The 59,069-nt window shown below is 34.2% G+C and overlaps 5 protein-coding genes, 2 long non-coding RNA genes and 2 pseudogenes across 9 annotated transcripts; 4 read left to right on the forward strand and 5 right to left on the reverse strand.

Annotated features, from left to right (window-relative positions):
- Positions 1-7,035: 7,035 nt before the first annotated feature.
- LOC117128474 lies at positions 7,036-10,602 on the reverse strand. The gene is made up of 2 exons (XR_004451768.1): positions 7,342-10,602; positions 7,036-7,224 (listed from the first exon to the last, which is right to left on the reverse strand). It is a non-coding gene; the product is annotated as an uncharacterized LOC117128474 (long non-coding RNA).
- Positions 10,603-12,211: 1,609 nt separating this feature from the next.
- Positions 12,212-14,364, forward strand: LOC103837417 (U-box domain-containing protein 41). 3 transcript variants are annotated; one of them, XM_009113776.3, is made up of 2 exons: positions 12,212-12,833; positions 12,940-14,364. In XM_009113776.3, exons 1-2 carry the CDS (start codon positions 12,431-12,433, stop codon positions 14,214-14,216), a joined length of 1,680 nt encoding a protein of 559 aa, XP_009112024.2. In that variant the 5' UTR covers positions 12,212-12,430; the 3' UTR covers positions 14,217-14,364. The 3 variants fall into 3 exon arrangements, with proteins under 3 accessions (XP_009112024.2, XP_033136802.1, XP_033136801.1); XM_033280911.1 differs by having other exon boundaries at positions 12,212-12,835; positions 12,936-14,356; XM_033280910.1 differs by having other exon boundaries at positions 12,925-14,356.
- Positions 14,365-14,626: 262 nt separating this feature from the next.
- LOC117128473 lies at positions 14,627-21,985 on the forward strand (annotated as a pseudogene).
- A 620-nt stretch (positions 21,986-22,605) lies between these two features.
- LOC103837419 (TORTIFOLIA1-like protein 3) lies at positions 22,606-25,218 on the forward strand. The gene is made up of 5 exons (XM_009113778.3): positions 22,606-23,699; positions 23,768-23,873; positions 23,974-24,404; positions 24,478-24,820; positions 24,902-25,218. The coding sequence occupies exons 1-5, from the start codon at positions 22,908-22,910 to the stop codon at positions 24,916-24,918; spliced, it is 1,689 nt and encodes a 562-aa protein (XP_009112026.1). The 5' UTR covers positions 22,606-22,907; the 3' UTR covers positions 24,919-25,218.
- A 616-nt stretch (positions 25,219-25,834) lies between these two features.
- Positions 25,835-34,603, reverse strand: LOC103837420 (transportin MOS14). Its single transcript, XM_009113779.3, has 27 exons — positions 33,889-34,603; positions 33,436-33,513; positions 33,299-33,361; positions 33,058-33,105; positions 32,812-32,958; positions 32,195-32,326; positions 31,903-31,943; positions 31,597-31,688; positions 31,365-31,492; positions 31,068-31,143; positions 30,807-30,927; positions 30,633-30,732; positions 30,407-30,488; positions 29,909-29,991; positions 29,598-29,714; positions 29,294-29,345; positions 28,960-29,115; positions 28,010-28,133; positions 27,847-27,928; positions 27,686-27,765; positions 27,534-27,608; positions 27,389-27,443; positions 27,169-27,288; positions 26,997-27,089; positions 26,787-26,932; positions 26,531-26,708; positions 25,835-26,437 (listed from the first exon to the last, which is right to left on the reverse strand). Exons 1-27 carry the CDS (start codon positions 34,009-34,011, stop codon positions 26,156-26,158), a joined length of 2,874 nt encoding a protein of 957 aa, XP_009112027.1. The 5' UTR covers positions 34,012-34,603; the 3' UTR covers positions 25,835-26,155.
- Positions 34,604-34,852: 249 nt separating this feature from the next.
- Positions 34,853-37,045, reverse strand: LOC103837421 (transcription factor bHLH79). Its single transcript, XM_009113780.2, has 6 exons — positions 36,616-37,045; positions 35,763-35,966; positions 35,624-35,689; positions 35,465-35,533; positions 35,316-35,393; positions 34,853-35,216 (listed from the first exon to the last, which is right to left on the reverse strand). The coding sequence occupies exons 1-6, from the start codon at positions 36,913-36,915 to the stop codon at positions 35,091-35,093; spliced, it is 843 nt and encodes a 280-aa protein (XP_009112028.1). The 5' UTR covers positions 36,916-37,045; the 3' UTR covers positions 34,853-35,090.
- A 722-nt stretch (positions 37,046-37,767) lies between these two features.
- On the reverse strand, positions 37,768-40,654 carry LOC103837489 (annotated as a pseudogene).
- Positions 40,655-46,568: 5,914 nt separating this feature from the next.
- LOC103837490 (protein NRT1/ PTR FAMILY 2.11) lies at positions 46,569-51,210 on the reverse strand (the record flags this gene model as incomplete). Its single annotated transcript, XM_009113848.3, is given in 4 exon segments — positions 46,569-50,063; positions 50,342-50,516; positions 50,519-50,894; positions 50,983-51,210. Coding segments are annotated over 4 exon segments (1,491 nt in total), but the record flags the coding sequence as incomplete, so codon positions are not given.
- A 2,725-nt stretch (positions 51,211-53,935) lies between these two features.
- LOC103837422 lies at positions 53,936-58,565 on the forward strand. Its single transcript, XR_626915.3, has 3 exons — positions 53,936-57,602; positions 58,072-58,204; positions 58,312-58,565. It is a non-coding gene; the product is annotated as an uncharacterized LOC103837422 (long non-coding RNA).
- The last annotated feature ends 504 nt before the right edge of the window (positions 58,566-59,069 follow it).

Consider the following 59,069-nt stretch of genomic DNA (forward strand, 5'->3'; position numbering starts at 1 on the left):
AATAAATTAAAAATGACTATCCAAAGGATTTTTTTTTTACTTTAGATATACTTATACTAACTATTTATAACATTTTGTGTCTCATATTTTCTAAGCTTCCGGGTCTCCCCTGGTTCTATAAAAATCCATATCCAGAATACTGAAACAAGTAGATATAAGATTCATTGTCGCAAATGATATATTGATAATAATGTCTTACATTGAAAAGAAAAACAAAGAAATATCACACTTTGGGTTGATCTAACAACTAGCAAATGTGCAAAATTTATTGAGCTGAATTCAAAAATTGCAAAAGAGAAACTACACGCACTTTCATTCTTTTTGCTATGAAATACTTTTCTTGTATGTACACCTATAGCAATAAAACAAAAAGTTTGTCATGATAGTTAGGAGAAGTACGTTTATTGGCTTATTCTCAATGAGGATGGTCGGACTTAATATGGTAGCTACATTCGGTAAGATGTGATCCACCAATTATCAACACATAATATTGGGACCATAGTATAGCTACAGTATAATCATATGCAAAACTTCGTACTCGTTTTTTAAAACTTATATTATGTGCCTACTTCATAGAGATCCATAACTCTGATCGATAATTCTAATGTCTTTTATTTCTCTTGCATTCTTTGTCAGTCTCTTCTAATTTTGTTCGATATGACTAAAGTTTACAAGCGATCTAGCTTGTAAGCAAATTGTCGACGCTTGGATTATCGCTAAATATTCATATGACATATAAACAGTTCATATAATAAGTTAGAACTACCAAATACATATCAACAGGAATGTAAGATTATATATTGGCGTACAAGTTGAGGTCTGGTCGCTACTAGTTAGTAGTTAATATATAGTTTCATTTGTTGCTTTTAAGAGTTACCATAATCTCACAAGATAATTTAATGTGCTAAATAAAATTGTATCAAATTATGGAAACAAAACGTGACATTAGGCAACATGGTCCAGTTTGCACAGACCAGAAAAAAATAATGAAGGACGGGTAAAAAGTTAAGTAATCATTGTACTACGCAATAGTATCGTGGTAAGGGTTGACTTGTAATAAGACTAAATTTTTCGTCATTGATTGGATCTGATTCATGATGATAGATATGAAGTTGTTGTCACTTGGCCAAAAGAAAATAAATCATGCTTTATGTTTCATTAGAAAATTTGCAGTTAAACTAGTCCTTAATATGTGTTTCAAAAAAAAAAAAAAAACTAGTCCTTAATATTGATTTTCTAAAGGATAAGTAGGATTTCGGTCCGTCCATTTACTCCGATTAATAAAAAGAAAAAAAATATCATTGTACTAATCGGCCTATCTGTGTACCAACTTGTCTAATTAATTTACACCACATTAAACTAATTCAAGCCAAACAAAACCGAACCAAACCAAATAACAGCTAAACCAGTTGAACCAGTGGTACAGAATCCGACCCGAACAAACTCGGGTTGAGCCCATGAAACAAAGCCCAAATCACGAAACAAATGGGTTTCACCGTCGTTCGGCGGCACCTCGAGCTCCGTCTCTCTCTCAGGTTAGCTTCATCGATACTCATCCGATTCGAAAGATAGAAACTTTCAGCGAGACTAATCATGAACACTCGCAGATAGTTTTAGAGCCTTAGACAATGTCGGCTCGGCAAGGGCATATACAGTTAGCTATTTGTCAAGCTCAGAGAAGCTAAGCAAGCGGGAGAGGCGGCTTAACCCTCACAAGCTCATCGAGACAACTCCAATCTGGAACCGCAGAGGCACTAAAGCCAATCATATAGATCTTCAGAGTTGGTGCCATCTCGCTAGTGTCGTTGTTCCTTAATGGTTACAAGAGCCTTGTGCTTTATGCACCTTCTTGTATTGATTGTTTTTGGTTTGATTATTGATTTACTGTATCGGTACTCACTAGGACCGGTTTACTATTATCCCTTCAAAATATTATGAGCGTATCACAACAGTGCCGACAACTATGTATATGTATTTGATCAAGAACAGGATCATGTCTAGAAAAGTAGAAAGGTTAGGCTTTCTCTCGTTGCGGATTTTAGAGACGCTTTTCTGCAAGCAGTGTAGAAAACCAAGCCCCCAATGAACGACCATGTTGCGTCCTCCCATAGCAGTGCACACTCGCCAAGTTGCGACACACACCCTATCAGACTATGTATAGACAATGTGAATGTTAACGTAAAATAACTGCTAGATTTTGAGGCTATAAACAATTTACTAAGAATTTATATAATTTTTTATATTTTGGTAGACCGTAAATCAATGTTTCATTGACCTATACTCATGATCGATCCTACTAAAATATCAGAAACAGATAAGAGGAAGACCAGAACTTTGAGATGCTCTTGAACCTCATCAGAGATTTAGCAGGCAAACATATACATCACATACGTTCATATGTTATTATTATAATATTTTTATTATATCTTGTAGTTGCAGAAGAAAACAGAAATACATTATTTTTCAATCCAACGTAGTGCTAAAACGGATGGTGTATCAAGGTGTCTTGCAAAGTATATCCCATCAAGTTTGGCCGTCCATATACGTATCTGACCACATCGAGGGATAAGTCTGGGTCCTGCTTTGTACATTTGAACGTCAAAAACAAACTTATTGTTAGGTCCTTGCCTTAACAAACAATTCCATGTTGTTAAATTAGGGATCTCGTCATGGAATGCGATCACATATGGAGTAGCATTGAAGGCCATGTTTTTGATGCCTAAATCATCCTTGTTGGAATAACAATGGTACTCCAGATTTCTACCAGGACCGAGTTCGTTATGAATCACAACACGGTTCTTTACGCAAGCTTCTTGTGACCTAAAGTATGTAACTGTAACTAATATAAAAAGTATGAGGTGTTTCATTTTTTTTCTTTTTATCTAAATGATCACGACTGGTGTAACAAAGGCATATTAACTTGTAGTATTTATATTATTTTTTTTTCTGTGGAAGATCTTTTCGGTTAAAATAATAAATACCATTATACTTTATTAGTAAAGATTTTTCTTGACTAAACTTTATTAGTTAAGTTTTTTTCTTGACTAAACTTTTTAGTAAAGTTTTCTTTTGACTAAACTTTATTAATAGAGTTTTTTTTACAAATATGTGTTGACCATGTATTTCAAGATCTTCTCTTAAAACAAGTTTGATAAGTTGTTATGTATATTTTTATTTCAATATCTCTCTTTAAACAAGTTTTAAGATATATTTACCATATTTTTAACACATTTTTGTTTTGTTATTCTTAACTTAACTTTCTTTTTATATTTCATTTTATGTTTATAATAAAGTAAAAAAAATTATAAACACAAACTTTGACATCTGGCACATATTCTTTCTTTAAAATTACCTTTTTGAAAATTTTATTACAATGTAAGTTTTTATGTTTTTGTTTAATTTTTCTTATAGTTTTCTACGTTTCCTAGTTTTGTTATTAATTTAATAAATGCCTACATATTTTCATTTTATGTAATCTACATTTGTTAGATTGATACTTTTAAGCTTTTGATATTGAAAAGGTCCAGTGGCCATTTAAAGTATGTTCATTCTTTTATATCTCAAAATGAGTATCTCATAAATGTAATAATAATAATTTACATAATTAAGTTAAATATTTAAATTTGAAATATAAAAGAAAATTAAACCAATTAGAAAGTTACATATACAGGATATGGGTATTTCTATTTTTTGGACTATCTCAAAACTATTTCTATTTCTCTCTCTTTCTTCTCTCTTTTTATTTGAATTTCTTCTTAAATAAAAATAGAAAATACATTATTTTTATTCCAACGGATGTTGTTAGGCGTAGATCCTCATATAGCATGTAGTATTATCGGTTGTTGAATCGTCTATGTAATCTTTTTCATAATTATTATATCATAATAAATCAGCGTTAAAAACATTGAAAATGGATAAGACAATACCAGAGCTATGAGACGTTCTTGAACCTCATCAGAGATTTAGCAGACAAACATTATATCACATAAACTTATATGTTATTATAATATTTTGATATAGCTTATAGTTTCCTGAAAAAAGAAATACATTATGCTTTACCCCAGGTTCCAGAGTAGTGCTAAAACGGGTGGTGTATCAAGGCTTCTTGAAAAGTATATCCCATCAAGTTTGGCCGTCCATACACGTATCTGGCCACACATAGGAATAAATCTATGTCCTGCTCTGTATACTTCAACTTTATAAAAATATTCCATGTTAGCTCCATGCTTTAACATACAATCCCATGTTGTTATCAAAAACCAATCATCATGGAACTCGATGACATAAGGAGTAGCATTGAAGTTTAAGTTCTTGACGCCTAAATCATTGTTTACGGAATAACAATGGAACTCGAGAGGTCTACCAGGACCGAGTTCGTTATGAAGTAGAACACGATTTTTTACGCAAGCTTCATGTGGCTTAAAGTATGCAGTAACTAATATAAAAAGTACGAGGTGATTCATTTGATCTAAATGATTATGAGTGGACTACACAGGCATTGTTGTGTAGTATTTATAAATAAAAAATTCTGTGAAAGGCTTTTTATTTAAACTACTAAATAATATATTACCTTATTATTTAATTTCTTTCACAAATATGTCTTGACCATATCATTTTTAATCGTGTTTCAAGATTCTCTCTTAAAATAAGTCTGACAAGTTGATAAGTATCTTTTTAAGTCTTGTTTTTCTTAGAAAAATAATATTTTAAAGATTTTTTCTTAAACAAGTTTTAAGATTTAAAAAAAAGTTTTAAGATTTACCATGTGGAACCAATATCTATATATAAAGTTAACTTTTTATCTTCTTATAATAAGTGACATGAAGGTTTGATGACACATGTCTCATACGAATTGTTTTTTATATATTATGTTCCTTTTCTTTTAAATTATTGCAATTTGTTCAATACTTTCTAATCGTGCACTATTTCAACTTTTCACACTAACCATAATTATATGAAGTTTGAAAATCTATTTTATTGATCATTAAAATTCAAAAAGAATAAAAGCATATATAAATAATATAAAAATATTTTAAATATTTATTTTATTAAAGCCATTGATGCAAAGTCCTGTTCTTGTAGCCTTGTAGACCCGTGAGACTTTTCCAACTCGATTCCTTGCCATGCTTGTGGTACTAAGACCCAATACTCCGAGTTTGTCATCTTAAAATATATGAACATGTAACAATATTACAGACGACTATGTATTGATCACGAACAGGATCGTGTCTCAAAAAGTATGCAAACTAAAAATATTCTTCTTGAACAAAAGTGTTGGATTTAAGAGCGGGTTACGGGTAGGGTTATGCTTTGTTTCATATCGGGATTATAGATAAATATTCCTCCACAAACAATGTACAAAACCCAGCCCCCAAGAACAACCATGTTCCAAAATGTTAAAAAGACTTCAAAATAAAGAAAAATTTCAAAAAAAAATTTTATGTTTAAATAATAAGAAAACAAGTATAGTAAGTTTAATATAATATAACCATGAAAAAACAAATTAAAACTAAAATAATAACAAAATAATCACATTAATGGTCTAATTGGTTTTCTCGCTACTGTCCGCAAACACAACTTTTGCGGTTGGTAAAGGTTGTTGGCATTTTGCAACAATCAAAAAACATATAATCGTTTCAAACCGCTCCAAATCTCTTAAAATGAAAAGTTGGTTCACATTCGCAGTTGCGGACGGTTGCAGATGGATAAATAAATATAAAAATATTTCTAAAAATATATTAAAATTGAAAGATTATAGTTATATATATATTATTATATTTAAATTTAAATTCACTAGTAATATCACAATTTATTTTATATAAAATTTAAACAAATAATGTTCATTATAATTGTTTAAACATTAATATGAATATACAGTATATAAATATAAATAAATATATAAGCGAAACAAAATATTCTTTCAAAAGTTATAATATAAATCATCAAAACTAATTTTGAAATTATAATTTTCATCTAAATAAAAATTAAAATATAAATATAATAATTTATTAATTATACTATGTCAACTAAGTTATAACCCGAACCTTGTGCTGGATGAACATTATATATATATATATATATCATTTTATATTTTATATATTATGAAATAAAAATACATATTGAATAATTAAAAGGACATTAATTATTACATCTATATTTAAATTGGTGCGAACATATAAATAAATTTTATTAATCCAAACAACATTTTTTTATTTGATATAGTATATAATTAAATATAAATGATATTTACATACATATATAGTATATTTTATATTAGTATCTATTAAATGATGCTTTCTATTCATATGGCTTTTTTTTATCATTTGTATATTTTATAACAAAAACTATAAAGTGCTGATAACAAAATTTTTATTGTGGGATTAATAGTTTTAGTATTTTATATTTTTAAAAAATTAAACTGTCAATATTTGTTCAAAGCTTCTATCAAAAAAAAATTGCTGAAAGTAATTTTATAAATTAAAATATTTTTATATGGTTTCTACTTATATGATTTTTTAATCATTTGAATCTTGTCATAACAAAAATATTTAAACTGTGGATCACAAAATTTGAATGTGAGACTTTTAACAGTTTTAGTAATTTATTGTAATTTTTTAAAATTTAAAATATAACATAAACGGAAAAATCTAATTTTTATTATATGTTTAATATGGTTGTTTAATTTATTTTATTAGTTTATAATTAAAAAATATGATAGAAGATACAATAATTTTATCAGATATTTATTATTTAAAATCATTAATTGTCATATATATTTTAGCCACATTAGGCAATTCCGTAACTTTTATTTAAGTAAATTAGAAGAACATTAATAATGAATTTATGGTTAGTTTATTTTTTTTGATCAACATGGTTACTTTAAGAAAAAAATTTTATAATATATTTAGATAGATCAACTTATTTCTCTAAGGATTCTAAGAATCATTTTGGGGATGACACGTGGCTACTAAAAAATATTGTAATGCTTCTCAAATAATATATAAGAGATAATCATTATATTTTATCACAATAGTATGTTTTAGATATTTTATAATGTTATTGTGTTAATGTTGATAATTTCTTATTGAACCGCTACAATATCTCTTAATCAACCAGTCACAAATTTTCTAAATTTTCTGCAAAGGCACCAATTTATAACCGATGTACCAGTCGTATAAATTGTTTAATAACACTAGAAACCGCATCACCCACATCCACAAACTCCTGTAATCACACCCACAACCAATACATTTTAATCATTCAGCCCTTAAGTTGAATATATAACTTTATTCTGATGTAACATACAAAAACATAAAAATAATTGGTGAAAAAAATTCTTACCAAATTTGGTAATTTTCATAGTAGACTTCTCTGGAAGTCTTTTTGCAGAAGTCTTCTCCAAAAGTTTTCTGAAGAAGTCTTCTCCAAAGGTCTTCTGAAGAAGTCTGCTAATGTTGACCCAAAAAAAGAAGTCGGCTAATGAAGTTTGAAGGTCGATATTGTCCTCGGAATTTGAAAACATGCATATCCAAAACATTAAAATGGCTTCAAAGCAGAAAAAACTTCAGAAATATATTTTTTTATGTTGAAATAATACATAAAACAATCATGTTAGTTTAAATCTACAGTTTTTCAAATCTAACATATAAACACACACAAAAATCGATATCTAAAATTTATAGATCTACATTTAAAGTAGTGGAAGATGAAAACCATAAATGAAAAACCTGCAAAAAACAAGATAAAGTAGTAAGAAAGACATGAGAGAAATAGATGAGAAATTGATTTAAAGTTTGTTGTCTTCGAGTTTAAAAGACTAGACAGAGGTTGGAGAATTTTAGAGTGAGAAACATTATATTTTTGTTGTAGTTATTTGAGAATAAGATAGAGAATGTGTAAAAAACATTATATAAGGAGGCCAAAATTCTAACTAGGATAAATATTTTTGGTTCAGAGCTTCTAGAGAAGTCTTCTAGATCCTAAATTTAATATTCATCCCGTAAGACTTCCCAAGAACTTTTCTAATGCATCATATGTTAGAAAAATTTCTAAGAAGTCTTTTAAACCTTTAAATCAAATAACTAATTAAATAACAACAAACAATTCATTAACCATAATATCAACTTATAAAATATGTAATATATACAAAATTAAACACATATATGTCAGATTTATTTTATTTTAAAAGAATTTAGATTCTAAAATCTAACCCTAAAAGTACAAACAATAATACGTTACCAAACCCTAAACCAAGGACAATCTTGACTTACAACCTCTATTCCTTCAAATATGTTGAAACCAATTTAATTTTAGAAAATATTAATTTACATCATTTAGAATTACATGATTTCAATTTATTTTTCATCTATTTTTGAATAAATTTTATAAATGACTTTGCATGGTTATAATCGTAAAAGTGATGACAAGTGTTTTGTTTGATCATTAAGATATATTTGTAATTTCACTACCGTTTTAGATTACTTTTGCATTTGATGGAATTTGGAATATACTTTTGCTTTTAAAATAAAGTATTAAATCATTTTTGGAAAATTTCCCATTAAATAATGTATCAAGTTTTAAAATTTTGTTTATATAATTTATTTCTAAAAGTTTATCCAATTTTGTAAAAAACATTTTTGAAGTTTCTCATTCAGCATATTTTAAAGTTTTAACATAATTTAATTAATTTTTCTATTGTTTAATTATTTTTTTATACTTCTGAGAATAAAGAGTTTCTAATTGGAACCTAAGTTTCAAGTGCATGATGTTTGTGTCAATAAAGTATAAAGTATGAAGTAAAAACTCGAATTAGTGTTAAGCTTACCAAACCAGTGGTCAATTATTCCTTTGATTATAACCTTTCTCATATCATTATTTCAGCTCTCCACTGAACCCAGTACACACATGGTGGTCTATCAGACTCATGTATAGACGATGTGGGGATGTGACCATAAGATAACAGTAGCTAAAACATCGGGAATGGATAAAACAATACCAGAGCTATGAGACGTTCTTGAACCTCATCAGAAATTTATCAGACAAACATATACTATATCACATAAACTCATATATTACTATAATATTTTGATATAGCTTATAGTTTCCTGAAAAAAAATAGAAATACATTATTCTTTATTCCAAAGTAGTGCTAAAACGGGTGGTGTATCAAGGTTTCTTGAAAATTATATCCCATTAAGTTTGGCCGTCCATACACGTATCTGGCCACATATATTGATAATTCTGTCTGGAAGAGAGAAGGACTTACATGGACTTTCGCGGGATCATCACCTCTGATCAACGAAAATGGAACCCTCGTAGCTGGTGGTTCGGTAGGCTCTTTCTAGGGCAGTGGAACTGGAGATCCCTGATCTCAGAGTTTTCACTGATTGCACAACGCTCCTTAGAGAAATCACCTGCAAATCGCAGAGAAAGGAGATTCTCGGAGTTGTAACAGATATCCGATCAATCTTTACTGTTTTCGCCTCTATCTTCTTCTTTCATGTTTCGAGATCAGAAAACAAACGCGTCTCTTCGCCAGTCTGTATTAAACTTGGGCTAAGACATGTTTCCTTTTGGGCTTCTTAATATAATTTCAGTGACAAATAAGGGAATAATTCTGTCTCCTGCTTTGTATACTTCAGTTTCATAAAAATATTCCATGTTTGCTCCTTGCCTTAACAAACATTTCCATGCTGTTACATGAATTACTTCGTCACGGAATGCGATGATATATGGAGAGGCATTGAAGGCTAAGTGTTTGATTTCCTAAATTATCTTTGAGCGAAACACAATGGAACTTGAGAAGTTTACCAGGACCGAGTTATGAAGTTCAACACGAATTTTTTTTTTGCAAGCTTCATTTAGTGTAAAGTATGTAGTAACTAATATAAAAAGTACGAGGTGTTTCATTTTTTTTATCTAAATGATTGGAGTACAGAGGCATTAATGTGTAGGATTTATTAAAAAAATTATGTGGAAGGTCTTTTTAAACTACTAAATAATATCTTACCTTATTAGTAAATTTCTTTTACAAATATGTTTTGACCTTATCTTTTTAAATCTTGTCTTCTTAGTTTCAAGAATTTCTCTTAAAAGAAGTTTGACAAGTGGGTAAGTATCTTTTCAAATCTCGTTTTTTTAAGAAAATAATGTTATACGATTTTATATTAACCAAGTTTTATCTTTAAATTTTTTTTTATGATTTACCATGTGTAAGCAAAATAAAAAATAACCCCATTGAAGCAAAGTCCTATTCTTGTAGGCACGTGAGGCTGTTCAAACTCGATTATTTACCACGAGCCTCCTGCTTGTAGTACTAAGATCCAATGGTCTGAGTTTATCCTCTCAAAATATATGAACATGTAACAACATTGTAAACTACTATGTATTGATCAAGAACAGGATCGTGTCTCAAAAAGTAAATGCAAACTAAAACTATTCTTCTTGAACAAAAACGTTTGATTTGAGAGCGGGTTACGGGTAGGGTTATGCTTTGTTTCATATCGGGATTATAGATAAAAAGGTTTCTCCGCAAATAGTGTATAAAGCCCAGCCCCGAAGAACAACCATCTTGCGTCCTTCCATCCCTGGCAGACCCCGGCTCAAATAATTAATGAGCCTTGTACTAAAAAAAAAAAAAACTTGTTTTAAAATTATAGTTACGTTAAATGTATATTTGAAAATTAGGATCCTAAGTTTTTAGAAAATTAAGACCATAAAATTTGCCAAAAAGAAAAAGGAAACCAGTGCATTGTAAGCACATGCTATAAGCCGGACTGACCCATTGTCATCTAGCAGTGCAGACTTGTTGGGGTTATCGCAGCCCTCCACTGAACCAGTACACACAATGTAGTCTATCAAACTCATGCATAGACGTTGTGAGAATTGCTAAACTATTGGAAGCAAATAAGACAAGACCAGAGCTTTGCGACACTCTTGAACCTCATCAGCGATTTAACATGCGTTTTATATATATATATCAAATAAACTCATATGTTACTATAATATTTTGATATATCTTATCATGTGACAAAAAAGATCTTAGTCTTCATAAATATTGGCTAGAGTTTTCAAAGATATAAAATACATTATTTTTTCTTCCAACGAAGTGCTAAAACGGATGGTATACTAAGTTTTCTTGTAAAGTATATTCCATCAAGTCTGGTCGTCCATACACGCAGCTGACCACATCGAGGGAAAAGTCTATCTCCCTCGTTGTATACTTCAACGTCATAATAATATTCCAGGTGAGTTCCTTGCCTAAAAGAACAATTCCATTTTGTTGAATTATATAGCTCTTCATGGAATTTGATGATATATGAAGATTTGTAATTCAAGGTTTGTATGCCTAAGTCATCGTGATTGGAAGAACAATGGAGTTCGAGATTTCTACCAACACCGAGGTCGTTCTGAATTAAGACACGGTTTTTTACGCAAGCTTTATTTGGCCTAAAACATGTAATGATAAGTAACATAAAAAGTATGAGGTGTTTCATTTTTCTTTGGATCCGAATGTGAGTAACAAAAGCAATAATGTGTAGTATATTTATATATGTTTTGTGTGTGTAAAATCTTTTCGTTTATAGTACTAACTAAAGTTTTTACCAAAAAAAAACATAAATTTTGACAAGTTGTTAGGTGTCTTTTTTAAATCTTGTTTTTTTAGAGAAATTAATATTTCAAGATTTTCTCTTAAAATAAGTATTGAGATTTACCATGTGTCTTTTGTTTTATTTTATTTCTACTTTTTCTCTCTCTTTTGTTATTCTTAATTCAATGATTTTTATGTTTGTATTTTTTGGTGTTATGATTTTTTTTTGTAAGATTTGGTGTTATGATAAAATAGCATTCTGTAAATACAACACAAACTTCGTCAATTTTTGTATTTGCCTTATGTAGGAAAATAAGACTTCTTTGTGCTCTTTCTTCTTTGTCAAGAGATTCAAAACTTATTTTCGTTAATCAAACCTTTTAGATGTTTTTTAAATTTTTGCTTCGCAATATGGTTAATTCAATTAATGGTAAATTAATATAACCTTCTTTGAAACTTTAATAAATAGTATAGCAAATTTTATAAAGGAAAAAAACTATTAAAAAACTTGTGTCTGTTATTCAAAAAGTGTCTTTAAACACAATCAAGGCGTTAGTTAAACAAATAAACAAAACAAAACAAGACATATCTTAGTGGATGTCATGTTCTCTGTGTTTTTTTTTATCTGATCGATAATTTTCAGTAGGCCTACTTGACATCCTATACCGACTTTTTCTCACTAGAAACAACACAATTATTTTATCAAAAACTTTTTTTTTTTTTTGTAAACTATTTTATCAAAAACTTTATATTACAAAATTATTGCTATCTCGTTTTCCGAGTATGTAACACGCCTGACTTGTCTCCCATCGGCAATTATCATTACCGTCCTCCTCTGCGATGGGTGGAACTAAGAAGAAATGGTTCTCCTTCCACCAACGATCAGCTTCCGCCACCACTACAACTGTACCGCAACACAAACACAACGAAACTCCACCTGAGTTTCTCTGTCCCATAACAGGATTCCTCATGTCCGATCCTGTAGTTGTCCCATCTGGTCAAACCTTCGAGCGTCTCTCCGTTCAAGTCTGTCGTAACGTAGGATACGTACCGGATCTTCTCGATGGAACCCGACCCGATTTCTCCACCGTCATCCCCAACCTCGCCATGAAGTCCACCATCTTCAGCTGGTGCGACAGGAATAAAGTTGACCATCCTCGTCCTCCTGACTCTGCCTACGTTGAAAACGTGGTTCGTGCCCGCATGAATATAGATCCCCAGAGCCGGATTGGGACACAGCCAAGTAAAACATTAGTTTTAGTCTCTATTTTTTTTTTTTTGGAAAATTATATACATATATTAAAAATATTGACCATTTTATTAAATGTTTATAGCCTCCAAAATTTCAGGTTTGGGTGATCCGGAGCCTGAGATTCTCCCTCCTGTGGCTGAGAATTCACCTTCAGATTACTATGCTGTAATGGAGGCGATACGAGCACGTTCCAAGAACTCAGTGTCGCCGTCTCCGTCGCCGACAACATCACTTGAGTCAGTTACGGTCGGGCAGAGTCCATACCACCCGACACGAGCCGTTAGTATGTTCTCTTCTTCCTCCACTACTTCATCAGGAGTTTATATCGGAGCTGAAAGTCCGAACGCTATCTCATTCTCTTCCTCCGACTACTCTTCTTCTTCCCCGATGTCGCCGGAAGAAGAAGAGATCTTCAACAAACTAAGAACCGCCGACATTTTCGACCACGAGCAAGGTCTGATCCTGCTAAGGAAGATGACAAGAACAAGCGAGGAACTTCGTGTGTCTCTCTGTACAGACCGTATCCTCTCTTTCCTTCGATCACTTCTTGTTTCACGTTACAACCTCGTTCAGACAAACGCGGCAGCTTCTCTAGTCAACCTCTCGCTCGAGAAACAAAACAAAGTGAAGATCGTACGTTCAGGCTTCGTTCCCTTATTAATCGACGTGCTTAAATCTGGAACAACGGAGGCTCAGGAGCACGTCGCCGGAGTTTTGTTTAGTTTAGCGTTGGAGGATGAGAACAAAATGGTGATCGGAGTTCTCGGCGCGGTGGAGCCTCTCCTCCATGCGTTACGTTCTTCGGATAGCGAAAGAGCGCGTCAAGACGCGTCTCTTGCGTTGTATCACTTATCTTTGGTTCCTAGTAACAGGACTAGGCTGGTTAGAGCAGGTGCGGTGGCGACTCTGCTTTCGATGGTTAGGTCCGGTGAGTCCACGAGTAGGATACTTTTGGTGCTTTGTAACCTTGCGGCGTGTCCTGACGGAAAAGGAGCAATGCTGGAGGGTAACGCGGTGGCCATTCTGGTGGGGAAGCTAAGAGAAGGTGGTGGAGAAGATTCTGAGGCGGCGCGTGAGAATTGTGTGGCGGTTTTGTTGACGCTTTGTCAAGGGAATTTGAGGTTTAGGGGGTTGGCGAGTGAGGTGGGAGCTGAGGAAGTGTTGAAGGAAGTGGAGGAGAGAGGGAACGGACGGGTGAAGGAGAATGCGGCGAAGATTTTGCAGGTGATGAGAGGAGGAGGCGGTGGAGGTAGTACGTTTGGAGAAAATGGGGAGGCGCGTGAGTGGAACCGTATGCTTGAAGGGACTGGGTTGAGTCGAACTCAGTTTCAAGGAGGACAAAACGGGGGTTTCGCCTGTTCTTCCCAGTTCTAGCTTTTTTTTTTGTTTTTGTTTTTGATTATCTTCGCTCTTTTTTCTTTATCCTTTTTGATAAAAATGTTTTTTTGTTTGATTGATATCAATGGGTGTAAATGATCAATTTGCGCGAAATGTAATAATACGTGATTATTGTTTCTCTGTTGTTAAATACTAGAAGCGAAATGTCCATTTGTCTGTAAAGAGAGACTAATGCTTTTGCATTGTTAAATAATCACTTAAGGTTTATCTTGTTTGATAGTTAACACCTTGTTCGAAAACTCATAGATGGGTAAGTATTGATAAGTTAATATTTAGTTCCGAGTATGTACTAAATTTTTAAAAATAATTACAAATTACTAAAATTATCTCATCTCATCTTATATATTAATTGAGAAGTCATTTAAATGATGTTTGTTTATGTTTCGTTCATATTATATATATCGTTCATATTATATATAAGGCACTATTAGATTTTTTTTATGTTTTTAAAGCACACACATGATTTATAAATCACTTGTCAAGATTATGAAATTATTTATAAACTTCTTCAAAACATTTTTTGTTTACAAAATCATTTTATTAGAGTTTTAACCCCCAAATTTGTAAGAAAAAAAAAATTAGTTGAGATCTTAAATAAATTTTCTGTGGACCCCTAAATCTCAGGCAGCCCATGGCTCACGTTTCTACAAGAATAGGATTTTGCTTCAATGGGGGTTATATCTTATGTTGCTTCTACATGGTTAATCTTAAAACTTGTTTAAGATAAAATATTATAACATTGTTTTCTTAAAAAACGAGATTTAAAAAGATTCTTAGTAAATTGTCAAACTTGTTTTACGAGAAAATCTTTGAAACTAAGAAAGACAAGATTTAAAAAGATACGGTCAGAACATATTTGTAAAACAAATTTACTAATAAGGTAAGATATTATTTAGTACTTTAAATAGAAAGACCTTTCACACAAATTTCTTTTAATAAATACTGCACATTAATGCATTTATACTCCACTCATAATCATTTAGACAAAAAAAAATGAAATACCTCGTACTTTTTATATTAGTTACTACATACTGTAGGCTACATGAAGCTTGCAAAACAAAATCGCGTACTTCATAACGAACTTGGTCCTGGTAGACTTCTCCAGTTCCATTGTGTTCCAATGACGATGATTTAGGTACACAAACCTTAGCCTGCAATGCTTTTCCATATATCATCTCATTCCATGATGAATTACCTCGTGTAACAAGATGGACATGTTTGTTAAGGCAATGAGCTAACATGAAATATTTCTATCAAATTCAAGCATACAAAGCAGGAGACAGATTTATCCCTAAATGTGGCCAGATTCGTGTATGGACGGCCAAACTTGATGGGATATCAAGAAACCTTGATACACCACCTGTTTAAGCACTATACTGGAATAAAACGACGGAATAAAAAAAAACGTATTTCTATCTTCTCAGAAAACTGTAAGCTATATCAAAAATATTATATTAACAATTGAGTTTTTGTGATATATATGTTTGTCTTTCAAATCTCTGATGAGGTTCTAAAAACGTGTCATAGTTTTGGTATTATCATATCCATTCTTGATGTTTTAGCAACCGTTATCTTATGGTCACATCCCCACATTGTCTATACATGATTCTGATAATGTGTACAGGGTTTAGTGGAGAGCTGAAATAATGATATGAGAAAGGTATAATCCAAGGATTACTCGACCACTGGTTTGGTAAGCTTGACACGAGTTCGACTTTTTACTTCATTCTTTATTGATAAGAGTGAAAACATCATGTACTTAGAAACTTAGGTTATTCATTAAGGGTAACACCAACTTTAACCACTATAACTTTTTAGCGTGAAAGTATAATAATATTTAAACATGTTAAACTAACTAATATTAATTTATTTAAAATAATAATTATTTATGAATAATTATTTTAATTTATAAATATTAATTAATTGAAAATCATATAGATAATTATAATAAAATAAAGTTTTAATTAAATTTAATTTGTATTTTATTATAATAATTAGTTTAGTTATTCATATTTATTATTTTTGTTAATAAATTAAATAATATATCAATTTTTAAAAAATATATATAATTTATTTCTTAAATTTTTATCCAGTTATGTAAATAAATATTTGTTTTTTTATTCACCATATTATAAAATTTTAAATAATTTAATTAATTTTCGAAAGTTTAGTTAATCTTTCCACGATATCGAGAATAAAGTTTTAAAAATCGGAATCTAAGTTTCCAAGTGCATGATGCTATCATTCTTATCAATATAGTATGAAGTAAAAACTTGAATTGGTTTCAAGCTTACCAAACCAGTAGTCAAGTATTCCTTTGAATATAACCTTTCTCATATCATTATTCAGCTGTCCACTGATCCCAGTACTCAGTACTACACACACGGGGGCTTTCAGGCTCACGTATAGACAATGTAAGGATGTGACAATATATAAGATAACGGTTTCTAAAACACCGGGAATGGATGAGTCAATACCAGAGATATGAGAGACGTTTCTAAACCTCATAAGAGATTTAGCAGACAAACATTTATATCACATAAAGTCATATGTTATTATAATATTTTGATTTTTCTTTTTGATAAAGGGTTTATTATAATAAAAAAGCTTCAAAAATAATTTTTTTATGTTTAAGTAATAAGAAAACAATTATAATATTTTGATATAGCTTATAGTTTCATGAAAGAAGTAGAATTACATTATGCTTTATTCCAGCGTAGTGCTAAAACGGGTGGTGTATCAAGGTTTCTTGAAAAGTATATCCCATCAAGTTTGGCCGTCCATACACGTATCTGGCCACATTTAGGGATAAAATTATATCCTGCTCTGTATACTTCAACTTTATAAGAATATTCCTTGTTAGCTCCTTGCCTTAACAAACAAATCCATGCCGTTCTAATAATCACATCGTCATGGAACTCGATGACATATGGAGGAGCATTAAAGTTTAAGTTCTTGACGCCTAAATCATCGTGTAGAGAATAACAATGGAACTCGAGAATTCTACCCGGACCGAGTTCGTTATGAAGTAGAACACGATTTTTCTCGCAGGCTTCGTGTAGCCTAAAGTATGTAGTTACTAATATAAAAAGTATGAGGTGTTTCATTTTTTTAAATCTAAATGATTATGAGTGGAGTACAAAGACATTATTGTGTAGTATTTATAAAAAATAATTTTGTGAAAGATCTTTTTATTTTAAACTACCAAATAATATCTTACCTTTTTAGTAAATTTCTGTTACAAATATGTTTTGACCATATAATTTTAATTTGTTTCAAGATTTTCTCTTTAAATAAGTTTGACTAGTTGGAAAGTATCTTTTAAGTCTTGTTTTTCTTAGAAAAACAATATTTTAAATATTTTCTCTTAAACAAGTTTTAAGGTTTAACCTGTGGAAGCAAATAATATAGAGAATAAAACTAGTTTAACCCTTATTTATCCGTTAATTTAACTCTAATTTTATTTTAATTATTAGTTGGTATTTCATACCTAATTTACCCTTATTTTCTTTGTTAACAAAAAAATAATAACGAAAATACCTTTAATAAATTTTTGGAATATTTATGATTTTATCACAGACAGACTTATTTTGTTTATGTTTTATGTAGCCACGGACTTAGATATATTTTTCTCTAGCCACAGATTTATTTAAATATCTATGTACTTAATAAAATTTCTACAGACTTGTTATAACAAAGGTTATTAAACTCGTTTATAATGCTGCCATTAGTGGATTGGCAAAATCGTTTGAGCCATTATAGAAACTCCAAGTCCAAGTTGTCTACTGGTCGACCACAAGCTTGTTGACTTCCAGTGGCTAATATGTTTCCCGTTAAGACAACAATTCTAAAGTGATATACGTACATATGTTGAAGGTTAATATTAGCGCACATGATGTCATGATCTATATTTCAAGCAAAAGTGTACTCTATCGGGTTTTCTTATCTGATGTTTTAGATTTGTTCACATTTTTAAAAAATATTTGATTTAGTATATTTTCTAAAAAATAATTACTAGCTAACTATAGTTCAACTTCTATCTGATTTAACATATATCTAGTAAATTGGATCTGGAAACTAGAAAGATGTGTGGACGAGAGAGAAAGACACAATAATAAAAAAGTTTAAAACATAAAACGTGCGTGCTTTATCGTTTGGTCAAAGCCAGACAGTTCGTGTGAAGATGTCAGAGGACAACAAGCTCTGAACTATTCTACGAACATTCCGTGTATACAACAGGATCCATTAAACAGATTTGATCAACCAGTCCTGTTTATTGCCAAATTGAATACAGACAAGAGGAAGGCCGAGTACTGAAACCAAAATTGTAGTTAAAACTATTTAATAGCATGTACAAGTGGACAGTAGCGGAGCCACCTTAGATCCAGGGGTGTCAAGTGACCCATATGAAATCTACAAAATTTAGTTAAAACTATTTAATTACATTGTTAAATAATTTGATACTATTTTTGAACAGGGTCCAAAATAAAAATGAGACGGCCCTGATTAAGAATATCTATTGGACTCGACTCACAAAAGTGAGCACTTCTCAATACTCCTACCCAGCTCAACAGCAGTGTTCTCGTGGACTATAAACTATTGATCGTTTTGGTAATATAAATTTTTTAAAGTTGTGAAAAGTCTCTACAAGTAGTAGTCGTGTATACTTATGATGAATTGTCAAATTTTCAGTTTAAAATTGCTTAAACTATTACTGCGTAAGGTAAGTTCAAAAAGAAAAACTGTTACTGGGTATATTTTCAGTTTTTATACTTCACTAGTGCACAGTGTATTATTACTGGTTCATTCAAGTTTGTGTTTGATCATGCGATAAGGTCTTTGTGAACTAAATTTTTAAAAAGTATGTTTAGTTGAGAGTCTTGAGACTAGTTTGTGCTTGCCCCTTGACTGCATGCTTGGATATTAAAAATATAGTATAAAATAACTAAGACAAACTCATTTCCTTTGTTTGCTATTTTGGTTCTTCAAGTCAGATGTTTATGTATGTATATAAAAAGTATACTGAATCATATAAATCAAATCAATTCGTAGACGCTGCTTTATGGAGCAAACAACTAGGTCCTCTCCACGTGTTTCAGACAAATCAATATGATCAAAAACTGAAAATATTTCACATCTTCTAGTTGGCAAATTTTTTTTATCAGATCAAACATTAACATACTTTTGTTTGTTTGTTCCACTTGGAAAGACAATCATAGGACAAGACCTTATGACTGGGGCATAAACTAGTGTTATCCATAGGCTACTTTTGTAACCTATAGAAAGCTAATTGATTCATATACCATGTGCCAATAAGAACAAGGATGAATCATGGGAACTTGAACATGCTTTTGTATGGATCATTATTGCAGTTTTCCGCATGCTTTATGATTTCTTGGTCCAGCTCTAATAATACTTCTACGTACATCCTTAAAACTTTTTGTATATATTTTAGTATATTTAACCGTAATAGACTTTTTCATAAAATAAATTTTGTAAAAATCAATTATTCTACGTTAAATTTCACAAAAAATGTTTAAAGTGTGGCCAAATTTTAAGGTCAATATATATTTGTAGTCGCACAATCAAATGAATATATGGCCTTGTGATGGATTCTTTAGTTTGATTTTCTGTGAATGGTTTTTTTGAGGGGACTAGTTGATCTTTGTGTTCGTGACCTGGATGTTAAAGTTAGGTTTCATTTTGTCTAATCAAAGTTGTTGGAAGATAAATTTAAATTGGATACAAAAATACTCATACTACTATTAATCCGCAGAGTGGTACGCATCATGTTAAATGAATTTAGCACCTTCCTCCAAGAATTTTCTAATTGCTTTAGCTATTTATATATGAATATCTCCCTTGGAACAGGTGAAAGAAGAAGTTGAATTGGCTCTTGCAAATCACTAACAGGCATCAAGTGGTAAACCTTCTTTCCAAAATACATATTGATTACTCCGGTTTGAGTTTAATCACCTTGGAGGGTTATGGTTTTGTGTCAAATCTTCACAACACAGCACAATGTAGTGGCCAGTACAGTGATATTGTTGACATGGAAGTTACTCCACAAGGTTTATATGAAGACTTCAGTCTCTGAAATATATGTGTAGGCCGGTTCGGTGCAGCCTGACTATTTACTGGGTTTTTCTTGGTCCAGTTTAGAAATCAGGAAGCCTCCAGATCTATACCTGTATAGACCGGACCTCAAACCGAGATTTAGATTTGACACCCTTAATTTTCGACTTAACATGACCATTACACCACACGTTGTTCACGTGTCATGCTAATTAAATTATCAGCTACACTAATGAAAACAAGTACAAAGAGCTTTCATGCTTTGATTTGATAACATTGGTTCACCAAATATGCATATAAAATGTTAAAATGTTAGTTGAACCACCCTGGGTTACGTATGACAAAGAAGCCCATCATATTAAGTTACTTTTGCTTGATTTGCACATATAGATGTTTGAAAGTTACAAGTCCTATGTTCTATATTGTCTACATTTGTACCCATAGTTTGATATGTTGTCGACATTCAATCAATTTATGATATTGAGAGGTATGCAATTTCGTAAAAAGAAATATTATTTCTACCACAACCATTTAAAATTAAAAAATTAATGTATTGAAAGCTACATAAACTATATGAATCTAATATTCATAAACTATTAAATAATATATAATTATCATAATTCGATAATCAGAATAATATAAGAAATTTAATAATTTTCACTGATGTTTTGACATGTTATTGATTTTACAACATTGCATTTAAATATTTGACATATGTATTTATTTTATTTTTGATAGTTAGATTTAGGTAGGAGTGTCAAAATGAATTATCTCGCTCAATTCAGCTCAACTCACAGTGAACTCGGATATTTCATGAGCTAACTCAGCTCAGCTCAACTATTATATGAGCTTCAATATGTATACTCGAACTCAGATCATCTAGATCATGAGTTAAATGAGTTAACTATCGATCAAATATAAAAAATGAAAATTATAAAAATAAATTGTAAAATAAAATAATTTTCATAATATTATTTAAAATTACTCCAAAACATAATACAGTTTAAAATTAGTCTAAAAATATATTTCCCATAAGATTTTTGAGATGATTCATGTTCAAAATCTTCATCTATTCAAATCATAAGTATATTCGGCGTGAGAGTCTTAGGAATATTTTTTTTTTAGATTTTAATTCTAAAGATATATTATATGAGGATTGATATAAATATTCTTTTACATTTTTATATATTTATAACTTTTTGGTTTTGCATTTTAATTTAAAAGATAAATATGATTAATATAGAAACTATCTTTTCTGACATAAAAAAATATAAGTCATATATATATATATATATATTAAGTATAAAAACGACTAAGCTCATGAGTTAGCTCATGACCATTAAAGATCTTTCATATAACTCGTGATTTAATTTAAACTCAATCATTAAGCTTATTTATTAAATGAGCCTAAAAAACAAAGATCATGCTCATGAAAAATCAAGCTGAGCTGAGCCAACTCACGAGCTAACTCGCTCAACTCAGCTCAGCTTGCAGTGAGCTCGGATATTTCATGAGCTAACTCAGCTCAACTCATTTATTATATGAGTTTCAATATGTAAACTCGAACTCAGATCATTTAGATCATGAATTAAATGAGCCAACTCGCAATCAAATATTTAAAAAATAATTTATAAAAATAATTACAAAATAAATTACAAAATAAAATAATTTTCATAATATAATTTAAAATTAATCCAAAACACTAATATTACATAAGAAAAATATAAGTCATATATATATATATAAAATATAAAAGCGAGCAAACTCATGAGTTAGCTCATGATCATTAAAAATTGCTCATATAACTCGTGATCTAATTTAAGCTCGATCATTAAACTTATTTATTAAATTAGCTTAAAAACAGAGATCATGGTCATGAAAAATTAAGATGAGTTGAGTTAGCTAACAAACACTCATTTTGACACCCCTAGATTATGTTATAGTACGTTTTCATAGTCGGGTTAACCAACTTCTCATCATATAATATCAGATTTCAAATCAAACACATTTCTGTCTATCGAAATGATATTATGATGTTAGCAATATATATCGCTTAATACTTCAAGATACATAGTTTTGAGTATCTTACTTTTGTAAAAAATGTGTTGTATGGTGAAGTCTTAAACATAACCATGACCATAAGATTAGATTAGTTTACAATAATTACTGTAACTAAGATAACCATATTACACATGAATCAAGTAGACCAACGGGAAACACTATACTTCTAAACACTAAACCTTCAATTCCATTAAATACGTCATTTAGGAAAACAAGGCGGATCATTCTTAAACACACATCATCGTGTCCCCCCTAGCGTGATTATTCATTATTTAGACACCTGAAGAAACGGCACCGTTTCAGGTCTTCTTCATCATCACCTCTCCAAAATTAAAACGGTATAAAGACAGAACACAGAGACACACGTAAACAAATTGTAAAAAAAAAAAAGAAAAGTAAACTGATCACCGAGTCAAAGCTTCACGTCCCGACCGAACACACATCTAGTTCTTAACTTACACTAAATGCCACTGTCTCCGCCGCATCACTGATCCTCAACCTTCGCCGGAAAATACTAAAAACGGTCGGAAAATGGAGAAGAGTTCGAAACAAAAGATGTCGGAGCTGTTAACAAAGCTCGGTGATCGAGACACGTTCACAATGGCGGCGAAAGAGCTAGACTTGATGGCAAGAAACATTGATCCCACCTCCGGGAATCTCCAGTCGTTCATCTCCGTCGTCCTCTCCACCGACGCCGGAGATAAACCGGCGGTTCGCAAGCATTGCATCCACCTCCTCGCGGTTCTATCAGTCTCTCTCCCTCCGAACTCTCTCTCTCCTCACCTCTCCAAGATCCTATCTCGCGTCACGCGCCGCCTCCGCGATCCGGACTCTTCCGTCCGGTCGGCCTGCGTCGCGGCGGTGTCGGCGATCGCGTCCCGGACGACGAAGCCTCCTTTCGGTTCCGCGTTCGTGAAGCCGCTGTCGGAGGCGCTTTTCACGGAGCAGGAGGTGAACGCGCAGATCGGAGCGGGGCTTTGTCTCGCGGCGGCGATCGACGCGGCGGAGGATCCGGATCCGGTTCGGTTAGGAACAACACTTTTGCCTAGGCTTGAGAAGCTGGTGAAGTGTAATGCTTTTAAGGCCAAACCGGCCGGAGTTGTTGTGATCGGAAGTGTGATTGGTGCTGGTGGTGTTTCCGGAGCCGCCGGTGGATTGAAAGGGTTGGTGGATTGTTTAGTTAGTGTCTTGAGTAGTGAAGATTGGGCGGCGAGGAAAGCAGCGGCTGAAGCTTTGGGGAGGTTGGCCACGGTGGAGAGGAATGGCTTAGGAGAGTTTAAGGCCAAGTGTTTGAAGATCTTTGAAAGCAAGAGATACGACAAGGTTTGGTCTTAAATCTGATGAGTTTAGGTTTGTCTTGATCGCAAGTTTCAATCTCTGATGTTGTTTAGGTGAAAACTGTGAGAGAGGTGATGAATGAGATGATGGAGGCTTGGACTCAAGTCCCAGATTTGTCAGAGGAGGCTTCTCCACCAAGATCTAATGCTTCTTCTAAAGGTAATCTTCCTCCACATTGGATCTTGGCTAAATTAGGAAACTTTTTGTTGTTTAGTACATACTATTCTTGGTTAAGATTCGTATGTCTATAACCCTTCAGGCTCTGGAGTTGCATCAACACCTGCTAAATCAAGAACTCGTGAGGTTAATAGATCGACTCCACCGGGGAGCTCAATCGCCACCGTGGCGAGGAGACGGACTAATGTAAGAAGTAGTGATCAGAAGAAAACAAGTTCAGTACCATCACATACTAAATTGAATGTAAGGAGGAGACTGGAGTTGAATGCTGGAGGAGGAGCTAGTGTTCTCTGTGGTGAGCCTCTTGAAGAAGAACATCATCACCATAATGAAAATACAAAAGAAGCTGACCATTCTAATCATGAGAAGATGCAGTCTCTTACTGGTGATCATGTCTTGTCTGAAAACCAGAATAGTAGTAATAACTGCAAAGGGCTTGAAGATATGTCTCTGATCCGTAGTCAGCTTGTTCAGATTGAGCAACAACAATCCAATCTAATGGACCTCCTCCAGGTTTGTTTCTACAAAGCGGAAGTGACACCATGATGATAATCTCTGAAACTCATTTTGTGTTTTATTTCATTAGAGATTTGTAGGAAGCTCACAACATGGAATGATTAGTCTGGAAACTCGAGTTCAGGGCCTAGAGATTGCGTTGGATGAGATATCTTATGACTTGGCGGTTTCAAATGGGAGAATGAGTAACGGTTCAAGCAGAAACAACTGTTGTCTTATACCTCCTGGAAGTTTCATTCGATCCAAGTTCTGGAAGAAACCAGATTCTATGTATTCAGCATCGAGGCTGGTCACTTACAGAAACAGAAATGCACAAACCATGTGGATGCAAAACTCTACGCAGAGGTTTAATGGTCCTGCAGGATTTATAGTCAACCCATTAGCTGAAATTCGACCAGATAATGGATCTGCAGGTATGTTATGTTCTTTTGCTGAAGCAGTTCTGTGTTTAGTCAACAACAAAATCAAGAAACACTTGTTTGATTCTTTTGCAGGTATGCCTCACAATTAAGGAAAGAAGAGAAACACATCCTTCAAAGATTCTGAGACTTGGAAACCACTGTGTGTGAATGTGGTGATTCCTTACTCTTACTGATTACTAAGTTATAATATTACTACTACCCTAAGTTCACATCCATTTTCTGTTTCTTTTTTTTCTTGAAAATATGTTTTACTAAAAATCCTTGAAAATTTAGACTAAGTAGCTACCTAACTTGTGTAAATTCACGGGTTGAATAGTTGAACTAGTTGGCAACTGTTTTTCTTGCTCTACTTTGGAAAGAAAATGGATTTATTTGATCTTTTTGTTGAATTAATTATTGCCTACACTGTTGCCCTACTGGTTTTTGTGTCATAAAGGGACTTCATGGGCAATCAAATAGTTTAGTAGTTCTAAAAAGTAAAAAAGGAAAGCTTTACATTATAACTGATTCTGAAATTTTTGTATTGTAGTACATGTTTGAGTATGGGCAATCAAACAAAGATAAACAAAACATAATGCTCAAGCAGTGGTGATCATGTGACTCTAGAGTAAAAGACTACTTATGGGGATTAAGATAAGACACTATATTGGCTGAGTGAAAATGTTAGCACATGATTACTGTTTTGCATGTTAATTAGACATAAAGTAAAAAACAAAAGAGGTATCAAGTTAAAAGTGAAAGCAAAAAATACCACATCACACCAACCAGAGTTGTTTTTTCTTTTTCTTTCTAAGGACTGAAACATTCAAGTTCTTGTTGTTGCCAATCTGCTTGCTTGTCCTACTAAAAATGTACATATTTTTTATTATTGTCTAATCTAAATTTGAATGTCCGCTTAAATTTTGGTATAGTAACGTAACAAATTGAACAATTGAGTTGATGTTATCAGGAGTAGTTAACTGGAAAACTATAGGCCTTGATAATAATACTCTGCAAGTGCAAGGTAAAACCGAAAAGAAAACAAATCGATGCTTTTGTATATGATCCCACTCAAAATCATACCAATCCTTGAAGGGAGATCCCTTCTGTTTTCTCTCTCAAACAATGGAACAAACGGTTCAACACGAGAAAGAACTTGATGTATATAAAAGAATCTTTATGAACAACTAAAAAACAGTAAAACAATGCAGATAAAAACATGAAATCTCTTTCACCTTTTCAAAATAATAACCATCAAAAGGGGTCTATGCAAAAATTGACCTTCTTTAATGGCTCTTCTCCACTCTTTTTTTTTACTTTCTTTTCTTTCTGTATTTCTCATCATCTTTATGATACAGGAGCAACAAGATTCAACTCAAGAGGCTTCAAAGCTGCCTGAACAAGTTCTTGAACAGTACGGTTACGGCGACAAACATCTGAAAGTTCCTCCGCGTGTCCTATCAGAGAATTCACATCTGCTCCATAAGTAACATCGGATAACGCTTGTAAGAACTTGGCAGACTCGGTCTCTGTCACAGCTGTTCTAGGTATCAGGCTAACGCTTTCCTTAGCCCAACCCACTGCTTGTGAACCGTATGTTCTGGTCAAAGCTAGCAGCGTGTATGTTACCTAAAACCAAAACCCAAAAACAAAAGAAACAGCGTTTCAAATGCCATACACATCACTCATCATACACAGCAAGATATAGATTCCCAAAGTTACCGTATCTAGCCGAGAACTGGGAAGTGCCCCTGCTAATGATGAAATCAAGATTCTGGTGATTGTTGCTCCCCTGGGGATCATGACACTGTCCCTGATTCGTACAAACTGTTCTTCATTCACAGACTTCTCCAGGTCAAAAACGTCGGATAAAAAGGTCAATATCGAGTGGCAGGCCTCTCTGGAAAACATGTTCAGACATTTAGTTAACATCAATTTCAAAACCTTCAAAGTGTAAAACAACTTATGATGAACAAACCTGTGCTGCACTGTCATTCCAATAATTGCGCAATCTACAATTGGTGAAAATATAGGAGAAGGAATAAACAAATGTGGACAGTAGCGCAGACATCTCGACGCCAACAAAAAGCAGTCATCAGCTATGTCTGGTCTAGCAGTGACTTCCTGTAAGAATGTAAAGCGAATCAGACACCACAGAGATTATATACTACTAAGTGAAGTCATCAACCTTGATACTTGTCATTAGACATGTCGTGTGTGCAAAGAGTGATTCAATCAGATTCTTCAAGTAGTCAGCACAAGATGGGTCTGAACCAAAAATCTGCAAATCCCACGAAGATTTAGATTCTCCAAAGCTTTTCTCTAAGCATTCCATTGATTGAAAAATAAGACAAAATTACCTTTATAACTTCACTGGAGAGATACAGAAAGCATGGCTGATGATGCTGCTGATAGTGGAATTGAATTTTTGCCAGCATTTCCCCAATTGTGTTAATTATGTATCTTCCAGAAGTACGTACCTACAAACATCATTACAACCATTGTCTTCTCTTAGTGAAGTATCCTCTATCAAAATTCTCATCCAAATAAAACTTTTAAAAACGATGGTGTGAAGCTTACAGCATATTTGCATGCTCTGCATAGAGATTCCATTGTCCTCATGTCCCAAGGACGACTGCAATAAAACCATTTTAAAGTAAGGAGCTACATAGAAAGCTTGTTGAAGAATATGTATTAATCATCAAGTGCGTCTAGAAACACTCACGCATCAAAAATTACTCTGAAGATAGCCCAATGCTTATTTATCTCAGCAGCAACAGCTTCAGGGTGGTTCACATACCTAGGGTCGAAGCATCTGTTAGCAAGTCTAAACAAAACATACGGAGTTACATTGCCTTATTGAAAGACTATACTAACCTGAACAGGAAGGCAAACCGGTCAATATGAACAGTTAATTCCCGGGCATGCTTCTTGTCCAAATCTTCTTTTGCCGCTTCCTGATTCACAGATTTACAGTTCCCTTCATTATAAGCCTATTAATCTATCAAACAACCGTGTAAAAAGTCAAGATAGCGAACCTCTAGAGGAGAAGCGACTGAAAAACATAATTTCTCAAGTGCACTCCTGGCCTGATCTAAAGGAAGTTCTGTAACAACCATTCTGTAGAAACAAAATATCAGAGATGTTAATAACACACAAATGAGGAGACATAATCAATCCATCATTCAGTTTACTACATACCCTAAAGCTTCAACGAGATTGAGTGAATCCTCTGCAGATACTTTGTAACCACCCCCGCCATTAATTGCCATACAATAGATTGTATATAAATCTTCAAAATATCCGCAAAGATTTTTCCGGCAATCTGCAGTGAGGAGTCATATAAACAGGTTCAGATATTTTCAAGGAACCAACAAGAGAGTACACTATTTTCTTTCTCTCTGGTGAAGAGATGAGGGAAATAATATATTGATTAACAACTAACAAGCAATCCGAATTTAAAATACATTAGCTGTTAGATAGTTATAACTTATATGTTTAGTGTGAGTACGGTTTCACACCAATAGCATGAAAAGTAACTTGTTAACAAGTAGTTTGTTAATGGCAGTTGACATCAAACGAGACTGGAAAACACAACTCAGTTAAGGGAAAGCATACATCAAAATTCCAAATACTTGTCAGTGTTGCAATGTACCCTATATACGCTAGCAATTCAGTAGAGTCGAAGTCAGATCCATTAGCGTAGTAGGTTCCAGTCAGACCTTTCAACTAGCTGCCATCTTTGAAGCAGAGCTCAGTAGGCACAATGCAACTGAGTTTTTTTTTTTTACAGATGTCGGAACTTCACAATTCCTAAGAGAAAACTACCAACCAGAATTTAGTTTGCAAGTGAAAAAAGCTGCAAGTATGAATTTTCCTGAATCTGTGTAGTCCAACTAAACTAAAATCTAAAAGGCAACCCTGGAAGAACGATATTTATAAAATGAGAGCGGGTTCAATCTATAACCATCAGATAGCCGATGTAATCATCAATGCTAAAACCAAAATTTATTTTTATCGTCATGGTCAGGAAGCAACAAAGAGATTAGACAGGCGGTTTTGTTGTATATGTATACTCATTATATTGTCAATGTTATGCTTAGAAAAAGGAGAAGGTAGACTTGTCAAGTTTGCAAGAGGGAATACAATACCGTCACAAATATGTCTAAAAGCCAAAGCTGCAGCTGCTGCACAATCTTCAGATGTCCCCATTCCACTCATTAGAATTCTAATGATCGACGGCAATATTGAAACGCTAGCTGGCGCAGCATTAAGCCATTTTGAATAAGCCCCAACAAGTAAGCATGCTGAAATCAAATAGGGAAAGAGATGTATCATCATCAACGACAAGGTTTCAGACACGTTTGCTATTCAACTAAAAAAACTTTAGCATCTCGGAAAGTTTCTTCACAGTATAAGCTAGTACTTTCCACCAAGCAGCTTTTCAGCTTATATATATTTTATCTGAGAAAAAAGCCTAATCACCTGTCTGAAGCAGTTGCGCTTGCTGGGGAAGATTTTGAAGCAAGGCCATCACCTGAAAATGGAATGTATTGAAGAAATGAAATTTCAATGAATGATACACAGATAGGGCAGAGTAGAATCAACGTAAAGTTGTTTCATAACTCTAAACAACAATTTGATGGGGGGAAAGATCTACAAGCCTACTGTAGCATAAAAACTAAACGGGAAACACATATTCCACAGAAGTAACAAACTAATAAAAATTGGCAGCAGCAGCAGCTTCACATATGAACATGAACATGGAGGAACTATCCCTAATACACACCTGGGGCATGACTTCAGCTTCAACAGCTGAAACATAGTTTGATATTGCCCAAATACAGAACAAGATAGCTTCTGCTGGACGCCATTCTTGAAAATTATTTCCTGTCTGAGCATTGGCCTGTGTACATTTCGCAAACGTCAACTTCAAACAATGTACATAATGCAAGTGTGTGGTGGAGTGATAATCCAAATCGTGTTCACGTCTTTCTAATTTTACCTCTACAATATTTGATCCAATATCTCCCTATGTACATACTTTATATGCTGATAGAAAAAATATCACGCTTGATAATAATATACTACAAAACAAACCTCAAGAAGCTTCATATAGAGAATCTTAAGAGTTGTATCACCTCCCAGGATTAATGCAGCGTCAATTAATACATCTGCAACAGCTGGCAATATAAAACATTCCGTCAGTATAAGCAACGTTCCAGCTAAATAGAATGAGAAAGGAGGAAATTCAGGCAGTCAGAGATTATCCAGCATGGCACACATCAAAAATTGTAAAAAGAATACGTCAATCAATACAGACACGAAGAGGTACAGCACCCTGCGCAAATGGAGTGACTAAAAGAACCACAAAACCTCGGAAAAACACAATACTCTATCAGCTTCAGGAAACAAGTAGAAAGAATGGGAAACAAGGGAGAAAAAAAACTATAAGCAATCAGGAAAAATCCATTCAAAAAGTCCTGACGGATACAATTCTTCCTCCCTTATATCTAGAGAACTACATAGTATAAATCTAGTAGAGAATTTGATCTATGGAATTTTGATCCATGTTACAAGACATGCGGCCATAATTACCATATCTAGTCTGCTTGAATTCCTTAAGGTCCTCATACGAGAGGCCTTGATAATCTTCAGGATACTGAACTCTGAAGCCAACCTGTCAAGAAAACCAGTTTATATGTATAAACCCACAAAAACTGCAGAGCACACAAGAAGCCATCTAATTTGCTGTTTTCCACAAAAAGCCACCCGTGCATCAGAAATCAATCGATGCTTGAGGAGTATCTGATGACAGACTCACCAAAGATACGAGGCTCTCATAGGCTGGTCGGAAGATATGCTGTCTTCGGTTTCTCTCAGCTTCAATAGATGCTTCACTACCCAAGGAACTATAAGAATCCCTGACAGAGTAAAATCACGCTCTCAGAATATGACACTAGAAGCCCCCAGCAAACATAGACGAGGATGATGTTACCTCTTTGTCAACGTAAGTTGAAGACTGTGCCAAAAGTTGAACGTCATAGAGGCTATATCAAATTCTGGGTGCGAAGTAACTTCCAGCAGAGCATGCACAATAACCATCGATTCATCTGAACCTAGATGTCAGAAAGAGTACCTTAACATATTAAACATTTAAACTACCAACTAAAGGATTAAGAGTACCAAAAGCGATCAAGATACATGAAAGGGAACACTTAAAATAACATGGCAGAGTAGTAGAAATGAGGCTGTATACCTGTAGCGATCAACTCAACATATGAATCGCCTACGTCAGCGAATAATCGACCAATAGCTTTGACATCTTCTTCGTCCTGAAAGTGAAACAAAGGTAGGCAACCCATTAGCATCCTATTACTGAAGGCATTGGATAGCATTTGCCTTTAATGGAATCCATGAGCAACAAAATAAATAGTTGTTCAATCCGCATACTAATTGAACAGGAAATATGTGAAATAACAAAGCCTAATATCAAGCAGATTTATCCATCAGGCTGCCTATATTAATAGAAAAGGTTAACAGGATCATAACAAACCTTTGAAGAATCTCTTAGATGGGCTTTAAGACTCAAAATCTGAGGCACAATAACTTGAATCAAGGGTGTTTGCGCAGAAATACCACCAGAGCTTGGTGATGCCGTGTAATGTATCAGTTCAGATATAACTGCAAAGTTGAAAATGAAGTTTATTAATAAATAGTCAAGTTATTTGTCCAGAAAATGTTATTTGAAGTATCCCAAAGACTCAAAGGCCTATGTGTAAGTATACCATTTACAGATGCCTCTGAGAGTGGATCAGAGTTCAAACTTGAGAGAGCTGCATGCACCAATGGATGACAGGCAAGAACTGCTCCAGGAATCCTGAAAAAAAAACAATCCGAGAGTTTACCAGCATATACTTCAGTCAGTACCATCGTTGCTAAGTTAAATATGGGTGAAATATAGGACGGCTAGCTAGTAGCAACCAACAATGATGGACCAGATGAGCTTAGCTTTGTCTCTAAGAGATTCTATTAAGAACAGAAAAATGTTAACCAAATTGAAAGAAAAACAGACACAAAAAGAAAGAGCATACCCATGCCTAAGACGGAGCCAAGAAGCAAATGCCTCAAGAACCTGAATTCCAAAATCAGAAAAAAAAAATAACTGACAATAAGTGACCCCTTTCAACACTAGCTGATCCAACACACAGGCAGAAAAACTAATCCTACTCTTAAATTCAGACATACATGGTTACAATCAAGCTTTTACATGGAACTTGCCACGTTTTACAAGTGAATGAGAAACAAAAGATGATTTTAACAAACCATATCAATGGAACTATGGGTCTATGGCACAACTCTATTAAGAAAAAGATAAGCTCTGACCTGTTCCTTAAGTTCGGTTATATTCAAACATGCTGTTAATATACTAAGTGCAGCTTCCATTTGAGAAGTAAGCTCATTCTCAAATTGACGTCGTCGATCCGGACGGGCAGCTATTTTGTAGTTAAACGTTTCCTGGTCATAGCAAGAAGGGCAATAAAAATCAAGACACCATATATTAACCATCGAAGTGAAGTTAAAATTACAATTAAATGTTAGCCGCCACAATAAAATAGTGTCCCTAAAGGAAATCAAGTTAATCAACCGGAAAGGTAGCCATTATGGATTCTTCTTTCAATTACAAATCTCAACATTTTCTGCTAATAAGGCCATCCAGGAAACGACAAGCTGTTCAACTACCACTTAAGGGATTAGAATAAGAGTTATAGCAACGTAAGATTCATATGTGGACATGCTAACAGTAAGAAGGTACAGAATATTCTCGGAATACATTATCAACCTTAAGCTTAGTTCTACTCAGTTTGAGATCAACAGTATCAGCATAGCTAAGAAGTAAGCATTTCCAAAAACCAAAATAAGGCTTTCCTAGCCGGCTACATTAATTCATTTTCATCATACAGAGATGAACAAAATTAACAAAAGAATGCAAAATACTCTACCTCGGGTAGAACTGTCAAGAGTTCCAAGAAGCCAGGCACATATTCAGGATGCATATTCATCTCATCCCTGAGCCAGCTAACTATACCACTATCTCCCCAATCTGCCGCAGGAACGTGCACCGCCAAGGCAGCAACAGCAATACTAATCTACAATATAAGATAATTCAGCTCAAAGTGTCAAAGAGTTTTGACGCACCACAACAACTGCACACATGCGCATAATGGAGAAAGATTCTTGAAGCTTACCTGGGTCCTGACTTTAGGGGGCCCTTTGTGAAACTTTTTTAATAATGTCTGCACTTGAGAAAATAGTGACAGTCAAACTATGCCAAAAACACTGAGAAAGTACTTATCCAATACCAAGAGTACATGTTGGCAAAACACTAGTGTAACTGAGTTTTCCTATTATCTCATTGTTCAAAATCAATACATAACTATTCAGAAACTCTATAACTCATTAATATTTACTCAAAGAACAAAGACTTACCGTTAATGATTCCCGTAGCTTCTGAAAAGCACCAGGTGGTAGTTCCTCAAAATCTCTTTGAACCTTTGAGTAAGAAAACCAGATGTCAACAGTCTCCAAAAATTGCATACAGAGAGAGAACTAAAAGTGTGGATTACCTTGCTTCTAAGGGTCTGAGAACAAAAAATCAAAGTTTCCAAATTGCTGGAAGAATCATGAAGTAAATTATCCGCAACCTATAATAATAACACACAGTCAGATACCTTGCACAACTGTTCCACCAAAAAACACTTCCTCTTCTCAAAATCAACAATCATTGGTCAAAAAGGCTATCAGAAGTACTGAATAAAAACTTAGCAAATCGTTTCTCTAACAAGACAGATCTGTTCATACGACCTACACATACTTCTACACAATAATGCGACATTAAACTATATTCACAGTGTTCAAACATCATTCGAGCTTCCAGCTAGGCACAAAACAAGCAAAATCGAGGATACATAACACATAAAGGATGAAACTTTATGGACCTATCAACCAATCAAGACTCTAGCAAAAGCAAGGAACGAAGAATCAATCGAACCCAGAACAATCCAAAAAAAAAAACTCGCCTGCCAAGCATCGAGAGTTCCTTGGAAGTTTTGGAGCCAGCGATCAGCTTGAACACGCACTGTATCATCCGGGTGATGATACAGTGCGTTTAGGGCTTCTTTGACCGCCTTCTCATGCTCCATCGCTCAAAATCAGAAAGACCCAATTGGAAAAAAGGTTCCCTCTTTTGTCGTCAAAAGGGTTTCTTTTGGCGCCCCTCAGCTTGAGTAAGCTAGAGAGAGATCGAAAGTTTCTGACTTTGATCTGAATGAGGATGAAGAAGAGACAATCTCAGCCGTTGGATCTATTTACTTTGAAGTCAAATTCTTCGGACCAGTAACCAAACCTGAAAATAATTTAACCAGATTTAGAACCTATGAATATAATATTTAGTATATATAGGTCCATAAATTCTATAGAAAATATTAATCAAAACATTGATAATTTCATTTTAATTATCTTCTATCCTATAATATAATACAAAAATAATTAAAACTTTAAAAAATACATGAAATGATAAGCTAGATTATTTTCACTAGAAATCGATTAGAATGCAAAATTAATTGGAACAGAATCAATAAGTTGTAATTTAAATTTGGAATCAACTGCCTCGAAACTGTAGCTTGTAAAAAACTTTATAAAATAGTTAAAAACTTGAACAAGTATAATGGTGAAAGTTCAAAAATTTTAATTTTTTTGAAAATAGTATCTAAATATATTTTAGATAAGAAATAAAAATAATTATCTAATTGAAATTCAAAATTTTACATTTGGTAATTAAACTCGGTTCGGAACTTATTGAATGGTTCACCAGTTTCTGGTTTTTATAGGTTTGATATGGTTTTCAGCTAGTTTGATCTCTTTTGGGTTGTATCATCAAACCCAATCTGGCTATGGTTCACTGTTGAATCCAGTTTGGTCCAGTTTTAAAGACACTGATTGTAACAAACGCATACATGATATGTTGATAACATAATAAGATTGTACAAGGTCAAGATATGAGATCTCTGTTACCGAATCACTTTGACAATACAACAGTGTTGTTTTTTTATAAAGTGTTAATCTCCCTGCTCACCACCCTTCAATTCTATCTTTCTGATATAACAATACAGGTGATTTTAACAGCAAAATGATAAAAACATACATAGTAAAAAGATAAAAGGTTGCATTCATTTTTTTTACTGCCTACAAGAACACAACCATTAAAGAAGAGATGTTTTTTTTATGTGGTTCGGTTAAAGCTCCCATCAACCTGCATATGAAGCCACTCTGGATGAGATCCCCGGGACTCATTGGCTTCTTGTTGCTCATATATATTTCGATGGAGGTCTATCGGTAAAGTCCCCAGCTGTAAAGGCAACAACAACACCAAGGATAGCTTATAGGTTTAACTAGTTTATTAATCAAGAACCTAATGAATGATTGATCATAAAGGGGGACTACTTACATCTCCTGTTGGAAAAACACCTATTGTTGGACCAGTACTTGGACCAGAGTTAACCACTTCTAGCTTCATTGACAGAAACTGTATACACCAAGGCATGTCAATATTGCAACATTTGACAGAGAGGAAGTAATGATTTGATGTTTTTTTACCTCAACTTGCCGCTGCAATGACTGAATATAGTTGATAATCTCATCAAGCACAAGTGCTTTTCCTATTATCTGAAATCAAACGTAAATATAACGTTCAAAGGCTAGAGGTTGTTGTATAACAACAGAAACATCATGAGCAAGACAGAGAAACAAGTATACCTTATTACATCCCGGGATTATATCTTGAAGAGCCGTCATCTTCTCACTGATCTTTTCTCTCCTAGCCTGCCAAAGACCAGTTTTTAAGAACTGTTTCTTTTGTGTAAACAATATGGTTTAAGCAGAAGAAGAAACTTACTCGCTCAGCTAGACTATGCCGGTCAGTAGCTTGTCCCCTTCTTGCTCTGACATGGATATAATCCTTTGGTGGCTCAGGTTTGTTCTTCTGTTCAGTTGCTTTGCTTCCACCACCTGAACTCGTTTCACCTTCAGGTTTCATTGACCCATCTCCGTTTCCACTTTCAGATCCACAAAGCTTCCTTTTCTTTTCCCCAGAGTCTTTCTATTACAGAAGCAAAACAGATAGAAAGAGTTAAGATCCTAAGTCAACACACTTCACCAATGAAAATGAGAAAGTCTCAAGCTCAAATCCAACTCAGTCAAAAAGTCAATGAACTAATCATTGATCCCTAAATGGCTAAATCAAATACTCTGCTCTGACTAGTTTAGTCTTTGTCGATCATATTCGCCAAGCTGAGTATCAAGATTCAAACTTTAGTTACAGATTCAATTACTCTTTATTTAGGAACACTTCATCTAAGAAAATGAGAGTTTCAAGCTCAATCCAATTAAGTCATAAAGTCAACGAAAAAGACATATAACCTAAAAACTCATCACTGATCTATAAACCAAAGACTGTGCTTTGACTAGTTTAGCTTTTGTGGATCAAGATTCAAACTTTGGTTACAGATTCAAATACTCTAAGAACACTTTGGTTACAGATTCAAATACCCAATCCAGCTCAGTAAAAAAAAAGTCAATGGACAAGACATCAAACCAATAAACTAATCACTGATCCCTAAACCAAACACTGAGCTTTGACTAGTTTAGTGGATCATATTGGATCAAAAGATTCGAACTTTGGTTACAGATTCAACCAGATCAACACTAACAACCACATTCAAGTCATCACAGAACCGAACAAATCTCACCACTTCATTACCGCTGCTGCTTAAAGAAACCATCTTCGAAGATTCGTCCTCCTCCGAGTTCAAAGCTCGAGCCTTTCTCCCTCCCCAGCCTGCAGTTAAGTCCGTGACCGTTGATTCCTCCGCCGCCGCAGCAGCAGCAGCAGCCGTAGAGACGTCTTTATCAGAGGGAGTGGAATTGACAGCTAAACGGAGACCGGAGCGAACGGCGTCGTTTACAGGGAAGGGCCAAATCTCGGAGAGAGTGTAAGAGGAAGGATTCGCTGGAGAGAAGGATGAATCGTTCACCAGTGGAGGATCCATAAGGGTTGACTCAGATTCAGACAGAACCAGGATCCGAGAAGTGAGGAAAGAAGTGTTAGTTTATAGGGTTGTGTGTGTATGAGTTGGAGAGAGAGAGAGAGAGAGAGAGAGAGAGAGAGGTTTTGGTTTTGTTGTTTGATCTATTTTGTGTGAATGATTAATATGGGCCTTTCTCACAAAAGCCCATTATGTTAAAGGCCCATATAATAGAAGAAAAAGTTTTATCACAAAAAAGAAACACTTTGATCATGATTTGTTTTCATTGTTTATTAAGTTGGTTCTAATAGCTGGATAATCTTTGCCTAGATTGCTTTTATCGTTGTTTGTTTAGTGTTAAAAAGAAAAAACCTAAAAGTTTCCCATGTCAAAACAAGTTCAAATATAAACATACCAAAACAAGTAATCAAGAAGACAAATTCTGTAATAGCTAATCACACTATATCATGTTACATAGAAAAAGTGAATCACACTATCATGTCAATTGTAAAAGTCCTCTGAAAAATGTCAATTGGCCACAAATTTATCATCTGAATATAAAAAGAACAATATAAAGATCATATCAACAATAAAGTAAAAAAACAGTATGTTTAATTTTTGATGATAAAACTTTTATAAACCAAATTCCCAGCTCTAACCAGCATTTTCTCTTTTTACTAATTATAAAACAGACATCTTCAAATAAATGCATAAACAACTTTACACATCCATTGTGCAAATTAAGGCTACTCAACTGTGATGATCTTTTTTTCAATAGTAGTAAAAAATTTAAGGTATTAATAATCATTGTCCAAGTGCCCAAATTTTATTTTAAATATAAAATAACTATCAACAATGTTACTGTTTGAACTCGAGTCTTTTGAGTTTTAATCAATTGTGTTCTCACGCATAACATTCAATCGAATTTGATAGGTATTTATAGGAAAACGTTGACGATGAGTGTGTGATTGGCCACCAAGTTAAAACGCTTGCCCACCAAGCTAAATCGTATACAACAATGTAACCAGATTTCTAAAGATATCATCATCTCAAATTAGATCTGAGCATAGTACACGATATTAAGAAAACGAAGTGTAAAATTGGCTCATGTTATATCTTCATCAAAAATCAAAGACTTCCATTAGATCTAAAAGAAAAAAAAAACAGTATGTAAATAGACATCCAATTCAAAATGATATTTAGATTATGAACTAATACTCGAAATTTGGAAAGTATTTATTCAACTTGTTGTTTGAAATAATTTGATTTTTTATGAATTTGTAGATGATTTAGGTGAATTTGGGAATTTAATATGACTTTGTTAGATTACCCTAGAATTTCATTTAAACCATGAAATTTGAATTTTTATTTTTTAACTATGAAAATCTACTTATACACTTAAAGCAACTTATTTTTTTTTATAACAATGAATTTCAAAGTATTTTATGAAATGACAAATTTAATTTTAAAGTGTTTTCTAAAATTTACGCTTAAATAAAAGTAATTTATCATTTTAATATAAATCATTTCAAACTTCTATATGAATAGACCCTACCTAGTTCATAATACTGTCGTTAGAGTAATGTCTAAATTTATTATCACACATGAAGCTCGACTCAGTTTCCCATTAAAACATACGTTGGTTTTATCATCTGATCTATAAGATTATAGTATGTGCTCTTGGTGTGCTTTAAACAACAGTTGCTTTCTTCCACCAGAAGATGCTGCGGATCATAATTTCCTTCTGACCAGACCTTTGAGAAAATCGAAACTGTAGTTGAACAGAAAATTACCCCATATGTCAGTTTCAATCCATCAACCGATTCAATTTTTTTTTGGTCAAAACACGCTTAGAATTAGAAGTTTTACCTATTGCCATCAGGGTGAAGCTCATACATTTGATTGTCATCTCCAATGGCCAGCAGGTAGCCCGAAGATGTCAACCCTGGAAACATAAGAGAGATTCCAAAGTTTTGTGTTGATAATGTTTCAAGAAAGCGTTTAAGAACCAATAATTGTAAAGCCATCATGACTACGTTAGGAATCCTACCTGAATAGTCACAACCTTTTGAACAACTTTGTCCTCAATTCTATCTTCAAACCACTTTTTGCTTGCTGCACAGTAAAGTTTATATTCACAAACCTTAACGTTGAGTATACTAAGAGAATCATATAGTGTAGCTCAGGCTTTACAAAACTATAACTAATTAGTGATATAAGCAACAATATTTATTTCTTTACTTTAAAAGGTTTAGTCTATTGCAGGCAATTACCAAAGTATCTAATCATGTAGTCAAATAAAACAAAAGCCATTCCAGCCAAGAAAACATACTACATAACTGCACATGCTAATTAAAGAAGCTGAACTCTTTAGTGTAGGTTAGTGACAAATCAGCTGAGCAAATCATTAAAATCAATTCAGATTAAGATAATATAAACCCTTCACTGACAACAACCAAACAGAAAATGCAACTGAAGACATAACAGTCACCTGTGAAGCCATGTCCTGTATTAAAGCTCCTCGAGAGATTTAAATCCTGTAAAGTGCATTGCAATAAAAGAGTGATTATACAGTGACTATACGGGATCCAACCTTGCTAATAAACCTACAGTTTCCCGTACTCTCTTCTTATGTAAATTACTAATCAATAGAGAAAACTTTGGGGGATACTCTAAAAGTGACAAAGATGCTCACAAAGAGGCAGATGACTGAAGATTTTAAGTCTTTACCTCTGCGCGCATGAGTAGATCAAATAACGTTTCAAACGTATCAAAGAAGGCACCAAGAAGTTCTTCTTTTTAAATAGATCTGACATGGGAGACAGATCTTTTAGTACTGCATTCAAGCATGTGGTTGGTTGCTCGTTGTCCACATTCAGTCCAACACCTATGAGAGGAATAAGTAAAAAAAGGAACAAGACTAGAGATCACATAATCATTACTTCTAAAAGAGTAATGTCTATTACCAGCACTGACATCGAACTTCTTTGATCGGTACATTGAGGCAAAACGCCTCCAATCTTAAGGCTATTCAAGTATATATCATTTCGCCACTTTATCTTAACGTCAGTGTAAGGCAACCCCTGTAGTGAAGATCAAGTTAGATATAAGTTCTGATCAAAAAGGATCCAGGAAAACATCTAAAAAAGGATTACTTATAATCACCTTCTTGTCACAAACAGACTTCACTGCCTCTGTCACAGCAAGACCTACCACATACTGAATCAAAGGGACAGTTCGACCATCTTCTATTTCTAGAGTAAAAGAAAACATAAGGCAACCCTTTGGAGACTCCCACACATTCTTTGATCTGCCTGCATTCACACGGTTTCAGATTTATGTTTTGCAATTCTATTCAGGAAAATCAGACACGAGAATATTAGAGCTGAGAGAATGGCGGCTGACAGATGGCAAAGGGTTTCAGATATAGAGGAGAAGCTTCTGAAACAGAGATCGAAACTTCATTGGCTGCAAGTAGGAGATCACAACAACAAAGCTTTCCACTACGCAGCCAAGATTAGAGAAACAAAAAATTCTATCAGAGAAATCAGGTGTCCATCTGGTAATGTGGTTACTTCACAGGAAGAAATCAAGGCGGAAGCGGAAAGATTCTTCAATGAATTTCTCGAGTCAACCACAAGATATACAGGACAAAACAGTTGAGCAGCTTCAAGATACTGTCCCTTTCAGATGTAGTGATGAGGAAAGATCTATGCTCACGAAACCGGTTTTGGAGGAAGAGATTCGAGAGGTGATCTTTCATATGCCAAGTAATAAAGCCCAGGGCCCGATGGTTATACAACAGAATTCTTCAAAGCGTCTTGGAGCATCATAGGAAAAGACCTAACGATTGCAGTCCAGTCCTTCTTCCAGAAAGGTTTTCTTACCGAAGGGTTTGAACGCTACTATCCTAGCCCTCATACCTAAGAAAGAAGCCGCTACAGAAATGAAAGACTACAAACCCATTTCATGGTGCATCCTCTATAAGGTGATCTCCAAAATAATTGCAAACATGCTGAAAGCTACTCTTCCTCAGTGTATCTCTCCGAATCAGTCTACGTTTGTAAAGGATAGGCTTCTTGTCGAGAATCTGCTTCTAGCAACAGGATAATAAAAGACTATCACAAGGAGGATGTCTCTCCTCGATGTGCCTTAAAGATAGACATTGCAAAGGATTTCGACTCTGTTCACTGGAGCTTCCTTCTCAACACTCTGCGAGCTCTAAACATACCTGAGGAGTTTGTACACTGGATAGAGTTGTGTGTCTGCACAGCTTCGTCCTCTGTTCAGGTTAATGGTGAGTTAGCCAGTTTTTTTCAGAGCAAAAGGGGTCTCCGCCAGGAATGTGCCTTATCTTCTTATCTGTTTCATATGCATCAATTTTTTTTATCACAAATGCTTGACAAAGCTGCAGAGAAGAACCTATTTGGCTACCACCCTCACTGCAAGAACATCCTCTTGACGCGCCTGTGTTTTGCAGATGACTTAATGGTCTTCACAGACGGGACAAAGAGATCAGTTGAGGGCGTCTTAAGAATCTTTGAGGAATTCGCAACAATGTCAGGGTTGAAGATCAGCCTTGAGAAGTCCAATAAAACTCTCTAAATAGATTAGTAATTTAATGTGTTGATAATAGTTGAAATAATATTGGACTACAAGGTTAAAACTTACAAGAATTGAAAATTTTAAAACGAGTTTGAATATCATTTAGTTAAGTTATTATTTTCATTATTTAGCCTGAATAATATGTTACAATGAAAATACCCAAATTTAAGTGTTTAAACATATAATCATTGTTTAATTGCTGCTAAAACATATTAAACCTTACATATTTAAACATACAAAAAATAATGAGAAAAAACTACATAGTATGTTTAAACATATTACATATTCAAACAACAAAAAACAGAGTATGTTTCCCCTCATATATTATATATCCTACATAGTTTATATACATATAAAATTTCTGCAATATTTTATATTCACACAACAAAATTAATTGTAAAATTTAAAAAGTAATTATCCGCGTGTAGCGCGGAAAACGATCTAGTAACAAAATTAAATCAGAGGTTATACAAAATTACAACTATTTTCTAAGACAAAATTAAATCAGAGGTTATACGAAATTACAATTTTTTTCTAAAACGATAATACACATTAATGATAGAAATTAGCTGTTTAGTTTGTTTGACTCTTTAATATTTCTTAGTTAGGGCATTTGAATCAGCAAAAAGCATCACAACAGATTCTTGATGACTTGTGTATTATAACTTGTTATCAAGCAGATTTGATTTGGACACTTAAGAATAATGAGGTTATAGAAATTACGACTATTTTCTAAGACCACTACAAGAAAACGTATCTTTACCGAGGAAGTTTAACGAGGAAAAATAATCCTCGTAAAAAAACGTTGATTTTGCGAGGAAAGTACGTTGAGAAAGAAAAGCATCGTTATTTCGTCGTAAGTTAACGACAAAAAATATTCGTCGTAAAGACGATGTAAATTGACGTGGCTTTTACGAGGAAATAGTTTTTCCTCGTAAAATCCACGTAAATTTCGCGAGTGCTTTACGACGAAATATTTTACGTGTACTTAACGAGGAAATTTTGAATCCACCAACTTGGTAGGTGGCTCACGTTTTTTTTTTTGGCCATACAATTAATTTTCGTCGTAATTTCATAGTAAAATTACAACTACCAGATTCGAAATTTTCTATAAATATGGATGTTGGAACATCATTTTAAACACACCAACAACAAAAAACGTGAAAGAAAAAAAAATGGCTGGCTCTGGGACTATTTACGAGTTGCGGAATTGGATGTATATGCATAGAGATGCTAACGGGAGAGTGACGAAAGAATACCTTGCGGGGCTGGAGACATTTATGCACCAAGCAGATTCAACACCGCTCGCCCAAGAAAGTGGTAAGATGTTCTGTCCTTGTCGGAAATGCAACAATTCGAAATTGGCAAACCGTGAAAATGTTTGGAAGCATTTAATAAATAGAGGTTTCACGCCAAATTACTATATCTGGTTTCAACATGGGGAAGGTTATAATTATGATCAGAATGAAGCTAGTAGTAGTAATAGCAATTTTCAGGAAGAACCGGTTAATCATCATTTGCATAATGAACATAGTTACCATCAGGAGAAGATGGTAGATTATGATAGGGTTCATGATATGGTAGCTGATGCATTCGTAGCTCATGATGAAGATGAAGAACCTAATATAGATGCAAAAAAGTTTTACGGAATGTTAAACGCGGCGAATCAACCACTTTACAGTGGTTGTAGAGAAGGTCTCTCTAAATTGTCGTTGGCTGCTAGAATGATGAATATTAAAACTGATCACAATCTACCTGAAAGTTGCATGAACGAATGGGCGGACTTGTTTAAAGAGTATTTGCCGGAAGACAATGTGTCTGCTGATTCTTATTATGAGATTCAGAAATTAGTTTATAGTCTTGGGTTGCCTTCGGAGATGATAGATGTCTGCATCGACAACTGCATGATCTATTGGGGAGATGATGAGAAGCTAGAAGTATGTCGATTCTGCAAGAAGCCACGATTCAAGCCGCAAGGACGGGGACGTAATAGGGTACCGTACCAAAGGATGTGGTACCTACCAATTACAGACAGATTGAAAAGATTGTATCAATCAGAGCAGACTGCTGCAAAGATGAGATGGCATGCCGAGCATACTCAGACGGATGGTGAGATGACTCATCCATCAGATGCAAGAGCCTGGAAACATTTCAACAAAGTACATCCGGATTTTGCTAGCAATAGCCGGAATGTGTATCTCGGATTATGCACAGATGGATTTAGTCCGTTCGGAATGTCAGGGAGACAATATTCATTGTGGCCAGTCTTTCTTACGCCATACAACCTGCCACCGGAGATGTGCATGCAACGGGAGTTGCTATTCTTGACGATATTGATACCTGGTCCGAACCATCCAAAAAGGTCCCTGGATGTTTTCCTACAACCACTGATAAAAGAGTTGAAGGATTTGTGGTCAACAGGGGTGAGGACGTATGACTGTTCAACGAAGACGAATTTTACGATGCGAGCTATGCTTTTGTGGACCATAAGTGACTTTCCTGCATATGGGATGTTGTCTGGATGGACTACACATGGGAGATTAGCTTGTCCATATTGTAATGGAACGACAGATGCGTTTCAACTGAAGAATGGTAGGAAGACAAGTTGGTTTGATTGTCATCGTCGATTTCTTCCCATTGGCCATCCTTACCGAAGAAACAAGAATTTGTTTAGGCACAAAAGGGTTGTGAGAGACACTTCTCCACCATATCTAACTGGAGAACAAATTGAAGCACAAATCGACTACTACGGAGCTAACGAAACAGTTCGTTGGGGTGGTAATTGGCATGTCCCTCGTAATATGCCTGATTCTTACGGTGTTCATCACAACTGGCACAAGAAGAGTATATTTTGGGAGTTGCCATATTGGAAGGATCTTCTTCTGCGCCACAACCTCGATGTGATGCATATAGAGAAGAATTTCTTTGAGAACATCATGAATACAATATTGAATGTCCCAGGGAAGACAAAAGACAACATAAAATCGAGGTTGGACTTGCCGGATATTTGCTCAAGAAGCGAGTTACATATTAAAAGCAATGGACAAGTTCCTGTTCCGATATTCAGACTGTCTTCAGAAAAAAAGTCGGTGTTGTTCAACTGGGTGGCATCAGAAGTGAAGTTCCCCGATGGGTATGTTTCAAATCTCTCTAGATGTGTTGAAAAGGGTCAAAAGTTCTCTGGGATGAAGAGTCATGATTGTCATGTCTTTATGCAACGACTACTGCCCTTTGCATTTGCGGAGCTACTTCCAACAAACGTACATGAAGCACTTGCAGGTTCGTAGTGTTTTATATCACAATAATTTTATAACGGTCTAGTTTGCAAAATAATATACGACTAACAATGTGTTTAATTGTTTTTGGAATATAAAAGGCATTGGAGCATTTTTCAGGGATCTGAGCACACGCACTCTTAAAGAAGAAGTTGTAGAACAGCTTCAGGAGAACATTCCCATCTTATTGTGCAACTTGGAGAAGATATTTCCTCCTGGATTTTTTGACGTCATGGAGCATCTAGCTGTCCACCTCCCATATGAAGCATTGCTTCGTGGACCTGTACATTACGGATGGATGTATCAGTATGAGCGAGCCATGAAATATTTGAAGGGAAAAGCAAAGAACCTCGCCAAAGTTGAAGGTTCTATAATTGCTGGAAGTTTGACGGAAGAAGTTTCTCACTTCACATCGTACTACTTTGCGTCAAAAGTACGTACCCGTAGAAGAGCTCCAAGAAGATATGATGATGGTGGAGTTGCGCCAACATATGCAGTTGCTGGTGTTCCAGACATCTTTAGCCAGATTGGACGGCTCGGTGGGAAGTCTAAAGAGGTTTGGTGGTCGAGTGAACAAGACGCTCATAGTGCACACACCTATATTCTACTCAATTGCGAGGATCCATTGATGCGTTATTTTGAAAGCGGGATGAGGAAGTCTCTCAGCTGCGTAGGGAGTCCGAAGAGCTGCGTAGAGAGTCTACTCAGCTGCGTATAGAGTCTACTCAGCTCCGATCTCGTATGGGTGGACTCGAGGGCTTCTTGGACGTTGTAGCGGCCACAAATCCGGAATGGGCGACTTTGTTGAGGACCATGCGACAACAAAATCCTATCCCAGGCCAGTCACCGACCGACGACTCACATGCCGAGGCGGATGTTCAGGCGAGGAGTGATGAATTCTACGAGGCGATTAATTAACGACCACCCTTAGTTCTTTTTAATTTCGGTTATTGTATTATGAATTCAAAACTTATTTCTATATAAAATATTTTGGTTTTGATTTTTTTAGAATTTTAATTTTATTAATAATTTAAATTATATTTATAATTATATTTATAATTATAATTTTTTATATTTCTATAAAATAATGAAACGAAGTAAATTCGTAGCTAATTTTGCGGCTTCTTTACGTGGAAGCTTAACGTGGTTTTTACGAGGAAACATTTACATGGAAATAACGTGGAAATCTATCAAGGTTTTTACGTTTTCTTTACGTGGAAAGCTCTCAAGGTATTTACGTTAATTTTACGAGTATTTATTTACGTGGGTTTTACGAGGAAAGCTTTTCGTGGTATTTACGAGGAAACTTAGCGACGTCCTTACGTGGAATCTTTACGTGGTCTTTACGACGAAATATCCTCCTTCGCTTTTACGACGAAATTATTTCCTCGCTAACTTACGACGAATTAGCGAGGATATATGCGTTACGACAAACGTATAACGACGAAACGCGTTTCCTCGCTAATTCGTCGTAACACTGCTTTTACGACGAAGTAACGAGGAAAACTGCCCTCGTAAAACTTGTGTTTTCTTGTAGTGGACAATGATGCACAATAATAATAGAATTAGCTGTTTAGTTGGTTTGACTCTTTCAAAATTTCTTAGTCAAACCAACTAAGAAATTTGAAAGAGTCAAAACAAATTGAAATTGTGATGACTTCAAACCAACTACGTTTTGATGACATAATCTCGACTAAACGGCTAAATAGCTAATTCTTGATGACTATTACAGACTAAATAGTCTTGGTGACTATTAAAGACTAAACAACTAAATAATCTTGATGACATAGTCTTGACTACGTTTTGATAGGATTAGCTGTTTAGTTAGTTTGACTCTTTAATAGTCATCAAAACTATGTTTTGAATCAGCAAAAAGTCATCACAACATAGTTTTGATGACTTGTGTATTGTAAGCGCAGATTTGTTTTGACCATTTAAGAATAATGAGGTTATAATAAATATCTGGTGATATGAATGGGGCGGCAGAGAAGGAACGGGCAAGGGTTGGGATAGAGAGAGTTGTTACTTGGGCAGTAAGAGAAGAAACTTGTGCAGTCATGGTAGACACTTAGGCAGTCAGGGTAGACACTTGAGCACTGAGATTAGCTGCAGGAGAGGAGCTACAAGAGCTTGCTTGGTCACACCTTAACCGGAGAGAAAAAATAAGTATTATTAACACAACCAAATAAATATCAAATTGAAATATATTCAGCTGTTTAGGTAAGTTTACGAAGCAAAAGACCACTTTTGCTAACACAAACCACAAACGTTAATATCAAACGAAAACTTATGCTCAACAATTTGGGTAGTTACAAGCATTAGTTAAATGATATCATTATGAACAGTCAATGTTTTTTTTTTTAACACTGAATACTTCATTGATAAGTTCCAAAACGGAAACCAGTTGAAGGCAAAAGCCATTACATCAACAAAAGGACAAAGTAAAGATAAAAGCAAAGATACCAGTAGGTACCATAAATTAAAAAGTAGGCAACACAGTCACCAAACATCGAGAAAACCTTCACAGAAAGCACCTGAACTCAAGAGATACCCGATAAGCACCAGGAGCGATTGCTAGGGTAATTCAGCATCATGATCAAGCACCCGCTGAAGCCAAAGAGGCCCATTCCTGGTTGTGTAGGACAATGTCAATCAATGATATAATGCAACAACATTATAAGCTCCTATTAAGTGAATCAATGATATAACATGTATATTAAATTTCACATTGACTATTCAGCTGTTTAGGTAAGTTTACGAAGCAAAAGACCACTTTTGTTAACACAAACCACAAATGAATGCTCAACAGTTTGGCTAGTTACAAGCATTAGTTAAATGATATCATTATGAACAGTCTATGTCATTCAATGATATAATGCAACAACATTATAAGATCATATTAAGTGAATCAATGATATAACATGTATATTAAATTTCACATTGACTATTCAGCTGTATAGGTAAGTTTACGAAGCAAAATACCACTTTTGTTAACACAAACCACAAACAAATGAAAATGAATGCTCAACAGTTTGGGTAATTACAAGCTTTGGTTAAATGATATCATTATGAATAGCCTCAATCAATGATATAATGCAACAACATTATAAGCTCCTATTAAGTGAATCAATGATATAACATGTCTATTAAATTTCACATTGACTAACCTTGAGCATATAGCTGATCAGCAGGAATTGTAGCACCATGAAGGGCAAAGTAGATAGATCCTACAGATATTGATAGAATTTTAAAAGACATAAAATATATAAATTAGACACAGTACTTAAAAATAAACAGTACATGGAGCAGACCTTTGAGCTCCGAAGGATCCATGAACAGAAATATTGTATAAATCCAATTTAACAATAAGACTTTAATATCAATAACAAATTATACAAAATCAAAAATACCTTCATAAATAACCGCATAATAAACTCAATGGTAAAACAAATGTTATTTCAAAATCAAAATAATGTTATTTAAAAAAAATGTGATGTTAGGAAAAACTTGTACATCATTAGGTCAAATTCAAAACATGATTTTAACGATAAAAATAAGAATTAGAGGTGGCCAACAAACAAAAGAAAAGAATATGCATAGATAGTTTTTTTGAAAAACAAATTTTATTGGAATTAACAAGCTCAGTTTAGTTAGTCATTATAGGCTACATATCACCAAAACTAACACATCATATACTTGCAAATGAAAGAAAAAAAACTTGATTTATATCAAAAGATAAAATAAAAATGTGTAACCAAAACATATATATGCTAAATATCACCAGAACTAACACATCATTACTGATTTTATTTTCAATAAACATTGAAGGCAGATACAGTATTTATATAGAAGAGGAGAAAGCGGCAAAACGATGCGCCAAACGATAAAAAGAGCCAAATCAACAGCAAACAAAATTTCAGGCGGAAATGCAAATGATAAAGGTGTCAAAATGAATAAACCAACTCAAACCAGCCTATAACATATGAACCAAACCATGTATGGATTTATGAATGAACCCAGCTCATTTACTTAATGAATTGGATCAATCCATTTTTTATTTAAATTATTTTGATAATGGTTTTAATGAATTGACTCATTAGTAGAAGTCATTAGTATTAGCACTCAATTAAAGTAAGTAATAGTTATATTAATTTCCGAATGATAATACCATTAACACTATCTAAAATATGTTTATGATTATGTAAATTTTGAAGTAACAAAAGTAAATCTGATGAAATTAACTAATGTAAATAAGTATTACAAAAATACTAAAACATAAGATCAAAACAAAATATGTTTCATTAAAAGCAACATTATATGAAATTTAGAGTGTTCGTCCACTTTATTTGGACTTGAGAACCATCTCCCCTTCGACGTCATCAAACATCAACATAAAACAAAATTCATTAGATCAAAATAGCTTATAGCTACTAAATGAATATATATTTAACATAAAACAAATCAATAGCTATAAGCAATTAATGCAAGGCAAGGTTCCAATGTCGTTCTAAGAATATTAAGAGATATACAAATCAAATTTCATAAACTTCACTAGTTTTACGTTTAAGAGTGTTTACAACTCACAAATCATTTTGCGTCATCCTGTGAACCGTTGTGATCAAGAAGCTACTGATGTAACTCGAAACTCCTCCTCCTACGTAAAAGATAGAACCAGCAAAACTCCTCATGTTCTCAGGGAACTTCTTGTAGTAAAACTCCATCTGCCCAATAGCTCCAAATGCGTCGGCTATACCAGCAAGTACAAGCTGCGGAATCAGCCACATAGCCGACATTGAGGAGATTTCTCCCTTCCGTGGCGCTAAACCGAGTGTCGGTTTAGTTAGTGCTAAAGTTCTCCTACGCTCCTCGACGAAACCAGAGACAATTAAGCTTAACAAGGCGAAGAAAATCCCGGCTCCGATTCTTTGCAAGAGCGTTATACCCGTCTCTATACCGGTTATACGTTTAAATGTAGGAACCAATACACGGTCATAAAATATGATGAAGAGGGTCATGCCAGTCATCAAGAAGACAACATAGGTGGCTGCCGGGATCATGAAACCTCCGGAGCCTAGGCGACGATCACTCTGGAGAGCTTGGAAGACAGGATAAGTCATTTGTTGCGCGATGGTTAAGTAGTAAATCGATGAAGCAAACCATATAGGAAGCACTCTCATGATGCACTTCACTTCTTCAACTTGTTGCATTGTACATAGATTCCATGGATTCACAGGCTTACCATCAGCCTCCAACTTGTCTTCAGGAGTCAAGATCGCCGCCTTGTCGAGAAACCTGCCGAGTATGAATCTCTCTCAGTAAACATAAAGCATCAAAAAAGACAAACCTAGACTAGTTTTAGGTGCGTTGATAAACAATGTTTTTACTGAATCTTTTTGAGTTTTTTATTGAGTCAAAAGTATATATATATATATATATATCAACTATAGATGCAGTCATTGTAAAAATGTTTTGATATGAATAAATTTAACATTCATTCAAAAAAAATATATATATATATATATATCCAGCCTAAACGTTGCTTTTTTACCAGTTTAAAATTGTGTGTTTACGTGAATTGTTCGGTGTATTTGAGCTTGGCGTTTGCGTATTTTGATGGGTAGTAGTTGTAAAGGTTCAGCCAAGGCTGTTTCACTGACTTTAACCTGTGTTTCTTGATAGCAGCCGTTATAACATGAGCTACACTAGCCAATGGACTACCTGAGGCTTCGATCTTAACATACAACTAGCACCCGCAAAGAAAATCACGGAGGCCAAGAACATTAGAACAACCGGGATGGTTAAACCGATGGTCCAACTGACATTAGACTGGACATAGACAACTACTGTCAAAGACAAGATCTGGGCGAAAGTGAAGGTGAAGAAGTACCAGTTGAAGAAACTATCAATCCCTCTCTTCCCTGACCCGCTCTTCGGGTTAAACTGATCAGCTCCGAAAGCTAGATTGCATGGTCTAATCCCTCCTGCTCCCACGACAAGAATCCCAAGACCCATCATTAAAAACGCTATCTGGCCACCACTTGGCCCGATACACGAGCTCGCTGTGCCGCATGGAGCTGGATGTAGTTGTGGCACTGCAGCAGTCAATAGTATCGCAAGTGATCCCTACAAAACAAGAACCAGATTTTTTTTTAGGTTATAAACCAAGATTGCCTGTAGAGGAAGAAAGAGTTATGAGGGGATGGATCTTTACAAGAAAACAGGCGAGGACCGCAACGTTAAGAGTCTTGTATCGACCGAAGTAAGTGTCGCAAAGGAAAGCAGCGACGAAAGTTCCGAAGTTGACTGTGCCAGCAAAGGCATTGATGATTGTTGCAGCTGTGACACTCTTCATGTTGAAGACAGAAGTTAAATAAACCAGAAGGTTTGATAGTGTTCCAATGATCCCAAGCTTCTCAAATGTCTCATTTCCTGGTGGTAACAACAACAAAAATTAACCAAGATCATAAGACTTCAATATTATGACTAAGTGAAAACTTAAGACAACAAAACGACAAAAGATGTAAAGTAGAGATTGAATGATAAACTGTTAACTTGTATTCATTGAAACTCTTTACAACAATATATATACACGAGAATGACCGACCACAATATCCTATATCTTCTTGTAGTTATCTCTAACAACATAGGTCTATCATTATCTTAATGAAGCTTATCTATAGGTAATCCTAATCACAATAGGATTCCCTAATACTCCCCCTCAAGTTGGAGCATGAAGATCTTGAATGCCCAACTTGGACGATAGAAACTCAAACTGAGAACGCCCCAAAGCTTTGGTTAAAATGTCAGCAATCTGATCCTTGCTGCGGACGTATGTAGTAGAGATAAGACGATCTTTAATGGCATCGCGCACCCTGTGACAGTCTCTTTCAATATGTTTGGTACGCTCATGAAAGACAGGGTTAGCGGCTATATGAATCGCTGCTTTACTATCACAGAAGAAAGGAACTGGTTTGTCAACTTGAACGCCAAGCTCTTTCATCAAAGGAACGATCCATTTCATCTCTTTCGTGGCTGCGGCCATTGCACGATATTCTGCTTCAGCAGAAGAATCTGAAACCGTTTTCTGCTTCTTAGTTTTCCACGAAATAGGATTCCCTCCAAGAAGCACAACATAAGAACTTAAGGACCGTCGCGTGAGTGGACATGTACTCCAGTCTGCGTCGACATATACTGAGAGTTCGAGATTGCTATCTGAACGTAAAAGTATCCCTTGTCCAGGACAGCCTTTGAGAAACCGAACCACACGAAGAGCAGCTTCCCAATGCACCACATGCGGTGCCTTCATAAACTGAGATAATAAGTGAATTGCATAACAGAGTTCAGGACGCGTTATTGATAAATACACAAGACGTCCTACGAGACGTCTATACTTCTTTGGGTCTGAGAACAGCGGTCCTTTGTCTGCTGCCAAATGATGATTCTGCTCAACCGGGATAGACACAGGTTTAGCTCCAAGTAAGCCACAATCCGCAATAATGTCCAACGCATATGTTCTTTGAGAGAGGAAGATTCCTTCATCTGATCTTGCCACCTCGATCCCCAAGAAGTATTTTAACTTGCCTAGGTCCTTCATACGAAAACAATCACCTAAATAGGTCTTGAACTTCTCTAGTAACCCGAGATCATTACTTGCGAGGACCAAATCATCAACATACACTAGAACTCGAACTTCTTTCATTCCTTTAGTATATGTGAATAAAGAATAATCTGAATATGACTGTACAAAGCCAAACTCAATTAGCGCCTTGGATAACTTTGCAAACCAGCAACGAGGCGCTTGCTTCAAACCATATATAGCTTTACGAAGCCTACAAACTTTGCGTGGATCCTCATGAGTAAAACCAGGTGGTAAGCACATATAAACTTCCTCTTCTAGATCACCATGTAAGAAAGCGTTGTGAACATCCATTTGATGAGCTTCCCAACCCTTTGCTGCAACAAGACTTAATAAGCTTCGAACTGTCGCCATTTTGACAACCGGAGCAAATGTTTCACCATAATCATCACCTGCGATCTGTCTGTTTCCACATCCAACCAAACGAGACTTATGTCTTTCAATGGTGCCGTCTGCGTTGTATTTGATCCTGTGTACCCATTTGGAGCCTGTAAAGTAGAGATTGAATGATAAACTGTTAACTTGTATTCATTGAAACTCTTTACAACAATATATATACACGAGAATGACCGACCACAATATCCTATATCTTCTTGTAGTTATCTCTAACAACATAGGTCTATCATTATCTTAATGAAGCTTATCTATAGGTAATCCTAATCACAATAGGATTCCCTAATAAAAGAAACTAGATCTTGACCCGCCCGACCGGGCGGGTATTTCTTTTATGTTTTTAGTTTTTTTTTGTTTATATTAAATGATGCATTTGTAATATTGAAACATAAATTTATATTGAAAATTAATCTTTGTAGCTATAATAAAAATTAAAATTAAAATTTTAATAAAATATTTTGATATAAATTTTAAATTTCCTAATTAAAATAATATAGAGGTGGTCATATTTTTTCCAATTTCAAAAATCTAAGTTTCCTTAAAGACAAAGAAAATAAATTTATAAGTACATAAAATATATAAACATATTTGGAACTATAATTTCTATTAAAATAAATTTGATAAAGAAAAATAATCTTGCTGTTGTTATTTATTTCTAGAGCTTGACCCGTGACCGTATGAATATTTACTACACATTTGTTAATATAACATTTTTAAACATAACAATTTCATTTATTACTTTGAATAATTATATTTTGTGATTTTAATCATCTATTATATCACAATGTATAATATAAACAAATCCAATATTTATAACTAATTGGACTTATATTGTGAAAGCATTATACTAATATATGAATAAACTATTTTATATTTTATTTATATGTTATATAAATTGATTATGATGTGTGATTTTTTTATTTTTTTATTTATTACTTATAAATATTAAAAATATTGATTATGTTAATACGAAATACATTAGAAAATTTATTTTGGTTATGATTTGATAAAAGAAATCTATTATTTAAATTTTGGAAAGACATTAAATGCTTAAATCTATTATTTAAATTAGGAAAAGACAAGCATGCTTAAATATAGGTTCAATAAATATCTCAATGGCATTTTAATGTAAATAAGTGGTAAAACTAAGGGGTATTTCTATTTTGTACTTCTCTTTTAATAATATAGATAGTTTCCAAAAGAAGAAAGTTTTTTTTAACACTAGTAAGAAGAAAGTTTGTAGAGCACGGTAACTGATAATATTATTGCGTTACGAATGATGAAAGGAATGGAAGGACTTTCCAGCCTCTATAAACGACTTTGGTCTCCTGACATCTTCTTTAACAGAATCAACGGCCGTAACAGAGCCATCGTACATGGCGGAGGAAAGTTTTTGGTGATCCATAGACTCGACTTCGAGAGACTTTCTCTCCATTTTGTAGTAATTACTACTACTAAAGTAATAGTTAAATTTGTATTTTCTTTACTTTTGTATGTTATTGTTGTCTTAAAGGCCAATGACTATGTTTTTCATCTTGGACCTGACCCTATTTACAGTGTTAAGAATAAGGAAGATGGTGGAGACTGGAGACAGTCCTGGGTGGAGCTGTCGGAATCTGGACAGATTGGTAATTTATGAATATGGCCGTGAAAGAGACATGTGTTAGTGATTATAATATTTAATAGTATAATACATGCGTCTTGCGCGGAATGAGATTAAAATTATATTATTAAATAAATAAATAAAATTACACACATAAATATATATATAGTTTTTAACTTACATAATAATATGAGTATGAATGACATAATTGATTAGATGCTTGGTGGTGCGATAAGACTCACATGAGTATGTGATTTTAAAACCGGATCGATCCAGTGATTGGGCCAGGTTCGATCATGAACCGATCACGTATTCGGATTGGATCTAACAATGGGTTTGACCATGAAGCTGTCAAATAGTCGGATTGGGACTCTAAGTTATTGAATTTTATAAAAACGATTAAAATTATCAAAAATAAGAAAATATTTTATATTTGTAATATCTTATATTTTTTATTTTGTCATTAATATTTAACATTTGATTTCTATTTATATTTTTATTGTATCATATTTACTAATTTTACTTTTAAATTTTTATATCTAAAAAATATTGAACCAAATTATTGAACCAGATTTGACATGGTCAAATCATATTGAACCGCAACTCAAATAAACTCTGGTCCAGCTTCGAGTTGGTTTTAAAAATATTGCATTTAGTATAAAACACTATAAGAATACTTAAAGAGGTGAGATATTATAATGACATGTTTGTAAATATAAAAATTATTCTAGATATTAATAGGCATAAATAAAAAACGTTCCTACAAATGTTAGTATGTTGTTATAGGATGTACATTAATTAACTTATGTTTTATGTATAGATATGGAGAAATGTCATAAGTCATTCTAAGTTAAAATTTCAGATAAATATTTCTTCTTCTAAAAATTCGAAAATTTTGTCTCAAGCTTTTTGCCAGTCTTGTTTCTACTTCTTTCTTTTTTTTTGCTTCTAGTCTTCTAAAACCTAGGACCGGTTCTCCTTAAAATCTTTATCTCAAAACTGCATCACATCTCTGTATATTCTTTAAGTGAATGGAAATTTCAGTGTGAGAAAAAAAATATGTATCAATATTACGGTTAGTCGGTTAGTTCTTAAAAAAAAGAATATTACAGTTGCATAAAATTCGTTGCAAGTGAAAGTGATTAATTACCACTCTAACATTAATGAGGACAATTAATTTATATGTGAGGATGATGGCATTTTAACACCACCATCTGGCTTATTGATTATGCACCAATCAGTGGATGACACTATCACATGCAAGCATTGTTACAGTAATCCTCAAAAAAAAAAGTTCCTGATAATAACTTTACAAGCTTAGTAAAGCCCAACATAAACATATCAATGAACAAATAGGCCCATACAAGACAACCCAGAGTACTGCAGCCAATGAGATCAGATGCAACTCTAACACCACTAAGTCAGCATAAAGTTAAATGTCGATAAAAAATAGGACGGCTAGTCAGTAACAATCAACAATAGTGTAGTCAATTATCTTTGTCTAAGAAACTTTTGGAGGCTAATGAGTGTTCGAGCCTCTATCACACTACATTTAAACATTTTCATAATTTATAGGGCCGGCCTAAAAGCAGTAGCCTTTTTCGGGTGTAACAGGGATGATTAAAATTCGGGGTCGGATAAGTGACGAACAAACGATTCAGGATCTGATAAGTTATATAACCTTATGAACAACGTTTAATTCATTAGAGAGAAACGAATCGGCAAAACCAATATTTTTACGTTTTAAATGGACCTCATAAACCAATTTAATATTTTAATATTAAACAAGAGTTACAATTAAAACTTCCGATACAAACTGATTGCGTACAAACAGAAGTAAAAAAAATTATGAAAGTGGAATCTTCATTCTTCAGCTGGCAAATTCAATGATAGCACCGACGGGAACTGCAATTTCACAACTGTAAGACACTTCAATCATGCTACGGTCTAGGAAGAAAATGGTACCACCGTGGTACAAATTGACAATGCCACCAATCATAAAAACTACTGGGGAAAAGCGAGAGAGCAAAGGACGAACAAGTCACAGTTAAATTTTAGAAACACAATGCAAAGTCAACGCCCGATTACCAACACCACCATCTGGGGGAAGATTTTTAAAAGTCAACATTTTAACCGGCCTGATTGACGGCTTCACATATTGTATTAACCGCATTGGTCTTACAAACTTCAAAAAAATTTCTAATTGAAAAGTTATATCCATGCAACTGAATAAAACATATGTGTCAATACAATATAAGCTTCAGAAATATGTTGAGATGAAGAATTGGACTAGATTCGTTGACCAAATAAGTCTCGCTCAAAGGCTATCGGTAAGAAGGTCCACAATTAATTTTAAATTTTTGTTTCATTAGCTCAAACGAAGCATATTAATTGGTTGTTTATTCTTGGAGCTGAAGTTTAAACTATAGTATAGATATTTTATAACAAGCTTTACAGCATTAGTAAGCACAATAGTAAACATATAGAACTAATCCAAACTCAAATAGTCTGAAAACAATATAAATATATAGTCTCTCTGTTTCATATTAAATGTCACTTTATATTTATGCAAAATTAGATGTTTCTAATTTTGTATATTTTCTATATAAAACATCATTACTCATCATCTAACCATATTTCAACCAATAGAAAAATAAACTGGAAAATAAAATTAATAAAATCTGCATTGAAATGGTAAAACGACAATTATTTTGCAACAAAAAAAATTTCTGCAACGACACTTAATATGAAACGGATGGAATATTATTTAATGTATTTCGTAAGAGAGTAATAACTAAGAAGTGCTATTTAGATTTACTTAGAACACTTGGGCCTCACTTGACGAGAATTCCCACCTAAGAGCACCATTAACGCAGTAGCTTAGGGGGGTGCTTAGTGATTTTTGGATTAAAAAAAAAAGAAAATAATGTATTAAGGGAAGCCACGGCGCTTAATTAAGCTGCACAAGCAACGTAGTTTATGAGACACGTGCCTTTCATGGAGGGAGTTTTGCTTTCTTCTCTCCACATCTCTCTCGAGACGGACAACACCATTCAAACAAGGTGGCTTTGCAGCTTGTTGCCGTCGCATGTCCAGGTTCGTTGAACTTATTCAATTCCATAAACCTCGATTCCTTCTCCTTCTACTACCCAACCAAACCCTCTCATCGTTCGTCTTCAGATCAGCCATAGAGGATGAGGTAATCGTTCTTATTTTTTTTTTATACAGCTCTGTTTTCCGCCGGAGATTGTAAATGAGAAATTGGAAAAAAAAATCAAAACTTTGGTTCTGAATATTCGACCTCGGTTCAAGATCTGATGCTTAATATGTTAATCGATTCTCATGAAAATTAGCTTATTGGTTTTGCTGCTTGCGTGTGGTATGTTCAATATGGTAGAGTTAGATTAGGAATCAAAAGGCAAAACAGAGATGGAATCTTTGAATCGTAGAGACTTTTTTGTATAGACATTGGAATCGCAAGAGAATAAAAGATGATGCTTTGAATTCAAAGTGTATCTCTGTTTCGAAATGGTAGAGTATGATGCTTTCATGTGTGATTACCTCGTACTACATCGAGAAGTATGGTTGTTTAATCTTTTGCTTAAGATTCATAAGAATGTATTTAAATGTTGGGATGATCTTTTTCTCTTTCTCTGTGAAAAAAAAAGAAAACTTGAAGACACCTCCTCCGTCGTCATGAATCTATAATGGTAACGACTAAGCTTGACGACTGCATTATCAATAATCTGAAGGTGAAATCAAGTTATCAACGAGAGGGAGGCGACATTGTTGCTAAATAAAGTAAGGGAAGGTGTATGAATCACTTGTTTCCTGTCTCTGAAGAAGCTTATGTTTGTGTTTCCTGTCTTCGTTTATGATGAATCTAAATGCTTATATTTGTGTTTCAGGTCAGAGTGGAGCATTGGGAGTGGAAGAATCACGGACTAGTGTTTGATCTCTCTGGTCTTCTCGATGTGGGACTGAACCGTTTGATGTAGTGTTGTGTCCTATTGTGTTGTCATGTGTAGTCTTCTGTTGTTGTGGTACTGAGTCTTGTGTAGTTGTAACATGTCTTGTGTCGTTGATGTTCTGAGTCTTGTGTAGTCTTGTGTCACGGACTAGTAACAAGAGTAGTAAAGAATGTTTAAGTCATCTTCTCTCCTTTGTTGTGTCATGTCCCAAGCATCATTTATACGAAACTGAGATAGTTTGGTTACATTGTTGTTTGGTTATTGATGTAAAAAGAAACTCCAAAATAAGCAACTTGCATTGGAGGTCAAAATATTAGAAGTTGCTTAAAAAAGTGCTTAACACCTATTTAATACTAAACAATTGTTTAAGCACCCCAATAGAGTTGTTATGGATAATGCTGCTCTAACAAAAATAACATGGTTGTGATCGGAAGAGAGATGTAGCAGAGAGGGAACAGACAAGGGTAGGGGCAGAGGAGATAGAAACCGGAACAAAACAGAGTTTTAATAACAAAACAGATTAGATGTTTTAATATAAACACAAAAGATTATAAGTTTAAATGGAATTTATACTAAAGAAAGACCTTAAGCAGATAAGTTCGATAGCTGGGAAGTGAGAGTAGATACCTGAGCAGTGACGTCAAGTGGTGGGAGAGATGGAGCAGAAACTGAGGAAAAGGCAAAATTAATTGCTA

Source organism: Brassica rapa, chromosome A09 (genome assembly GCF_000309985.2).
Source record: "Brassica rapa cultivar Chiifu-401-42 chromosome A09, CAAS_Brap_v3.01, whole genome shotgun sequence".
In the NCBI taxonomy this organism is placed as follows: Eukaryota; Viridiplantae; Streptophyta; class Magnoliopsida; order Brassicales; family Brassicaceae; genus Brassica; species Brassica rapa.

Bases quoted from the DNA above. Each gene is read 5' to 3' on its own strand.
- LOC103837417 (XM_033280910.1), top strand. From the start codon at position 12,431: ATGGGTGGAACTAAGAAGAAATGGTTCTCCTTCCACCAACGATCAGCT. The intron at 12,834-12,924 runs GTAAAACATTAG...AAATGTTTATAG, and splicing joins CCGGATTGGGACACAGCCAA to CCTCCAAAATTTCAGGTTTG.
- LOC103837419 (XM_009113778.3), top strand. From the start codon at position 22,908: ATGGAGAAGAGTTCGAAACAAAAGATGTCGGAGCTGTTAACAAAGCTC. The intron at 23,874-23,973 runs GTAATCTTCCTC...ATAACCCTTCAG, and splicing joins ATCTAATGCTTCTTCTAAAG to GCTCTGGAGTTGCATCAACA. The intron at 24,405-24,477 runs GTTTGTTTCTAC...TTATTTCATTAG, and splicing joins ATCTAATGGACCTCCTCCAG to AGATTTGTAGGAAGCTCACA.
- LOC103837420 (XM_009113779.3), bottom strand. From the start codon at position 34,011: ATGGAGCATGAGAAGGCGGTCAAAGAAGCCCTAAACGCACTGTATCAT. The intron at 31,493-31,596 runs GTATACTTACAC...TCAACTTTGCAG, and splicing joins CTCAGAGGCATCTGTAAATG to TTATATCTGAACTGATACAT. The intron at 27,289-27,388 runs GTAAGCTTCACA...TGATGTTTGTAG, and splicing joins GCAGAGCATGCAAATATGCT to GTACGTACTTCTGGAAGATA.
- LOC103837421 (XM_009113780.2), bottom strand. From the start codon at position 36,915: ATGGATCCTCCACTGGTGAACGATTCATCCTTCTCTCCAGCGAATCCT. The intron at 35,690-35,762 runs GTAAGTTTCTTC...GGTCTTTGGCAG, and splicing joins GGCATAGTCTAGCTGAGCGA to GCTAGGAGAGAAAAGATCAG. The intron at 35,534-35,623 runs GTATACTTGTTT...GTTTGATTTCAG, and splicing joins TAATCCCGGGATGTAATAAG to ATAATAGGAAAAGCACTTGT.